The following is a 72089-nucleotide window of genomic DNA, read 5'->3' as shown; positions in this document are numbered from 1 at the left end:
CTGATAACGGTCAGATAAGTATGATTTAAACCATGCTAGTGCAATTCCACTAATGCCAACATAGTTTTCTAGTCTATTTAAAAGAATGTTGTGGTCAATGGTGTCAAATGCAGCACTAAGATCAAGTAACACTAATAGAGAGATACAACCACGATCGGATGATAAGAGCAAATAATTTGTGACTCTAACGAGAGCTGTCTCGGTACTATGGTACGGTCTAAATCCGGACTGAAAATCTTCGCAGATATCATTTCTTTCAAGAAAGGAACACAGTTGTGAGGATACTGCTTTTTCTTGTATCTTTGACAGAAAAGGTAGATTCGAGATTGGCCTGTAATTGACTATTTCTGTAGGATCAAGTTGCGGTTTTTTAACAAGCGGTTTAATCATAGCCAGCTTAAAGGTTTTTGGTACGTATCCTAGAGACAAAGATGAATTAATGATATTAAGAAGAGGATCTATGACCTCTGGGAGCATCTCTTTCAGTAGCTTAGTCGGAATAGGGTCTAACATACAGTACATGTTGTCGATTTAGATGATTTAACGAGTTTAGCGAATTCTTCCTCTTCTATCCACCTTATTCTGCTCAGTCTAAACAATGCGCGCTGCCATGACGACGACTCCGGTTGCCTACTTCCGGTTCGTAACGCTTGACCTGTACTAGCAGCGAGAGAATGAGTTCAAGCTCCTCATGTGCTGTTGTTTGTTTTAACAATTCAAAGAAGATTTCAAACTTTTTAGAAACTGAGTGTTTCGAGCATAAGATATGCTAGGATAAGATAAACTTTGTTTGCCTGCTGTAGCAAACCCCGTCCGAATGATGACCAAAATAACGTTATACTGATGAGTTAAGTGAAGTTTATTGTACATCACACAAAAGATGAGCGTTAGTTTTACTCCAGAGAATCACTGTAAGACCACATCCAACAACAGCACACCTCAATCGCATTAGGAGACATTCTTGTCTACAGCTGCTCCAGCTTCGAACAATGGCGGACTCTGTGTCCAGCTCACTCAGGGCGGGTCGAGGCTCAAACAGCAGTGTCAATCAAGGAGTCGTGGGAGGGGCTTGCGCAATTCTACCTCACATTGCACCGAATCTGAGAACAGCTCATTCTGAGACAGTGCTTATGATTTATTGAGATTGTAAAAAAACAACTGGGTGGATTTTTATCATTCTAGGGTGGTTTTGCTCACACACTGCCAACACACATTTATGTTCAAACACCATGTAAAAGTGAATTTTGCATAAAAGTTTCTGTTGCAATATCGAGTTCTACTAAGCTATCTGGGATGCTGAGATGATGAAACTGATCAGGAAGATTATTAATAAAGCAATCTTTAGTGGCAGAATTGGTGATAGGTCTAACATATTTATAACACGGAGTCGGCTTTGCAGCCTTGGCTAAATGTAATTTACATGAGACTAGATAATGATCTGAGATGTCATCGCTCTGCTGCAGAATTTCAACGGCATCAACATCTATTCCATGTGATCATTTTAGATCTAGAGTATGATTACGACAATGAGTAGGTCCTGACACGTGTTGTCTAACTCCAATTGAGTTTACAATGTATTTAAATGCCAATCCCAATGCATCTTTTTCATTATCTATGTGTATATTAAAATCACCAACAATTAGTACTTTATCTGCAGTCAATATTAATTCTGATAGAAAGTCCGCAAATTCTTTGATAAAATCTCTATGGTGCCCTGGTGGCCTGTATACAGTAGCCAGCACAAATCTCAAATGTGATTTATCGTTTACACTATATATTTTTACATTAAGCACCAACACTTCAAAAGAAGTATATTTAAAACTTGATTTCTTAGTGGTTTTGAAAATATTACAATAAATTACAGCAACACCTCCCCTTTTGCGTTTCAGACGAGGTTCATGTTTATTACAGTAATCTTGAGGGGTTGACTCATTTAAAGTAATGTAATCATTTGGTTTTAGCCAGGTTTCTGTCAAACACAGCACATCTAGGTTATTATCTGAAATCATATCATTAACAATGAGTGCTTTTGGAGTAAGCGATCGAATATTCAGCAACCCAAGCTTTAGCATTTGCTCAACTGTATTATAGCTGTTTTTTAATTAATTAAATTTGTACCCTTAGATGGGTTTGGACGTTTTTTGGATTTCCAAATTCGGGGAACAGACACAGTCTCTATATGATGATATCTAAGTGAAAGAGGCTCTATGTGATGGGATTTATCTGACCTTGGTGAGGCGAGGCCGCTAGCAGGCGGTCGGTTAAGCCAGTCTGTCTGCTTCCTGACCTGAGCCCCAGATTGTCATGTTTGAGCTCTAAGACTATGAGCCAAATTACTAGAGAGAAGAGCAGCACCATCCCAGGAGGGATGAATACCATCTCTTTTCAACAGGTCAGGTCTGCCCCAAAAACTTTTCCAATTGTCTATGAATTCTATATTATTTTGCGGACACCAACTCGACAACCAGCCATTGAGTGAACACAATCTACTACCTATCTCATCACTCCTGCGAACAGGAAGCGGGCCAGAGCAAATTACAGTGCCTGACATCATACTTGCGAGTTCACACACCTCTTTAATATTAATTTTGGTGATCTCCGACTGGCGGAGTCGAACATCATTAGTGCCAACGTGAATAATGATCTTAGAGAATTTACGATTAGCATTAGCCAGCACTTTTAAATTTGCTTTGATGTCAGGCGCTCTGGCTCCCGGCAAACATGTGACTATGGTGGCTGGTGTCTATTTTCACGTTCCGTGTGATCGAATCACCAATTACTAGGGCACAATCAACAGGATTCTCAGTGGGTGTTTTACTGAGCGGGGCAAATCGATTTGTTATAGTAATCGGAACGGAAGAGTGGTTTTTTTGATCCGCGACTAGAGCGATCCCTCACTGTCACCCATTTGCCTTGCTGCACAGGCACTAATTCCGCCGGAACCGAATCATGTAAAGAGTTCACTATGCTAGGCGCATCCAAAATAGTATCTAAAGCTCTAGCACTCTTAACGTTACTATCCTTAATTAAAGTTTGGATACGTGTCTCTAGTTCTGAAATCTTCTCCGTCAGCCTAACTGTCTCCTTGCATTTATCACATATAAATCCTATATTGCCGACAGAGAAGGCTATGCTAAACATGTGATATGAAGTGCAGGTGACAATAACAGGACAAGACATTACTCACCGTGTTTGTTGACTGATTCTTACTCACCTGGGCTTTATATGAACTCAAAGGAGCGGACGCGCGCGACAAAAATAAATAAAGAAATAACTGAGCGCACGGGTGGCGCGTTAACAGGCTAGCGAATTACTAGCGTGTTGTGCTAATAATAACGGAAGCTAGTGATGTCAGGTTAATCTGAGATGTTGGGTAAGCTGTATTTAGTAGTATAAACAACTATAAATGATAGTAAATGATGGTTCAAAACAGAAAGAAATACGAGGCTAAGACGGAGCTTACAGCACCGAAGCAAACAAACTCACAGCAGGCAGCGAGGCAACAATCGATCGTGCCAAAGGCGCTGGGGTCCTGTCCAGGAGCCCGCGGCAGCATGTCCATTGCACATGGCACCCCAGCCCATGGTGACAACAACATGCCTGGAAACTCGTTCTAAGGGCACTCCGGCCCGTAGACAGCTGAGGTTCGACCACGGGGTGAAGGTCTGACGGCAGGTCGGAGTAACTGTTACTCGGAGCGTGCCGTGTTGCCATGCCTACTTCGGGACTCGATCGCGAAGCCAGAGCTGAAGTGGTCTCATATGAAGCAGTCCGAGCGGCGTTACTGCGGCTGCAGATGCCATATGCTCCAGGAGCCTCTGAAATAACTTCAGTGGAACCGCACTCTTGCCCTTGAATTGTCTCAGGCAAGTCAGCAGTGACTGCGTGCTCGCTTGTAAGCTGCGCACACATGGCGACGAGTCGATTTCTATACCGGCAAAAGAGATCTTCTGCACGGGGCAAAGTTTGCTCTTCTCCCGGTTGACCCGAAGGCCCAGATGGGCTAGGTGCCGGAGCACTAGGTCCCTGTATTCGCAAACCTGGTCTCGAGAGTGAGCTAGGATCAGCCAGTTGTCAAGATAATTCAGGATGCGAACCCTGTGTTGCCGTAGCGGCACAAGGGCTGCCTCGACGACCTTCGTGAAGACACAAAGAGACAGGGCTAGACCGAATGGGAGAACCGCGTACTGATATGCTCGCCCCTCGAAAGCAAACCGTAGGAACGGTCTGTGTCGAGGAAGAATGGAGACATGAAAGTAAGCATCCTTCAGGTCAGTCGCTGCAAACCAATCCTGTGGGCGCACACATTTGAGAATGCGTTTGGCCGTGAGTATCTTGAACGGAAGCCTGTGAAGGGATCGGTTCAAGACGCGCAGGTCCAGGATTGGCCATAACCCACCGGTTTTCTTCGGTACAATGAAGTAGGGGCTGTAGAACCCGGACTTCATTTCAGCTGGAGGGACAATCTCGACCGCACCTTTCGCCAGTGAGGTAGCGACCTCCGTACGCATGGCAGGGGCATTGCCACCCACTCACCGCCCAGGGAGAAGCACACACACTGTCGGCAGATCACTGCACAGACCAGCAGCAGGCAATGTGATCTCGCTGGAACGCGCCGTTGCACCAACACACTGGAGAGCTGCTCGTCTCATAGAGTGAAGATAATTCAGAATGGCTTGTGGAGTGAAGAAAACTCTTGGCTCCGAAGCGAAAACATTACTGCATGTTGCCGGCGTACTTCCTTATATACCCACGAGTTGGGGCAGAGTTACGCTATGCAAATTCCGCAGCCCCAAGGCATTTCATTGCCATTGGCTCGTTTTCTAATTCTCGAAGGTGATAGGCTTTCTAAGCGAAACCCCATTCGTCGTCACGACGTAACTCGTAGTGACGACGAAAAGGAACAAGTTTTATTATGTATATAGCAAACAGGGGATATCTAGCTAGTGTTACAACTCATTTGTATTTATATTTGACATTGACTCACATAATCTCTGATTGTGAAGTACACACCCAGGTCGGTTTTATTTGTCGTATACAAATGTAGCTACCATGTATTAAAATTTGAGAGATCTAGCAGAAACAACCACTGAGTTACTGATGCTCATTTGTAGTATAGTTGCAAGTAAAGAGAAAACCCTAGATGCAAATTATTTTTGTACTCAAAGATCGCTTCTTTTAAAATTAAAGTACACTTATATATATATATTAGTGCTGTCAATCGATTAAAAACTTTAACTAGATTAATCACACATTTTTTCTGTGATTAATCGCAATTAATCGCAATAAAAAAAGAAATGTTTTTGTACGTTTTTAATATATTTTATAATGTAATAATTTCACAGTTAATCAAATTAATGTAGAAACAACATAAAGACAGTATATTTTAAATAATTTTTTAATGGCATCTTTTTATGAATGAAGGCCAGTATTACTGATATTAATACAGCTACTGATTTTTTTTTCTTTTTCACATTTATTAGGCTTCAAAAATATAACACTTTTTAATTTAAGTGAACTTTAAACAATGCTAACATAAACCCATAATAAATGTCATATTTATTCGTGCCCTTCCTGTCTTAACAGTTAGGAAATATACTGTAATAAAGTTACCAAAGTTATATGCAGTCTGCACTGCATAAACTATAAATTAAATAGTTAATCCTTATTAAAGCTACAAAAGTTATTTAGTCAACAGCAGTGAGTCATTTTCTCTGTTCCCTTTGTTCTTTAACTTTACTGACAGGAAGCTTTATTGGCTGCTGTCCCTTTAAGAGCAGACAGACACGCGGATCTCACCGTTATATACCGTACTGTCTATGGATCTCACACGCGCGCCTCATTCTCTCGCAACTCTTCGTTCATTTTAGACTTTATATAAATCATTTAAGACTGCTCTTATGAGGATAATCGACAAAACTGACATTTTGGGATTGTTATTGTTAGTTCAAGCGCGAAAGAGAACTGGATTCTGGCGCCCTGTCTATGCATTGTGTGTGTGTGTGTGTGTGTGTGTGTGTGTCACATAAAGACATTCACAGACAGCGCTTTCTCTTCTGTCTTGCCGCGCTTGAAATGTTTAAAAGCATTTAAATGAATAAGAGCGTGATCATATAATGTAAAGCTAGCCAACGGATGGCAGAAAAGACGGATGCTGCGTTAATTGCGTTAAATATTTTAACACGTTAAACCAGACAAAAATTAATCGCATGCGTTAACGCGTTAACGTTGACAGCACTAATATATATATATATATATATATATATATATATATATTATTGTTATTATTATTATTATTTTATAATTAAAAAGTGGGCCAATTTAGGCCCAAGAAGTATTAAAATAGTACACTTACAAGTATAGGGCCTACTACTATTATGATAGTATATTTCAAGTATATCTGAAAATACATTTAAACTGTACTAAATTTACTTAATACTTAATTTATTTACTGTATGCGACAATCTGGTAATTTTTTCTCCAAACAGTGCTGGCTTTCAACAGCTGCTAAATGCATGCTCTGATTATGGGCTTAAATATGATGTGCAATATAATGCAAAGAAGAGTGTTGCCATGATATGTAGAACAAAAGGGATTAAGGACCTTAATTTTCCTGATTTTTATTTGTCAGGGCAAATACTAAATGTATGCACTACAATGAAATATTTGGGACACATCATTAATGATGAAATGAATGATGATGACAATATGTATAGGCAGCGCTGAATGTTATATGCCCAAGCTAATATGTTGGTGAGAAAATTTTACATGTGTTCGGATCAGGTTAAGATAAATCTTTTTAGAGCATACTGTACTTCTTTTTATACTGCTCCTTTGTGGGTTAATTTAAAAAAAGTAAGCATATGTAATCTTAAGGTTGCCTACAATGATTGTATGAGGATTATATTAAAGAAACCGAGGTGGAGCAGTGCAAGTGATCTATTTTGTATGTCAAGAGTGAAAACCTTTATGGCTTTTGATGTATTTAGCATAAATTTGATGTATAAATTTAGTTGGTGGCTGGATAATTCTCAGAATGCTATTATTATGCTGTTGTCAAACCCTAAGCAAAGTGTGGTGCGATACCAGTCATCTATGAGAAAGTATTGGCATAATTGTCTATTTTAAATGTATTGTATGTAATTGTGTGTAGGTTGATGTTTTTTCTCTAATGGACCTTGAGTCTGGAAATAAAGTTGAATTAGAAAAAAATATTGGTAACACTTTACAATAATAGTACATGAATAATCATGTACTAATACCTGAATTAATAATTACTTTACTATGAACTAATGATGAGTTAAGACATGTACTAATGAGGAACTAACCTTAACTACAACATGAGTCATATGAATTCCTGCATGAATATACCATCTTAACTACACGTTAGTACATGCTTGTTAATTAATGTATTAATTAACATTTCAGGTTTAAACTAAATCAAACATGTTCCAGATCAGAAGAAAGATGTACTAAAAGGGCACAATGTAAAATTGTTCATAAATTTAACACCAGCAACTGTCACAAACATCAGTGAATGACTCTAGATGTCTTGCAATGTTTACATTTAACCTTACTCATTGAACACACAATGATGCATTCATCATTAAAAACTATTTAATCTCATTCTGTTTTAAGTGATTCCACTGCTGCCATCAAGAGTGAAATACCTACACTAACATATTCATTAAGCAGATGCCATTTTCAAAATTAAAATCAGTGTTAGCACAGATGATGGTTATTTATGTGGTAATTTTATGGATTGGTTTACTGTCTTTATATCATAATGCAGTCGGATGTTAGTCAGTTAGGTTTCTTGCTCTTCTTTTGGGACACAAAATGTGTCCATTTTCTAGAGCAAGTTTGATTTAGTTTACCCCGAAAGTTTAATTAATACATTAATTAACAAGCATGTACTAACGTGTAGTTAAGATGGTATATTCATGCAGGAATTCATATGACTCATGTCGTAGTTAAGGTTAGTTCCTCATTAGTACATGTCTTAACTCATCATTAGTTCATAGTAAAGTAATTATTAATTCAGGTATTAGTACATGATTATTCATGTACTATTATTGTAAAGTGTTACCAAAATATTTAATAAAATTATGAAATATACATATTTTTTAAGGCCAAGCATGCATGTACAAGGTTGTACATAGGCTCTGTGTGTAACAGTGACCACATTTCTACTTCTCTTTATTTACTTCTCTGAACTCTATCCCACTGATGACAAAGTGGTCAAAGGGTTGACCACAAACCCAGGTCAAAGGGAAGAGATGGTCACTGAGACATTTGTTCTCTGATGTTAACAGAAATATTAAAGTATTGTAGTACACAATCTACACATACTGAAACATATATAGGGCCCTATTTTAACGATCTGAAACGCAAGTGTCAAAGCGTAAAGCGCAAGTAACTTTGTGTCTTGGCGCTGTTGCTATTTTCCCGGCGGGATAAATGACTCTTGCGCCTGGCGCAAATCTAAAAGGGGTTGGTCTGAAGTAGCTTCATAGGTGTGGTTTGGGCGTAACGTGAAATAAACCAATCAGAGCGACATCTCACATTCCCTTTAAGAGCAGGTGTGCTTGTTCTAAAGCGGATTCCTATTATAACGGCGGATTTGCCAGGCACACGACAGGAGCGGTTCACAGCCGAGGAGACCGACGTTCTCGTCAGGGACGTTGGGGATGGAGAAACACACCCAAATTAACTTCGGTTAAACAGGCGTATGATAATTTGGTTAAATGTGTAAGCTAGATGTATGGTTTTATAATAAAATGTCTATCTATCTATCTATCTATCTATCTATCTATCTATCTATCTATCTATCTATCTATCTATCTATCTATCGTAATAATGTATGATTTGCAAAAATAACTGCTACGTCTGTGTGTAGATGAGAGAATCAAAGTGTATGCACGTTGTGCACACGCTACATTGATTAAGGCCAAGCATGCGCCCTTAAAATAGCATATGAATAACATGCGCAACGCGCCACTGACTTTAAACTGTTTTTTTTTTGGTCAGTGGCGCAATTGTTTTCTAAACCTGTAAAATAGCATGAGGGAACGTTTGCTCCGGAACACGCCTCCTCTTTGCGCTGAACCGCCCCGGGGAGGCAAGTGTATTTCTTAGTTAACCGACGTGCGTCTGTGGAGGGAAAAGTCCGCTTTGCGCGGGTGCAAAATAGGAATGATACATGCGTCGGTGTACAAAGTCAATTGCGCTGGGTGCAAGATAGGGCCCATATACTCAAGACTTCATGATTTTCTATTTTTTTTAAGGTGATCAAACCTTGAAACCTTTTCGATTGGCAGAAGGGTCAAATGCTGAATTCCTGAACTGCTAAAAGTTTTCCCTTCACAGGTTGAGGGTGGATTTGTTGTTGTAATAGATGTGTTACGTTCTCCTCCCAGTCTAGGGGTCAGGAGGGGAGGTAACAAAGGAAAAGAAAATATGACAAAAAAAAAAGTAACATAGAGATGTAAAAATACGTGGAGAACACACTTCAGCCTCAGTCTCAGAATGAAAACATAACACAGCTTTAAGGAAAAGTAAAAGTATTTATTTCCTTCATATATCAAAAAGGTTAATAAAAGATGGGAATAAATCTTCAGGAGAGAGTATGGCCTAAAATAATAAACAAAACACAAACTAACTAAGGTTTAAGGGAGCTACCTACCCTGCACAAAAACAAAGATGAAAATCAGCAACACAAACTTCCCTGAGCTTAATCTCTAACCAAAAACAGGAGAAAAAATATATATACAAAATAAAAAGGCACCCTCTCCCTACATTTCCCAGATAATCATAAACAAGTGAACAGAGCTAATAAGAAGTTATACCCTACCTGGTAATACTTTACTTGAAGGGGTGTGCATAAGACTGACATGACACCTTCATAATCATGACATGACACATGAGTTTTGACACATGAGGTTTATGCATGTTTATGACAACTGTCATTAAGTGTCATTCGCTCGATTATGACATTTTTTATATGACATTGTTTGAGATGTCTTTGTTATGACAACTTCACATAAACCAATACATCATAACCTGTCATAAATGTGAAATAAACATGACCTAGCAGATTCATTATCAAACTTAAGAAACTACTTAGCTTTATGGGTTAACATTACATTACACTGTCATGTGGTTGGTTTTGACATTGGCTGTCATGAGGCCATTATAACTGTGTCATGAATATATTTCTAACCCATAAAGCTAAGTAGTTTCTTAAGTTTGATGATTAATTTGCTATGTCATGTTTATGACATATTTATGACAGGTTATGTTGTCTAGGTAATGTCAAGTTGTCATGACAAAGACACTGACAGGTTATGATGTATTGGTTTATGTCAAGTTGTCATTACAAAGACATCTCAAACAATGTCATATTTGCATAAAAAATGTCATAATCGAGCAAATGACACTTAATGACTGTTGTCATAAACATGCATAAAACCTCCTTCATATTCATGACATGTGTCATGTCATGATAATGAAGGTGTCATGTCAGTCTTATGCACACCCCTTCAAGTAAAGTGTTACCCAATACCTTTTAAGTACCCACAGGTAAAAGGTCAACACTAGAATGTAAGCTACGTAACTGTTGTTAGCACACAACAAATGAGCATAGGTTCCACTCCAAACTCAAAGATAAGGACTCACGTGCATACACACACACACACACACCTTTGTGTAACCCTTGTTCCCTGAGAACAGAACGAGGCACTGCGTCACTTTGCTACACCTTCTGTTGTGTTCCGGCGGGACTTTGTACGTTTCCGTGTACACCATCACACGACGTAGCACCAATCAGGATTGGTCTAGTTTCACACATGCTTCAGACGCTATCATGCAGAGGCATTCCCCATAGTGTCGTCTTTGACGCAGCGTCTCGTTCCCTTCTCAGGGAACAAGGGTTACAGTCGTAACCCGAGATGTTATTCAGGCTCAAGAAGGTGGATTGTTTTTTAGCGGAGTTCATCGCAATGGTAACTTATGCTACACGACTAACACTATGCTATTCTGTGTTAGAGATCACAAACCTTTTGCTGCTAATTATTTATTATATTTATATTATTTGAGTTATAGGCTACTTATGTATAATTTGTATAATGTATACATATAATTATTATATGAATTGACAATTAATAATAATAATCTTTGCATTTAAATGAATATAAATATATACATATAAATACAAGCTTTAAAATAAAGCGTTTTAAATGACTAAGCTTATGTATTTTCTTTGGAGCTCCTTGTGAAATTCGGTTATAGCTATTCGGAAATAGATTCATGCAATAAGCCTCAGAACAGGAAGCAGAATGAAAATGAACCACAAAGAAAACTAACCAGACCAGAACATTATCCTGACATGTGTACTTTATTAGGATTTTTCTTTTTCTTTCTAGTGCTTCTATTGCAGTTCATCCACATATACTAATAAATAACTCAACTCAAATATTCGCTTATTAAGCCATTATGTTTGCAAAAAATGACGTATTTATTTAACAATTCTTTGGTCGTGTTAGACTGTGCTCTCCTGAATCTTAACAGGTTTTTGGATAATGTTAGCTAAGTTCTGTTTTATTATGCACATTGATAAACAAAATAACATGTTACTAAGTTAAACTATTAACTATTAACTGAGTTGACATGCTAACAAACAGATTAGTTTAACTAACGTACAGTCGTCCCAGATCAGTTTTGGCTAAATACATTTGTGTGAAACCGATTGGCTTGTAAGTAGGCGATATATTATTTTTCTCACAAAGAAATTGAGGACAGATGATTGGAAAATAGGTGTTAATGTTGTTAATTTTATCAAATAAGCAGAGCCGGACAGTAACGGAGTACATTTACTTGAGTACAGTACTTAAGTACAATTTTGAGGGATCTGTACTTTACTCGAGTATCATTTTTGGGGAGTACTCATGACTTTACTCAAGTACATTTGGGAGGCAAATATTGTACTCTTTACTCCGCTACATTTCTATCCATAACCGTGAGTACCCGTTACTTCTAAAAAAAAAAAAAAAAGGAAAAAAGAAAAATCTCGGAAACCCTCAATTTGTTGTTTCCCTCTCAAATGTGATTGGATTGTGCAGGCGCCACTGATTGGGACAGCCTATCAGCAATCACCTTCAACTTTCCGCCAATCTCATGGTCAGATTTAGATAAGAGACGAAACCACGGACGAAACAATGGATGAAGACGCAGCAGGTCCATCCCGGGAATGTGCCAACCCGTGGCCCCACCTCGCCAGACTATTTCAATTTTCTGAACAAGTTAATGATAGTTTTCGCTTCAAGTGTTTGCTGTGTTTACCAATGTAAGCACTGTGGCAGTAGTAATGCAATATTTAGAAAATGTACTCTTGATACTCAAGTACTTTTTAAAACAAGTACTTCAGTACTTTTACTTAAGTAGACATCTGACTGTAGTACTTTTACTTGTACTTGAGTAAAATTTAGCAAGGGGTATCTGTACTTTTACTCAAGTAATGAAGCTGTGTATTCTGTCCGCCTCTGCAAATAAGTGTTATTGGCTTATGGATATTTTTTATTGAACATTATATATTATATTATATATTGTTTCATCTTATGCTAAATTAATATATAAATTATTATTATTATTATAACCTTTATTTTACCAGGAAAGAAGCACATTGAGATTAAGAATCTCTTTTACAAGAGCGTCCTGGCCAAGACTGACAGACACAGCACGTTTGAGTTTAACAAACATCCAACAATACATACACATATACACACACAAGCAAATCCAATCAAATTTCAATATCACTACATAGCTAGCTAAAACATCTACAGCCCGATGTTTCCTTCTCCAAATCATTTAAAAATACTTTAAAAGTGTCCAACGAAACCAGTTTCTTCAGTTTCAATGTACTTTGTAAACAATTCCAGGCAGAGGGAGCAGCAAATTTAAATGCCTTTTTCCCAAACTCTGTACGTGCCACTGGAACAGACAGTAAAAATAATTCCTGTGACCGGAGGCTATAGCTATAAGCATACTTTTTACAAATGTATGTACAAAGATATGAAGGAAGTAAACCGAGAATAGATTTATAAATAAGAACATGCCAGTGTTTTTGTCTTCGGATGGACAACGCAGACCAGCCAACCCGAGTATACAACACACAATGATGAGTGAGGGTTTTAAGATTTGTTATGAACCTCAGTGCACCATGATAAACAGTGTCTAAAGCATGTAAACACTGTGAAGATGCATGCATATATATAACATCACCATAGTCCAGTACAGACAGAAAAGTCGCTGCAACAAGCCTCTTTTTTGCCTCAAAGGAAAGACAGGATTTGATTCTAAAGTAAAAACCCAATTTTACTTTCAATCTTTTCACCAATTGCTGGACATGAGGGCCAAAGGAGAGAGCGTCATCAATTAAAATACCCATATACCTATACTGAGACACAAACTCAATTTCTGAACCTTGGGACGTAGTAATAGAAATAGTAAACTGTATGATGTTAAATTCACTAAAAACAGACACTATTGACACTAAAACACTTACAAAAATCTTAAAATTCAATACACTTCTAAGAGTATACTTCAACTAAGAAGTTGACTGAAAAATGAGCAAACTAACAGTATAGATTTATTTGTAGTAGGCTATAGTTGCAATATAAAGAAAAACTGTGTAAACTAGTTGTGTGTATTCAAAGTTTACTGCTGTTACACTAAAGTACACTTAAAAGTCTACTTAACTAAAAAGCCAATTTAGTTTCAAAAAGTATTGAAATAGTACGCGTACAGTACAAGTACAAGGAAAATACACTTGTAAGGGCAAGCAAGTAAATATGTGTGTGTTTGAGTGTGTAGTTCATGTATTCCCTGCATTGTAGGGACAAAGTAACAATTAGAAATTAGAAAAGTAGCTTAAAAGAAAAGTAGAAAAGTAGCTTAAAAATCATAATAATTATGTTTTTTGAAAATGTATGTTTCACCATACAACATGTAAATCCTTTATGTGTGTGTGCGTGTGTGTGTGTGCTTGTGTGTGTGTGTGTGTGTGTGTGTGTGTGTGTGTGTGTGTGTGTGTGTGTGTGTGTGTGTGTGTGTGTGTGTGTGTGTGTGTGTGTGTGCGTGTCTGTGACAAACATTTTTACTTCTTTCTTTACTTCTCTAAACTCCACACCACCAAAGACAAAACCACAAACCCAGATCTATGGAAAGAGATTGGCCAATAGTTTTCCCAGAGGTAGAGTGGTTTTGTTGCAATTGACCTTTTTCACATTTCAGGGTTTCACAGAAGCGGAAGTCGTCACAGTTGGGTAAGCTTCTCTAGCTGTGAATAAGAGACTACATTAAATATATATTTATGATTTGCTCAAATAGCAAAAGAAGCTCCACAATAGTGTTTTCACAACTTTCAAAAAGAGTAAAAAAATAGTGAGGGATTGATAACAGCAGTCAGAAGAGAGAAAGATGTCAACTTTACCATCACTCCCACAGCCGCTGTATTAGAAACGCACATCCTCACAACAGGGTTAACTAGTTTTCTGTAATTTGATGCAAAGGTAATATACTACAAGTATAGTGTTATAAATGTACATACATTTAAAAAAAAAAATATTAAAAAAAATATATATATAAAAGGATTTATTATGATGCTGATGACCATTAAAACACGTCATCACAGTCTGTGAAAGGAGTCCATGAATGCATAAACTGGATCCACACAGACGCTTTCAGTCACAAGATTGTGACTTACTAAAATTGTAGCTTTAAGGTGTACTTAATTCTGTAAGAATTATGTTTTTTTCTAGAGCTTTTAATACAATTCAAGCACATCTTTTAGCTTATACATTACTATAGGATTGTCAAAAGAAAGTCAGTCCTTAATTTTTTTTTAACTTAATGGTACCAGTCTACTTTTCTTTTATTAAGGGTCCCTTTTATTATCATCATTAATTTAGATTAAGGGTCATCACAACAGATAACAGAATTTACCAGTCAGCCTGATAACACATCGGTCAGAAACACCGTCTGGCACAAAGGCTTTGGTCTGGGGCAAGATTGGAAGGTAATACATGTCGCTTGTGTTTCATTATGTCTGTTTATCTGATAAACAAAATCCACGCCACATGCATGCGAAACAGAGGAGGCTGCATTTTGAATATTGATTAGTCCTTTTGGGAAATAGACTGTGATAATAAGTTAGGAACCTTCTGATTTTTCAGGTTTTGTCAAAAACAGACCTCAGCTGTCAACAAACATCTCATTATAGCTTTGGACATCTGGTGACTGAATAGTGTGTTTATGGAGGTGTAAATGCAAAATAAAGGAAAAGTTGGTATTTGTCTGTGAAGAAATTTTCTGGTTTGTTGCTAAGGTGTTTTCAGTGGTGGTTAGCATGTTTCTAGATCATTTTTAGCGTGTTACTCAGTGGTTGCCAAGGTGATCTGAGTGGTTGTTACCATGTTGGTAACAAGGTGGTTGCCAAGGTGTTATGATTGGATGTCAGTGTACTGCTAGTTTATCATTTGCAAGTGTTTTGTCTGGCCAGTTTACACATTTAAACAATTTCAAACCATTCAAGCGCAAGAAGATACAAACAACAAAAGCTTGAACAAAGATTCATCTATATTTAATTTATACAGTGAACATTATAGTGTTATTTTACATTTATTACATTTCTGTACTAGAAGATCTTTGTTTATTTGTTGTATTGTATTTATCTATGCTTGTAATTAGTGTATTTGTTCTTATTTTATTACTGACTCTTTATTTGTCTTTAATAATGTTTGAACTTTATTAGTTAAGCTAGTAGTTTTTGCTGTGGTATCAAAGTACTTAAAGTGTGTTTTAAGTAATAAATGGAAAGCAAAGTTACACTTGCTGATCCGAAAAATGATCCGATCCGTGACTGAAAAACGTAATATGATCCGAAGTTCTGAACCGTGAGTTTTGTGATCTGTTGCACCACTAATTATTTTCGGTAACACTTTATTTTGATGGTCCCTTTTGAACATTCAGTTGACTATAAGTAACGTTGCACCTACATCTCTACTAACTCTAAGTGTTAGTACAGTATTAGTAGACTGGTAGGGTTAGGGTTAGAATAATTTGACTTGTAGTTTTATTTATTTATTTATTTGTTTATTTGAGCAGTAACCATTCTGCTCAAAAGGAGTGGGCCGAAGCAAAAGAGCTTATAAGCGCGACCACCCCCAAAATTAATACAATAAAAATTCTCATTTCACAATAGTACAAAGGAACATAGTGCAAAAGCAACAAAACAACAACAACAAGGAAACAACAGAAAGAAAAAAAAGGATTATATACACTTGCAGTATCTGATCATGGTAGAAATACCCCTAGTGGCAAATCATTTCTTCTTCTCTATATTTTTCAAAAATCTTTTGTTTGTATTTATATTTGAACAGGTTGATTTTTGGACATTGTTTCATCTCCATCTCCAAGTTATTCCACAATTGTACCCCATTAACTGTAGGGCTGAAACTTTTCAAAGTTGTACTATGTTTCTGCGTCCTAAAGTTTAATTCATCACGAATTCATAACAACCAGTACGTTCTTGGAACCTTCTTTGTATTTGGCTTGGTAACAATTTGTGCCTTGCTTTGTATAGCATCTGTACTGATTGGAACTCAACAATGTCATAAAACTTCATGATCTTTGATTTTAAAAATAATGAGTTTGTGTGGTCCAAAAATCCAACTTTATGAATTAATCGGATAACTCTTTTTTGCAGCATTACTATTGGTTTTAATGTGCTTAGTAGTACCCCATACTACAGAACAATAATGTAAATAGGGCAAGATCAGAGACCAGTATAAAGTATGCAGAGATTTGATGTTTAAAATATGCTTTACTTTTGCAATTACTGAAATGCTTCTTGATATTTTAGTAATTATATATTTAATATGAGAGTTCCAAGTAATTCTATCATCTATAATAACTCCAAGGAATTTGATTTCATGCACCCGCTCTATAACAACACCCTCCATCTGAATTGCTTCCTGAGCATTGGAATTACCATTGCCAAATATCATCATTTTGCTTTTACTCAGATTTAGTGATCATTTATTTTGTTTGAACCACTTATTAACACGTTTGAGTTCCAAGGTAACAATTTGACACAGTTGTTGTAAATCGTCTCCAGATGCGAAAATATTTGTATAGTCTGCAAACAAGATAAATCTAAGTATTCAAGTATAAATCTAAGTATTCAAGTATAAATCTAAGTATTCAAGTATAAATCTAAGATGTTTTACAAATATCGTTTATATACATGTTAAACAATTTTGGGCCCAGAATGGAACCTTGAGGTAAGCCACACACAATTTCTTGACAACTCGACTGATAATCTCCTATTATCACACATTGTTTTCTATTTTTTAAATCACTGGTAACCCACTTTAGTGCTACCCCTCTAATACCATACTGTTCTAGCTTATCAATTAATATATCATAATTTATTGTGTCAAATGCTTTACTTAGGTCAATAAATAACCCTATTGCATATTTCTTGTTGTCTACAGCATTAGTTATTTCATCAATTATATCAAAGAGTGCATGCGAAGTTGAACGATTATTCCTAAAACCAAACTGATTATCTGAGAGTAATTTCTTTCTTTCAATAAAGCTATCAAGTCTAGAATTGCAAACCTTTTCTAAGATTTTTGAGAATTGCGGTAAAAGGGAAACAGGCCTACAGGCCTAACTATAAATATATAGTTGCAAAGTTACTTACAGTCAACAGAATGTTCAAAAGGGACCATCAAAATAAAGTGTTGTTTTTGCATCTGTAAGTATTGTAGCCAATCACAGACATGTTGAGAATGTGAATGCAACGGCCAATCTCTTATTTATAACAAACAGAGTATAATGATGAAGTAAATAAGAGGTTTATTGTTTGCTTTCTGTATAACCCATTCATAATTTGAGTAAAGTTTTATTTTTCATGCTGCCAAGTACACACTTCAAAATTTCGGGAGTCACAACTGTATTAAAATAAGAGACTGAATCTCAAAAGTGCGATGTTTACCAACGGACAAGACGAAAAAATGATGTCAAAACAGATTGTTATTTTGTGTGATGTTGAGTCAGGCCATCAGTATGTGCTATTAATTAGAGAATTTGTCTTTTATTGAACAGTTAAGAAAACAATAAACATACTGTACATAATAAAAAATATTCACAATCTTAAGTGTGTGTCACTCAAAAAGTAAAACAGCATTTTGGTCATCTGTTTTTATATAAGCTTCATACTGTCATAAGTCAACGCTTCCTTCCAACACATTTATTGGAAAACTGTACATGAAAATAACTGTTGTCTCACATGCTCATTTTTACTTGTGACTCCTTTGTTGTGATCTTATTGGCTGGTATAGATTCTGTAGGGGTGTTCAAAAGATTGCTTAAAAACATGAATGCTAATCTTGAACTTTGCAGAAGTGCTCTAAAGCTGTGAGCAGTCCTTCTCTCCTTTACTGCAATGAAGCTTGTTGTGTTCACTTTGCTGGTTGTGGCTGTGGGTATGTAGATCTCTCTTATTAGTAATTATTCATGACAATTGTTTGTTTATGCCTACACCGATATGTATTATAGATAGTCTTTAGCATTAATATTATTAAAGAACAATTCATTTTTCAATAAAGTTTACAGCACAGGTGATAAAATCATTGGAGGTTATGAATGTCGGCCCCACTCCCAGCCCTGGCAAGTGTACCTTACGGATGGGCATTACATTTGTGGAGGATCTCTGATTAATAAAAGATGGATTGTGTCTGCAGCTCACTGCAGTTTCATGTGAGTATATAACTTCCCTTTTTAACCTGTTTTTTTTTTTAAAAACATGTTAAAGCTACTTTACCATCAAACTACCTTTTCCCTAAAGAGTACCCTTTTAAGGAATCGATTAGCAAAAGGTTGTTATTGTTTACCATTTCTGAATGTGTATTAAAAAAATCATAATTTCTAAAGAAAAAGAAAGGCTGTCAAAAAAAGTTACATATTATGTACTATAATTAAGATGAGAGTACGTTAGTCTACCAACCATTGGCATCCAGCTCTAATTTTGAATATTTTAGTTTTGAAACAAATTTACATTTGTGTACAGTATTTAAATATGCCTCTTTTCTGGCTTCAATAAATAATCAATTTTTTTTTTATTATTTATTATTATTCAGCATACTAATGCAGGATTTCTATTGTCTATTGTCTATATGTCTCTTAGACTAGGTAAAACCTATTTAAGACTATATAAAGACCTGATATGTATATTCTGATAAACATTATATTAAGGCTGAGTAAAATATGAGTTTCTTTTTAAAATAGACGCAAACTCGTCATCCACCTGGGAAAGCACGACGTGTCTGTTAATGAAGGCACAGAGCAGCAGATCGATGCAGAGAAGGAGATTCGCCATCCAAACTTTAATGGTCAGACTCTTAACAATGATATCATGCTGATTAAGCTGAGAAAGCCTGCCATCCTCAACAAGTATGTGAAGCCGATCCGTCTGGCAACCAGCTGCTCTTCTGCAGGGGAGCAGTGCTTGGTTTCTGGATGGGGCAGCACTGGAGGTGAGATGGCTGAGTAATGAAAATCTTCTTATACTTACATATGGTCAGATATTAAACGTGCATTCAGTCATTATACAAGTATTAGCACTGTTCATATTCTTTTTCCAGTTCAGACTGCTTCTGTCCTGCAGTGTTTGAATTTGCCTGTACTCTCAAGTAGGCAGTGTAGGGGAGCATACGGCACAAAAATAACTAAAAACATGTTCTGCGCTGGATTCATGGAGGGAGGCAAAGACTCGTGTCAGGTATGTTATTGACTCAGTCTTCCTCTTTATATGCGTTTTAAATTTTTATACAAACCACAATTTTGTCCTTTTCATTTTCCAATTTTCTTCTCAGGGGGATTCTGGTGGCCCTGTGGTGTGCAAGAGGAAACTGAAAGGTGTTGTTTCCTGGGGTGATGGCTGTGCTGAACCAGGCTTTCCTGGGGTTTATGCTGAGGTGTGTCGATACACTGACTGGATCAAATCCATCATAGCTAATAACTAGCTCTTTGTTCAGCCTGGTCGGCTAATTTTCTGTCATTAAATTCAGTTTGAAACGTGTATGTGTTTCTATCTTTTATTTCTATATGGGCATTGTTTTTAATCATTTTTTAATCAGTTGCTCCCCACCCCTTACACTGTGCTGCTACAGCAGCATGGCAAAATTAAGTACCCCCATCATATGGATCTGCAATGTAAAATGGAAAACATTCGAAGCCTCAGCGTATTGACAACAAGGCCATCAGAAGATGTAATTTCTTACATACAGTAGCTAGTCGACCTGAATTCCTATTACAGTGTTAGAATGTTATGTCTAAAGGCTTAGCAGACAGTCAATCACATCTGTTTCCTCATATGCACGTGCTTTGTATAGTCACAGAAACACTGTGTTGACAGTATAGACTATGTTTCAGCGAGGGGAAAAATGTCAAATAGTGACTAAAAACACGACAATTGTAGAAGTGACCATTTCATTCTTACTTTTATAGTCTGAAAAGTCTGTTCAGTACAAACTTGACAACAGTCGGCAATAATTATGAACAATGTGAAACATAAAGCAAGTTTACCCGTGGTTTAGAACGACTGAGGGATAACTATTGTGTGAAAGCACTTTGTAGTATTGGAAATTTACTGATTATTTTAGTATTTATATTTTTCTATGTCTAAGGTAGCTTTTACAATAGCCATATGAAATTAGGTCTCAGTGAACAATAAAATCTTTGTCAATGTCTGGGACAAGACAAAACAACAGTGTCATTCACAGTCTCAGTTGCTCTACTCTTTATAAATCAGCACTTTCTAAATTCTAAATATACAAACTGATTTTTGGACTGAAATTTGTTTAGCTGACAGCTGAGCAATTCGGTTTAGGGCCACTTTCATGGTTCTTTGGGTCAGAAAGTCACACCCTGCATCCCAATGTGCATACTATGCATCCTAAATAATATGTGAGCTTATAAGTGTGTCCCAAAGCATAATATAGTATGCCAAAAGTCCCCGAATGATCTACTATTTCTGTTAGATTATCGAAGTGTGGATCTGTGCACACTCTAATGGCTAATATTGCCCACAACCCATTGCGCTTTAGAGGAGGTTTCGGTTCAGAACAAAAAACATGGCAGATGTGCGCGATTAATGGTTAAGTAGAGAGGTTTAGATAAAGGGGTTTGAATGATCAACATTTAACCTTATAAAAATATTTATTTAATGTTATCTCTGTTATATCGTCTGCAACAATAATGTGCACTTTTATAAAGATCTGTTTGGCTCTTAACTTAAATGCATCATTATGCAAAAATATTAGAATAGTTCTCCGCATGAAAGACCTATGACTGGTAGATCAACGTGCTACTTCTTTTCTCTCCAATACGGTAGGAAATTAAATTAAATGAAATGTGGAGGATTTTAACTGTGACAAGATGATTGACAGGCCAGTTTATTGCGACAGGATGAAAGGTAAAAGTTGGACGAGTATTGGGCCATTAAGTGAAATCAACGAGGAGGAGGTGGATCCTGAAGAGGATGTTTGATTGTGTTGAACTAGATATCACCCTCATTGAGGAGACCTAAAAGTTATCTAGGGAAGATCTTTCCCCATCACCTCCACCGCCAGCATTTATCGCTCTCTGCAGCACCTGCGTGCACTGGAAGGCCTCTTAGGAACCCTGCTGCCCTCAAAGACATGCTACTATCTATGACTACTATCATATGCAAGCAGTCAGAGACACTACCCAATCAACATTTGTACAGAATAAGTTGCTGAGATATGCAAATATTAAAAAAATGAGTATAGAATGTTCTCTTAGAATTAATCTTCAAACAGATGGAACGGTACTGGAAACGAACAGATGATGTTATAAATATCAGTGCTTTGTTTAGTTGAAATATAAAAGGGCAGAATGACATAGCATTATTTTCTCCTGACAAAAGGTCCATCTAATTCTACATAAGCCTTAAAGGGTTAGTTCACCCAAAATTGAAAATTCATGTGTAAGTTTGCTTTACAACTGCATATTTCCTCAACTGAAATGGTATACAAAACATATATATACTGTATATTTTGTCATGAGACACACAAATGGAGACAGTGGATGGAGGCGGTGATCGTGTTTGGGTCTGTTCTGATTTTCTACACAAATCAATCGGAACACTTGAAATATTTGTGTTTTTGAATAAATTTTGACTGTAGTCATATAGGCCTGTTATATAACATGACATACAAATTGGTAGATTTAGGGCTAGGGTTGCGTGTTCAAACATGTTTAAATGTTATAAATATTTTTTTTGTAATAAATGTAAATAAAATTATGCTGGCTGATTAAATTGAAAATTACACGTCACAATAGCAAAACTATACCCAAATAAATCTAATTTCAAAATCCTCATGCCCATCGCATCTCTGTATAGCGTCAACGTTTTCTCATTGTGAGTACCCTGCACATCGAAAAATTAAAGTTTCCAAAAACTTGGATGCAATGGTGTCTTGTGGTAACATTGTAAATGAGTGCAAGCATTTTCAAACTTGCTGGACCTCCAGGTCAGAAACTTTGCCAATAGCTGTACTGGCAATATGCAGATGCATTGCGCACAACAGCCCTGGAAAGGCAGTCAGCTACTACACGATACATACTGGATGTCAGTGATGAACTTTCAGTGGTGGTGATCAATGGCTTTGAGATTTTGGACAGCATAAACTAGTGGCTTGCAGTTGACATGCAAATAACATACAGCCTTCAAGCAGGGTATGGAAAGGTCAAATAGTGACGATTGCGTAACTAGTGTATATGTTACGTTATCTGTACGTATTATGTTATCTGTTTCTGTGTTTTCCTGTATTCTGGGAGTTGTGTGTATGTATATTATCCAGGAAGAAGACCAGATTGGTTGCACGCCCTGCTTGGTCAGCTGACTCCTTGTCGTTTATAAAAGCCTCCATAGTCACTGTTTTAATCCTCACTCGCTGTGCTTTCCTTGCCTGAATTTGCTAGTTCTCCCGAAAAGCTGCTCCCTCTACCTCTCGGTTGCCCGTCTCAGGGCCGCTTGCTCTTGTGCTTACACGCTGTGGCCTGGGTGGAGGCTGCTGTTGAGGCGAGTAGACGGGGGAGCTGCAGCCGGCGAATGGATGGAAGCAGCAGCTGGCTGCCAGGGCAGGATGTGCTTGATTGCTTCCGTCTGCTTCCGTGCAGCCGAGAACTGCTGGGTAAAGTTCTCGACCGTGTCACAGAAAAGGCCGACCTTGCAGATAGGGGCATTGAGGAACTGGACCTTGTCGGGCTCACGTATATCCTCCAGGTTCAGCCAGAGATGGTGTTCCTGGACCCCTAAGGTGGACATCACCCGACCCAGGGAGTGCGCAGTGACTTTCGTCGCTCTTAAGGTGAGGTTCGTCGCTGTGCGCAGTTCAGGGTTTCTGCATAACCCCTTTAGCACTTTGCCCTGGTAGACCTGCAGGAGCACCATTCTCCACAGGTTCTGTAAGACTTGCCCGCCAGATGGGACGAGAACTTACAGGTCCGGGAGGGGAGACACGGATTACCCCTCAAAGAGGTAGCAGTCTTTGGACATAACAGCATCGCAACCAACCGCCCCACCATCGAGGGTAGTGAGGGTGGAGGAGGTACTACACTGGTTTCGGTCAGAAAAAGAAGCCGTCCATGATCTATTGACCTCGTCATGCACTTCCGGAAAGAAAGGCACCAGGACAGGCCGCATCCGTATTTATACCCGCGCTGTGTCAGATGCAAATCTCGCATTTAGTTACATTAAACATTACTGATAATGTCAATACATTTCACATTAATTTTCATATTTTAAGTTTAGGATATTGTAATATTTCATAGTTAATAAAGAAAAATCAACTCCATATCATTCATCAAGGACTCCAATTAATTAATCAGTGGAACTTTCATAACTTTCATAAGAAGCATCTACATTCCCAAGTAGTCCCAAGAAGTGATTGATGCACTCATGGAAGTGGACAGAGACATGGATTTCCATGCATTTTTTCAATTGTGAAAAGATCACTTCATCATGTTTTTATACAACACATTTCACAATAAATCTTTGCTCATCTGCACGCTCCCTTTCTGTCATTAAAGTTTGTAATTGATTAAAGTTTGTATTTTGAGCATTTTCTTTCTCTTTGATCATCTGTCTTTTATTCTGACTGCTAATATACTCTGTTTTAAGTCAAGTCTTGCTGACATGAAATTGCATTCTGTGCTACTGTATGTGCTCATGATAGAGCAATTTTGGACTGAGAGGGAACATCATAGACATTCATTTGAAATAATACAGCATATTCCACAAAAAGTGTTTAAGAACAATCATCTTTCAATTTCAAAACGAATAGTAATAATATATATATTTTTCATATTAATATGATTACTCTTAGTGTATTACAGTAGTTATCTAAACAAAAGTCCAAAACACTTGTGAAAAGTGTATTAAAAAAATAAAAGCTGATGATCATTGTGCTTTATGAAACAAGAACAACAAATCTCTAAATTGTCAATAGTTTATGTTAGAATTATAACAATTATTTCAAACCTAAATTATTATATTATTATTATTATTATTGCTACATGACCCACCCTTAAATAGACAAAGCACAACTCAGGTTCATTAAATACAAAAATAACCAAGATTTATTTTTGGCTTACACAAGGTATATCATCACACACACACAAGGATGCTTTCATCACAAACTACCTGAACGGAAGGAGCCTTTACACCACAAAGCAAAAAGAAATCAAAGAAATCAAACAGTCAAAATAAACCCATAAGTTAAATTAAACAAAACCTTGTGAATCACTCAAGTTAATCCGAAGTAAATTACATGCAAAAAAATAGCTCCTCTGTTCAAACACTAGGCCAGTAGCATCCTCGTGCTGCAGTAATACATAGTGGGGGAACAAACAATATACAAACAAACAAACAAAAAAGGAAAAGAAAACTAGTCCAAATACAACAAGAGCAACAAATGTCCTCGTAGAGCTGAAAATAAAAGCATTTAAACACCTTTATTATTCATATTAAAACAATCACCCCATATTAAAACAGTTTAATACTTAAAATCAACTCATACTAGTGATGTTACGTATGACACTGAAGCTTCGATGCACGTATCACACAAGCGACACAATTTCTAGTGAAGCCCCGTATCGGGGCGTGTGTTCGGTTTACTAGAGTCACGTGACCGATGACAAACGAAGCCTCACTTTCTGTCAAATCACGTGCGCGTTTCGCTTTGGGTGTCAGAAGGCTCGAACTCCAGATCTTATTTAACGAGTCATTGTTGGCTCAGTCTGGTTGATGTGCTTGTTAGGAGAGTGCTGTACTTTGAAAGTTAATCAATATATTACATTTAAATAACCAACATTTATTTTTCACTACTTAGGCTATTATTTTTTGTTGTTTTTGTGTCTTTTTGTTTTTGTAAAATCTTTGCACTTTTTGGTGATTTTAGGTAATTTGGTGTTGGTATTTGGGTTTAGGGTAGGATTAGGGGGGGAAGGGATAGGTTGTTGGTGTTTGGTGAAGGGTTTATATTTAGAACAATGGCAACAGCCAAAAATAATAAATATAATTAAAAACTGTATCACCTTTCTGTCATTCCTACAGTTAAGCACTATCAGTAACAAATGTCATAAGCACATTTAATAACAGATGATCTTATTAGACAATGTCCTTATTCATTTTGTGTGTGTGTGGAGAGAGAGAGAGAGAGAGAGAGAGAGAGAGAGAGAAAGAGAGTAGGCCTACATTAAATCTTGTTGAATCATATAAGCTTATATTATATTTTATTGTCACACTTTAATGGGAAAATGAATTTATTTAATGAACAAATCAAACACAAACATGTAAGTACACATAACATTGAAACTATGGAGTGTGTTGTAGTTGCTTCATCTGCCAGAGCTTAGCCCCTTTCACACAGAGATTCCGGAAAATACACGGATAAAGTGACCCGGGATTTGACCCGGGTTCATTTGATTTTGGTTCATTCACACTGCCAGTGATTTTCCGGAATCAGAGAGCGCGTTCACACACAACCCGTGTATGTCCCGGAAAGACACGTGACATCGATGTGACTTGTAATGTCTCAGCAGCGTCTTCAGTTTGCTTATGAGCTGCGAAACCACGCTTGTGCATTTATTTCTCTGATTCGATCATAAAATTGCGCATTTCGTACCGTTTCACAGCTGGCGAACGACCCCGGCTTCAGCATCATCACTACGACACGGCATTATTACGGCTTTTGTTCACACAGCGCGCGTTCCGGGACTGAACACGGCAATGTTACTAGGTCCCCAACCCGGCATCGATCCCGGCATTAAACCCGGGTCATGTTTGCGTTCACACAGAAGGCGTTCCGGCAATTTCCCGGGTTCAATGCGCTGTGTGAAAGGGGCTCTTCTAAAACAGGCTTCTGGCTGCTTTATTTTAAATAAGCTCCAGATGGCGCTGTTCTCGACCAGTTCTCGAAACTCTCGAAGCTTTGAATCTTTTCCCGGAACAGACAGGGAAAGCCTCAGTGATTCATGAGGCTTCATTTCCCCATCCCTAACTCATACCTGTCTCAAAGATCCAAACAAATCCACATGCGAACCTCTCACATCCAAACACCACGAGTGTTGAGCTATTTCCGCCGGCCAGAAACAAATGCACCTACTATTTTCGTTCCTACCCCTGATATTTATACTTGGCTAACCACACCCCCTTGATTCACAACTTTACTGCCTTGATATCACCCTCTACAATTATTATTATTATTATTATGTAAACACACAAACCTGCACATAAACAAAAACTCATATTTTTACCCTATAACCACCAAGTTTGAAATATATTGTGACATTACACTATTATTGGTTTTCAACTGTCTGTGTTTCCTTAAGACTTTTATTTTTAAGTATGTTTCCCTGTTGTTTCCAAGTTCACATTTCCTTTGTTCATTTCCTGTTTCTCTTGTTTTCCTTTCTTCTTGGTTATCTTCACCTGTGTCTAGTATAGTTCTCATTACCTTGTGTATTTATAGCCTTCTCTTTCTCTTTTTTGTTTTTCTTATCTTGTCTTGACTAAGGGATTTTAAGCTGTTTTGTGTTTCTTTGTATAGTGTTTTCACACACGATTATGGATATCTTCACCATCTTATTTGAATAAAAGATGCAAATAGATCCATGCCTCTCCTACTCTCCTTCCAGCACACATTACAGTTATATTTTTGAGAACATAACCTAAACCCTACTTATAAACCTAAACACTTATAAACAATATAAAACAAGTAGATAAAAAAAACTCAATATTTCATAAAAAAATGTGAAAAAATTCTGATCATCGCCCCAGCTGTCATAACGCTAAAATCTGCCATTCATTCAAAAACTGTCACCTGAATTTTTAAACAGCTCTGTTGTGAAATGCCATTGGCTTTGGCTAGAATTCTGATTCATATGTTGAAAGAGATGTGACTGTTCAGAGAGGAGCAGGGTAGTTTTAGGTCAACTAACATACCAACAATATTATACAAACAATGTTATTTCCTACTTCTCCAGATACAGGTGAAATAAATTCATAGAGTTAAATGTTTAATAAATAAACAACACATCTTTCTTTTGAAGTGAACAGTATGGCAGAAAAAATATTAAGATATTTTGAATAACTAGTATTATGGTCCCACTTTAATATACTTTATATATTATATAAACTACTGATAAACTACTTTGTACTAACATTTAAATTAATCATCAGATACAATGCAATTATTGTGTACAATACATGTTTTTACATTGCTTCCCTTGCACCATAAACCTAACCATACCATGAAACCTGTTCCTAACCTTACCATTACAATAAGTACATTGTACCTTTTTTTTTTTCTTTTTTTTTATGCAAGTACCTAAAGAAACCTACTATAATGTATGACATAAATCACTTTTGGTGTCTGTATAGTGACAAATGTATCTTGGACAAATGCCACTATTGGACATCTTGAGAGAACAGGTTGACACTGTTACTGTATGGCAGGACTACTGATACAATGTCTCTGTATTCTATAATGTTAAATCACAGAGTTTTACCGTTGATCCATTGTACAGCCTAAACCCAGCATAGAGAGGATGAGTGAATGTGGCCTGAACTCTACAGATAAGGGTCATTGTGTCAGAGACGCCATAGAAGGACAGAGTTCCTGCACTGTGATCCACATACACTCCTATTCTAGAGCAGATGGAGGCTGCAGGGATGTCAGTCTCCAAATCATTGTGCCTGAATGAGTATCTGGAGGGAGAGCAGAACAAACTCCAGGAATGATCATTATATCCAAATAAACACTTAGTATTCGTTCCCTTCCGACTGATGTGCTTATATGATACTGATATACCCACATCACCATTCCACTCCAGCTCCCAGTAACAACGTTCACACATTCTCTCTCCACACATCACCTGATAATAAACATCAAATTTGTATGGATGATCAGGATACCGCTGGACTGTGTCAGTGTAAGTAGCCACTCTGTTCCTCTCCGCCAGACGAATGTGTTTATTCGCTGTGTTTGGATCAAGTGTGAATGGATGAGCATCTGATGAAGATAAAATGTATCAGTGATCGGTCAACATGTAAATATTAAAGTTTTTAAAAAAATATTATCTTTTGAATTGAACTGAAATGTTTATAATATAATGAACATTACTATTACAGAAATTCCAACTATCATAGAATATACCGGCCCACATGATCATGATTAGGGGCCAAGCACTGAAGGTGTGTAGGTTCTTATTATTATTAGTCCTTCTTCTTCCACTTTTGGAAGCCCATAGAACCACATGTGGGAAATTTGTCATACAGATAGAAGACAGTCTGAACATTACCTGCAGCTATTTTGGAGTCTCTAACTCAATCCCTTCTAGCGCCACCAACTGTCCAAAGTTGCACTCATGTTTATGCTAATTACTTTTGAATCACAAGGCCTAGAAACCATTTTTTTTTCCCCTCTGATTTGGCTTTGGCAAAAAAATTATTAAACTGCCCCATATGATGTCATTTTTGTCATGAAAATCCTTCAGCCACTTAGAATTTTCAGAAAAAAAAAACTTTTTCAAACCCATCCTAGATAGTTCATCCTATTTTTACCAAAATTGGCTCAGATCATCTTCAGATTGTACAGGCAAAAAGTAATTTAAAGCTTTTTGATACACCCATCCTTTCCCGTTTAACGCATTTAAAGAATTTGACAGAGTACGCCAAAATGGACGTGAGGCTGTATCTCTGCAACAATTTTTGCATATTAAGACGAAACTTAGTACCTGTCATCTCAAGCCTAACTTGAGGGTACATGCACAGTTTCTGCACAGTGCCACCTAGTGTTCAGGAGATATGAAAAATAACTTTTTTTGATTATATATTCTGAATGGTCTGCCCAAAAATCCTACAACTGGTCTCTTGTGATTCAGTGCAGCATACTGAATGGGTATCAAATAATATCCAATGTTCCTATACCGGCCATTTTGGGCATCGGCCATTTTGTAATAAAAGGCTTTTCACTCTGTGAATTTCTCTGTGAGATTCTCGCCTTTGAGTGCTTACTACCACAATCAGATGTGACAGAACACCAAAACAAGACAGTGATTTTTGAGGCATTTTTTCCCACCACCCTGTCACCATGGACCTTCCTGCAATTCTTTTGTTATGCCTAGACCAGAGGGGCAGCTCTCACACCAGGGATTTTTTGGAGTTGCTGTGCCAAACAGACTGTTCAGACCGCTCGCTCCAGGGCACACCTCCAAGAGAGTGGTTCTCCTAACAATTTTGCCGCTTTCATCGAGTGGGTGCTGCTGGTGAACAAAAATCTGGCATTCACCATCCGCACGGCGGAGGACTACACCAGCCCCACTCCAGACCCAGAGTCCAGCAATTCACTGCCCGTAAACTGCACGGAGGACTCGTTAGAGCCCGCCGCAAACCGTGGAATTCAGCCTGTCGCGATGTACAAGCCTGAGCTTGTGTATTACATAAGCACATAAACTCCTCCTGTACTGGAAAGCTGGGGCACGTTCAAGTTCAAAACGGTGCGCAACGTTTTGCTACGGTTTCTGGGTTGAACGTCATGTTTCCTGGAAACGGCGTGCACCGGTGTGCAACGGGGTTTGAGATACGTTTTCTCTTGTTTGGTGGGTGTGTCAGAACTGCCTTCCAATCAGCAGCAACATGTATATAAAGCACTCGCATTAAAGTGAACTCGCACAATGGGTTCAAGGAAAGTAATTACAAATGTGTTCGATACAGCTCGGTATACGCAACAACTGAGGATATTAGAAGACATGTTTATCGTAAGTTTTATTGTAAAAATATAGGATATCAACATAATGATGTAGTTGTTTATATTTTTAGCTTCATTGCAAGTGTATGACATTTTGGTAGGCTATAGAAATAAACAATGGTAATTAAGTGCTTTTCCTAAAAATGAGAAAGAAAATACAGGGTATTAAAACAGTATGACCTACAAATAAAGTCAGTATGTGAGGCTAAATAGATGTGTTTTAGTCTGAATTAGGTAAGATGTGTGCTTCCATTTCAGTTTCAGCAATCCCTTCACTCGACTGGGATGTTTTCTTTTGTTCTGGGCGGCAAGTGCAGTAACTGTAACATCGGGCATATTTTGTAGTGTATTAAACACATATTTATACCGACTTCATCAGGCTCTGAAAATTCTTCACAAAGAACACAAAGAACGGCCTTCTCAGCTGCCATAGTTGCAACTCTTGCGTCATCAGAACAGTGTGTTCAACGCATCACCGTTTCTGTTTAAAAAACGTTGTGCAATGTTTTGTCGGGGGTGAACGCAGCCCTGCTATATAATGTTCAATTCTGACCATGCCACCATGAGGATGGACCTTATGTAGAATAAAACAGCATTTTTATGTTGTTGTTTCTGAATAAACAACAACTTCATTGTGTGTTGGGAAGAAATCTCTGATTATGAATAATGTAAAGACACATTTTTTATGATTATGCAAATTAAGTATACATGCATGCTCAGTGTATATATTTTACTTGTTTTCTTTGCAACTTACATTGTAGGAAGTCCTTTCTGGTCCTCAGAACAATGTTGATGTGTTTAACTATGAAAATCAACATAAACAGGCAATTCTTAAGGAAAGAGGAAATTATCTACTGTACAGTATCCAATGTGTGTAGATGTATTCTAAGATTTTCAAATGATACTAGATTGTGTAATTGAATGTGCTTTACCTACCAGAAATCTTTTGGATCTCCTCTTTACAGAAATTCTCAATTTTCTCTCTCAGCTGACAGATAGATTGTCTCATATCATTAGTAGAGAGAGGTGAAGTGACAGTAATTCTCTCTATAGGTTCAAGAGGTGCAGATAGATACTGAAACCCCTACAAAAAAGACAGGAAAAAATCGTTATAACCTGCCTCCCACAAATCTCTACTACAGTCAAATACAAATTTGCTGACTTATCTTCAGTGACTTGCATTTAGCAAACTAATCTAACACTTTGAATGAAATTTTATTTCACTTTAATTGCCTAGAGAGCCAGTGATGATGTAAAATCACAACACTGATATGAATTATTTTCTACATTTTTTATTACCTGAAGGAATTGAATGTGATCGTCTGTGTGTGAAAGCTGCTCTAACTCAGCATGTCTCCTCCTCATATCAGCAATCTCCTGCTCCATTTGCTGCAAGAGTCCTTCAGCTTGACTAACTGTAGCCTTTTCCTGATCTCTGATCAGCCTTGTCAACTCAGTGCGGTTTTTCTTAATAGAGCGGATTATCTCAGTAAAGATCCTCTCGATGTCCTTCACTGCTGCCTGTGCAGAGCGCTGTTAGGACACATATTACACTCATCATGTTATCCACAGTGGACTTCAGTGGGACTGCAATGTCTTCAGATCTTAAGGAGAGTCTAAACAGTATGTCTTTTAATCCAGCAGTACTGTTTGTCTCCTCTTGATACTCACCTTATGACACTCAACAGCCTCTCTCAGCTCCTGAATGTCTTTTTCTCGCTCCTGGATTCTCTGCTGGTATTTTATCTGTGTTTTTTTCAAGTTTCTCTATTGAACACAGAAGTAAGAAATAAACATGAAAATATTTCATAAAAATAAATACAAAATCATCATGTAAAATGTTGTATGAATATTATATTTGGTGTTTTTGCCAGAGGCACGAGACATGAGCACAACTGTCAAATACCATGTGGATATTGCAAAAGTCAATTGCAATTCTTGTGTGTGCAGTGTGCAAAAAGGTGTCTGTAAGCAGTGACTGACATGTTATTTAATGCTTCGTAGTTACCACTGAACAAATATGCCTTGAATAACTGATAAAATAATTTTTTTTTTATTATGATTATAACATTTCTTTAACCTTTTGAGTGGTATGTCCCATATTTGGGATTTTTTTATTTCTGTGCCCCTGAGAGTACGGTTCCACATATGGATTTAGAATGTTCAGTGATGTGACTTAACTGCCAGATTCAAACTGTGCTTTCGCACGTTGGCTGGTGCTGAGCCAGAGTCGGACGCGCTCAGCAGCACTTGACATAGGCTATATCACAACTATTCCGTTTTTTCAACCACATAATGTTTATTTTAGGTTTCAGACATTTAAATACACATAAGCACTAGTAAAAAAAATTAATTTGTAGTTTGTAAAATACACACTGATGTTTATGGAAGCAGCAATAACAATCTATTCAAATATAATTTCCCGACCTGTTTTATTCACATCAGACACACATAGTGGAAGTAACTAAAAAGTTTACTCTTTTCTTCTCCCAGTTCACCGGCCACTTATTTGCATGTATTTCGGGAGAAACTGCTGAATTCACGTGCTGTAAATCTGACTCACCCCCAATTTCCACCAGATGCGTAACGGCTGCGGAACGGCTCCGCTGCGTGACAGCTCCGTGTTCCGTCGTCCGTCAATACCCACCAGGTCCGTATTTGTTGCGGAACGGCTGCGTCCATGACTGACAGCTGAAGTCACGAGGACCCACGAGATCTCGCTAATTCACGTATGATCGCGCGATATATAGTTTCTATAAACAGAACGTTATGAGGAATGGCATATTATGACGTTTTCAAGGTGTAGTGTAGGGAAATATGATCCGCCATGATCACAGTGTATTTTATTTAGAAAATTAACCGGATCTTTTATTTTGTTTTGGTTTGTTCTGTTTTTTTGCTCGACTTCCTGTCCTGCGCATTCTGCCCTGTAGTGCTGCGTAGCTCTCCGGCATCCGGCAAAAATAGAAGCTCTGCGTATCTGCTCCGGAGGGCTGCGGATCGCCGGAGTCGGAACGCAGCTGTACCGCATTCAGTGGAAATACACTCATTGACTTTAATGGAAACCTATTGACTCCGCTGCCGTGCCGGAGCCGTAACGCAGCCGTAACGCAGCCGGTGGAAATTGGGGGTGACAGGACTCTCTGAACTGCGGCCTTACGTTATAGATCAAGGGATCTAATTAATCATACATAAAGGTTTTTAAACCACAAAACACACTTACTTACACATATTTGAGAATCAGAATATAAGCAAGTTTGTGAATATTTTGAATAAAAAAGGAAAGACTAAATAAATCTGTCATACAGTGTTATTGTGGCTGCTGTCTGTCACGTGACAAATATGACGGGTCGCCATGGAAACAACAAGGGGAAACGTTAACGGTAACGATAACAATAATGGTCGCCTTAAAAAAACTCACTCTAGAGGGTCAGTTAGAATATTTTAAACTTATCAGGGAATGGAGGTTACACTAGTAACAAGGACCATTTTGCTACTGCAGCACCGATCTGCTTTATTTCTCTTTTATTTTTTTATGGTATCTGCAAACAATGATTTATAATAAATTTGTTTTAACTCTAAGCAATGATTTTGATCATTTTGATTATTTATGATTTAGTTTTCGCTAGTAGAAGTTCTGAAAGGCCGTATCTTTTGTTACCACAGCCACATTGGTGGTGGGTAAAAAAGTTTATTTTAAACGCTGCATGTAACCGCTGATTTTGCTGTGTACACAACAGAAATGGCTGTGCATAATCAAAAAGAGTAAACCAACTCTTTGGTGGCACCACTGCGACATCTAACAGAAGTTATGCCGCCCAAACACTACACGATTAGAGCCCTCAATTTTATGCATTCACTGTTGAAAAATGTGATTTGAGATAAGGACTGATGCATCGCTGTACTTTGATGAAACAACAAGTTTCAGTATCTCTGTACTAAAGAACTGAAATGGTTTTCCTGGTTATTTTGCATGTGTGGTGTGCAAAAAGGTGTAAGGTGTCTGTAAGCTGTGACTTTATTTAAAGGGGTGGTTGATTATGATTTCACTTTTCTAACTTTAGTTAGTGTGGAATGTTGCTGTTTGAGCATAACCAACATCTGCAAAGTTACAACGTTCAAAGTTCATTTGCATTTAAAGGGACACCTCAAAAAGGGACAACTTTAACATGCTGAACAAAATTATCTGTGGGGTATTTTGAGCTAAAACTTAACATACACACTCTGGGGACAACAGAGACTTATTTTGCATATTGTAAAAAGGGGGGAATATACCACCCCTTTAATGCACATTCACAGATTTAGTGTCCTCACACAACATTACCAGTATACCATTGTAAAAATATTTACTTAATGCATATTTATTTGCATTAGTGTTATTTTTGTATCATTGATATACATTTATAGTGTTTCTTAATAATTTGAAAAAAAAATTATATTTTGTTTTCATTTTAATATTAGTCCAAGTGTTAATGATTTTTTTATTTTTTGTGAATTGTGAGAACTGTATATTAAACGCATCATAAGAAGTCATATTTAGCTTAATGATAAGCAGACAAGAATGTGTGATGTAGGTGAGAAATATTTAGAGTTGCATAATAATGAAAGAAAGTAGCAGAAAGTATATTCACATGTGAAATATAGAGATAACAAATGCATCCAGTGAATGTTTTCTTATGAAAATTTGTCATGAAAAAATTGGTTTCTGTTATGTAGGCTACTTGTCTCTTTAGCTCCACCTGCACATGCTTTAGTTTTTACTTAACTTCAAGTTACACCGCCCAAACACTACACGATTAGAACCCTGGATTTTCCACATTCACTATGTTTGAATGATCAAAAACGTGATTTGAGGGAAGCACAGATGCATCGCTGTACTCCGAGAGATATTTAGTATGTTAAACATCTAGAGTGATCTGTGAATCCAAGTCCTGTAGTGTGAAAAGAGTTTAAACTGGATGAAAAAAAAAAAAAAAAAAAAAGAAGTCATGTATGAAAAGCAGCAAGGTTATAATAGTTTTGCTTTTTAAAATTAGTTTTTATTTTAATATCGGTTTCAATTTTGCTTTAAATTTCAGTTTAGTTTTAGTTAGTTTCAATAATGGTTTTGTTAGTTTTAGTTTAGTTTTTATTTTGCAAACACATTTCTATTTAGTTTTTATTTTATTTAGTTTCAGTTTTAGTAATTATAGTTTAGCAGAGCAAAACAGAACACTTCCAGTGTAGACCAAATTTGAGACGTTTAATTTCAGCAAAGTTTAATGTTTGCACAGATTACAGTTAGCCTAACTCAGTAAACAGTTAACAGTGCAGACATCTTAATAATAAAAAATAAAATAGTGGTTTGAGATTGAACAAAGCACCAAATAAATGGAACTTAAAGTATACAAGAAAAAACTGAAAAATTCAGATAAACTAATTTATATTAAAAATTAAATCTTGTTAAACATGCCTAGTTTACTTTTTTTCAGCTGTACAATGTAGCAGAGTGACCACTGGTAAATTACAGTTTACAGTATAAAAACCATTATGTCTATGGAGAGTGAGTCCCCACAAAGATAGTGGGTGTGTGTTACCAGACACACACCCTGTCTGTCTGTCTGTCTGTCTGTGTGTGTATCGGCGGCTTGTGTGTTTTCGTGTCCTGGTACATTGTGGGGAAATGTCTCCACATGGACAATAATATTATTAGCAGTAAATGTTTTGTAAAAACAAAGATAATAACAGCACCTTTCAGCCTGTCAACCTACATGAAAACATGACATCTCAAACATACAGTAGGCCTAGTAGTAGCCTACATTAAAGTGTTTTTTGTGCGTGACGGACTTGTTTTGCTGTTGAACCCACCTCTCGCAGACTCGCACATGAAACGGCATTCAAAAAATGCTGCGCTCAAGTTTAAACAAGTTCAACTTGCGTCTCATTATTACCTTGTGTTATTTCCCATTCCACTGCCACTGCCACCACAGACGCATCCTATGAACAGCCGTTTAGGGCAATTCCCTAAACAGCCACAGGTCAGATTTTCCGCCAAAGAAAAGAGCTTACTAATTACGAAAATGATTATTTGTTTTTGCTAATTATTCTTTTATTTCAGTTAGTTTTTCATTAACTGTTAGTTTTGTTTAGTTTTACATTTATTATGAATTTTTAATTTTATTTCCGTTTACGAAAATGTTTTTTGACCAATAGTTTAACTGCACGAGTTCACACGTACATGAAATCTAATTGTATTATGCGTAGGCTATTTGGCTTGCTGTACAGGGGAGGGCTCCGAGCTCGGAATTTTGCCCGAACCCAGAGTAGCCTACTCCCCCTATACTGGGGTAGACCCAGCCAAGTGTGAGGTAATGGGGTGGTGGAGGGATGCTGAGAAACTTGTCGTGAGACAGAAGGTGAGGAAAAGCTTTATTTATACTGGCTTCCTCTTGAGTTGATTGGTTGATTACCTGAACGTGCTCCTCCCGAACTTTGTTACATAAAACTTCATTTCACGAGTTCACACGTACATGAAATCTAATAGTATTATGCGTATTTGGCTTGCTGTCCAGGGGAGGGCTCCGAGCTCGGAATTTTGCCTGAACCCAGAGTACTCCCCCAAAAAAGCCAGGTAAGCGCGGGACAGCGAGCGTAGAATTAATCCCCCCAAAAAAGTGAAGGACACGAGAAGGTATTTGTAAAACGAGTTTGACCGTTCGACCGGGAAGGCTCTCGCAACGTCCGACGGGAACTTGGATGCTCACATTATCGGACGGATAAGCCCCGCCAGCAGTTGAACTGACAGCTCGATGACGCCAGATTTGTACGAGCATGATTTGGGAACGAAGCCGTTCAACCAGGAGGGCTCTCGCGGCATCCGACGGGAACTTGGATGCTCGCGGCATCGGACGGGTAAGCCCCGCCAGCAGTCGAACGGGACTTGACGGCCCGTTTTAGTTTACGAAAATAACCTTGGGCAGCAGCAGGACAAAAGGTCACAAAACATGACCTCTTCAAAGCCCGCCTAAGAGTTAAACAAAAGAGAGGTAGACCGAAAAACAGACAGATCATCCTAATTATTATCAGTAGTATGTCATGGAGATGCAAACAATGCTTTTTCCCATTAATGCACCAATTTCTGTTCTTACCTCTTTCTCTGTTCTCTCTGCTGCTATTGGTACAGTGTCATGATTTTTATGACTATCCATCGTACACAATGTACAAATACAGTGCTGGTCAGTGCGACAGAAAGCCTCAAGCAGTCTGCCATGTTGAAAGCAGATCATCTCCTGGAGTTGTCCAGTGGCATCCATCAAATAATGTCTCTTACCTATGAAAAAAATATCATGCTGTTCAAGGTGGATTTGACAGTAAGAGTTCAGACACACCAGACAGGACTTGACGGCTTTGTGTTTTCTTCCAGTACAGACGTCACACTTCACATCTCCAGGTCCAGTGTCAACAGAAACTGCAGATTGTAGATTAGTCTTCTTCAGTTTCTCCACCACTTCAGCCAGCATGGTGTTTTTATTTAAAGCAGGTCTTGGAGTGAAGGTCTGTCTGCACTGTGGGCAGACGTGCACTCTCTTCTGATCCTGATGATTCCAGCAGTCCGCAATACATGATTTACAGTAATTGTGTCCACAGGGAATGGTCACTGGATCCTTCAGGAGATCCAGACACACTGGACAGATGAACTGTTCCTGAGTCCATAAAACACTGGCTTCTGCCATATTACAGAATGTGAACAGAAACAGAAGCACACACAACAGCTCAACAACTTCTTTTGATAAGTTTCGGTTTCACTGAAATGGTTTTCCTGGTTATTTGCGTGCGGTGTGCAAAAAGGTGTGTCTGTAAGCTGTGACTCACCTGTTATGTAATGCATATTCGCATATGTATTGTCCTCACACAGAAAACATTAGTATACCATTGTAATAATATTTACGGAATGCATATTTATTTGCAGGACTGTTATTTTAGTATAATTGAAATACCTTACTTTACTTTTAGCCCAAGTTTTAATATTTTTATATGTGAATTGGGAAAACTGTGAATTAAACACATCAAAATAAGTCATGTTTAGCTTAATGATTAGCAGCAGACAAGAATGTGTGATGTAGGTGAGAAATATTTAGAGTTGCATAATAATGAAAAAAAGTAGCAGAAAGTATATTATCATGTGAAATGCTGTCATGCTTATAGAGATAACAAATACATCCAGTGAATGCTTTCATCTTCCTGTTTTTGGTTCGTTTACATGCATTTGGTCAGTGTTGCGTTCATATATTATTCGAACCGTACCAGAGTTCATTTGGATATGGGCCGAGACCCATCTTTAAAGCAGTCTCGGCCCGTTTAATTGGTGCACATCAGGGTTTGGATGGCAGCGTTCACACATGTTCAAATGAACCAGAGCAATCACACCAGGGTACGTTTTAGTCGAACCAAACATGAAAAGTGTGAAATTAAAACCTGAGAAACCACACACCCTGAGAAATTAAAGTTTGGAGAGACTGAATTACAGTGTAATCTCTGAAGCTGTAGGGGGAGACCGGGGAGGATTGTAACACTTTTTGCTTCAGCGCCTATAACTCGCTGAAGTTTTTAGCTTGAGTTCTCAAACTTTTATACAAAGTACCCATATTTGTTTACTACAAATGGAACCAATTCAACCCTCTCCAAGAATATCACAGACCTCGTGAGTTGATGTCAAATACATGGTGTTCTTTTGTTACAACCTACCCCACTACCGGGGTAGGCATACCTGTCAACACTCCCGTTTTCCCCGGGAGTCTCCCGTATTTCACACCGATCTCCCGCCCCCCTCCCGTTTTGTTATTTCTCCCGTGAAACTCCCGTTATTTGTATGGCCCAAATGTCGTTATATGAATAATCACATCAATATATTATTCCAAGGTTGTCCAGTTGCCAGATCTTGTATGAAACCCATCTTACTCGCACAATCAACACATCATACACATTTCAAGCCATTTGTGAGCTCAACCTGGCAACCTACAACCCAGTTGTGCCGTCGATATCTGCGCAGGTAGTAGACACGGGAAGTTGAATAAGCGTTACTGGTAGAAATGGGAAAAGACTCAGTGGTAAGAAAATATTTAACGCAATTAACCCAGCATCCGTTTTTTTCTGTCATCCTTTGGCTGCATGGAGTTACATTATATGATGCGCTTTTATTCTTGCTAATGCTTTTAAACCATTCAAGCCATATCTTAGGCTACTTATTTTATAAAACTTTAAAAGCGGAAAGCGCATCACTCATTCCTGGGAATACATTTGACATCGCAGCCTGACCTTGATACCTGTCAACATTTGGGTACCAAAATACGGGAGGCCTGGGGGGGGTTTCAGTTCAACCACATGCGGTTTCATGTCATGTATACATTACACACCCCATCGCCAAATCATAGAAAAAAGTCTTAAAGTTTCCTTCAGCTCAGATACTTTAAAGACGAGGATCAGAAATGCTCTGTATTACAGAAGTTTCTTTTTTTCAAACTTCAGAAATTCCGTTTTTGGAGTACAGCTGTGGTTCCAACTTAGATTCTTTTTGTGATCCTTAATTCATTTGCAGCCATCATCATTTTGCAAAATTATTTCATAATTTCTGAATACACCTACTCAAACCACAGCAAAATGTCTGGATCCGTTAAAGTAAAACATCTGATCTGAAGTCAGTGCTTTAGTGTGCATGATAGTGTTCACACTTGTTTGTTTGGTTGGATTAAAACAAACCTTGCTCTGTTAGAGCGGTTCATGTGAAGAAGTGTGAACACTGATCTGAACCGAACAAGCGGACCGAGGCCCAGATTGTGAACATATTCTTATGGCTTTAGGTTCGGTGTTAAAATGCCTGTGTGAACGCTAAGTGGACCAGGACTAAATGTTGTTTTGTGGGTCTGGACCAAACAAATCAGTCCAACTGAACTACAAGTGTGTGAACACACCCTTAACCCGTCCTTGACGGAAATAAATATCCTACGCCAAAAGTAGGCTACCAGAGAAAAAGTCTCAGCTGTGCTCAGATTTGTAAACTGTACAGTTGCTTTGGTTTTTCAATCCACACCCGTTTCGCCCCGTGGCTCAAAAGGGACACAACAAAAATAGGGACATACGAGAAAGCCAAAATAGAATGCAAAATTTATTAACAAAATAGAACTATAGCCTACATAAAAAAAGAAAAGAAAAAAAAAAACCTATGTGCAATGGTAACAGTGAACAAATTCATAATCCGTGCATGCTTTCGCAATTGTTGTTTTGTAAATCGTTCTTTCGCAATAGTTGTTTGTAATATTCAGTTCCTGTGAAAAATTGTGAAATACTGTTCCAATAGGTGAAGTTACACAACAATATGCTGATTGATTACATAATATTTGGATGTAATATTCAGTTCCAGTGAAAATCTGTTCCAGTTAATGGGAGTATACACAGGTGATGTGTAATATTCAGTACCAGTAAACTCCACCCGCTGGAACAGTTTCTTACAGTAACTGAATAACTTTAGCCTACTCACAGATTTGTGGCCTATACCTTATTTTAGAAATCTGTTTTTCTGTATATTGATTTGTTGTGTATTGTTAAGATGAATACAACTGTCTTAACTGAATTTTTCTATGATTTGGCGATGGGGTGTGTAATGTATAAATGACATGAAACCGCATGAGGTTGAACTGAAACCCCAGGCCTCCCGTATTTTGGTACCCAAATGTTGACAGGTATGGGTAGGTAACACATGCTGGGGTAAGTTGTAACAATTAGACAAAAGAAGTCAAAATTGATGCCATACCATATGATATTGTTCAAAAACAGATTTATTGAAATAAACAACAATGTCCCTCTCTCTCTCTCTCTCTCTCTAACAGACTATGTCTGTTTGACTCGTGTGTGTGTGTGTCTGTACATTTGTCTGCTAGAACAAACTTAGCAGTACACTTAATAATAACACTAGGCTACTACAATGTACCTAATTAAAGAACATCTTTGTACATCTTTATGTAAAAACAAAACAAAAAACATGTCTGTGTGTGTAAATTAATCTACTTGACAAACATACTTAACAGTATACTGGCAAGTAGCACAATTCAATTTTCTTTGCATAAGTCGAAAGCTTTAACAGATATATGAGAACAGTGATATATGAGAACAGTGATGAGAACGCTGACCGTTGTGTGTTTTGCAAAGTGATTAAGGAATAACAGGAAGTCTTCCTCTTGCATCCATCCTGAAGCATTACTGCTTCCGGCACTCTTTGTTGGCCCACTCTGAACAAAGTATTCCTTGTAACATTTACGAGGGAATACAAAGAAGGGGGGGATTTCCCAGCGCTTGCACAAGGCATGCTACTGACATGAGCACACCTCTCTCACCCAATGTCATCGTACTCACTTGCTTGACTCCGCGACGTGCAACAACACGGTCTGGTGACTGGACTGTTGTTAAACCAGTTTTGTCTACGTTTCATATGTACGGCGAAAAATCAATTACAAAATTAACAGAGCGCACAACTGATGCTGGCGCGCGCAGTAAATGACATTCGCGAGAGGATAACAGATCTACACGCGAGGAAAGGGGAACTCGCGAGCTCATTCAAACCCTGCGCAATAAGCCCTCGCGCGCTTGATCTCCTCTAGCCTTCTGCTTTTGCTCGCTCGAACACTAGGCTTGCTTGAGATGCGCCTTGCCTCGCCTGAAATGTATGCGAGAGTAGGCGGCTGCAGTGAGGTGAGGAGTGAAAAAGCGCAGGCAAGACGGACAGTTCTCTCCTCTCGCAGTGGATCTGATGGGCAGTTTTCATTTTTGAGAAACAGTGACCTTGTTTGTGAAATAGTAGGCTACTCCCGTTCTGATTCTCCCCTCGACCTCAGTCTGTTCGGCATCTTGTCTATCAGCTTCCAAAGTTTGTAACTCCTCGTCTGTGTATTCTGGCTCAAAATGATATGGTTCTGGATCTTGGTTTGATACCAAATAAAAATCCTCTGACAATTCCTCAAAGTCAGCCATGATCATGAATCACGTTCGCTACTAGCTAGTTAGTCACGTTGGTTTTGTTGACGGAACGGCGCTTCTCGGGTGCTGCGCTAATCACCCCGCCCAAGTAGCAGTGCTTCGCCTTCTGAGAAAATAGTTCCCAGTATTTAAACGTTTAAAAAATGGCTGTGTCTCATATGACCTTGTTATTTGTACACACTGTGACTATACAAATCACAACATGTAAATAGGAAAATGTTGGCGTTATTTTGTCACTTATAGGGATTAGTATGCTAGCTGTAGCCATTTACATCCAGTCTTTGTGCTAAGCTAGGCTAGCGGTGGGTGCGTCAAACAGACTTACAGTACGCACGGAGATGAAAAAGGTATGTATGGACTTATCTAACTCTGGGGGATACGGTGAATGTTCCTTTAAAATCAAACAGTTTAAAAGAGAACAATACATCACGGTTGTTTAAACCAATGAGCATTAAGCTGTGTCGTCAGCAAGTCGTTTCCCATCATGCTTTTGATCAGCGCAGTTGGTGGAGAGCAACTGCGCTCGACTGCAGAATTCGACACGTCTACCTTGCGCTCGCGAGAATTGTTTGACATACGCCAGCATGACATCAGAGCAAGGCGGACCGCACTAGGACACACTTCTAACCGGCATGCATCTTGCGGTGATCACCGGTGATCGGTTCTGTACAGATTTTGCCAGGGGGGGTAATCCAGCATCCAGAAAGCGTACCGCCATTGGCTAACAAGCCATCACCTGCTGTTAGCATTCCATTGGCTCCCATTCATTTTGGCATCACTTTGACAGCGAATAACTTTACATCTGAGGCGTTTAAATACTCAATTTGTCCATTGTTTATTTCTAAAGAAACATGACAATGTATAAAAGGATACATTACCTTGTATCTCACGTTATGGCCCCGTAGAAGCAGTTTAAAAAAAAAAAAAAAATAGGCTAACGATTGCGTCATAACCACGCGACTCTCTGGAAATTACCGCAGAGACAGGAGGAGAAGCTTGCAGTCAATCTGGGGGACGTGGAGGCATAAAGTCCAATAAAGTCAAGGGAGAAGCCCATAGAGAGTCATAAAGTTGCTCCTAGCTCATGGACAGCTCCTACTCATGCTCTCCGTCTCTGCAAGATTCGGAAGGGAATGACTCAGATTTCTCTTGGCACAGCTACTAGAAGACTTACAACTGTCAGACAGGCTGCTCACGTCACATCTACGTCGTCAAGCTCAGTTTGAGTCTGCGCAGTACGCTCAGCCATCAGGAAGTGAGTGCTTCTAATTTGCTTCACTTTTCTCCGTTGAAATCTATGGGGTCGCTGTGTCCATTTCTTTTACTGTCTATGGATTTTGCTCATCTCAAACAAGCCTACTTTTATTTTTGGCAGTCGAGGAGCGGGACTTATTGTTTTAATAACCTCAAATGTCATTGGACGCCTGTCCTTGACTTCAGATATGAGACATCACTGTGGCTCAACACTTAATTATTTATATTAATGTATAATTTGATTTAATGCATTGTTAATACAGAATAGATTCTTACCAGATACTTTATTAACAGGAAGTCTTACTAGTGATAGCATTGTGTTGTTAAGAGATATTTACAGACTGTAATGACGCATTTCCATGGTTATTAGCATTGTAAATCTACCAAAATTCGTATACATTTTTAATTTTACGTAATATAAATGGTTCATTATATTTTCAATTAAATGTAAAAGGGGTTCTGGCTTCTCAAGTTAAGATACAGTACACACCATTAATTATAGCTTACAAATGCCTTTTCAGAATTTGCTACAGAATACAGAGGTTAACAAAATTAAACCCAACAAATTATTAAACCCATGCAGCTTAATCCCAGCAAAGTAGATATTACAACATTATATAGTGATCTTAATCATCTAACTTTTTGTAAGCAAATAACCTAATCAGAGAAAGTATGAGGCAAGTACAGTACACAGCATGAATGATTACACCCCATCTGAACATAAAAAAATAAAAAAATAAAAAGATTCAAAATGCATTCATGCTGCCAGAACCCCTTTTTACATTTAATAGAAAATATAATGAACCACTCAAAATTGACATAATAGTAATACACAGGATGATAACAAAAAGCTTACACAAAAACTCTTGCTTATTGATATAAACAAGTAATTTATCTTTCATCCAAAGCCCTTGTTATATTTACAACTATTTAATGGACACTTTACATTTCTGAGGTTCTCAGATCCAGTATAATTTTGGTTGGGTAAACGTAAATAGTGGTGAATGGGAGAAGTGGTGAACTACAGCAAATATGACTTTTTTGATTTTTCTCCAATTTCTTTTTGATATTTTAATGCCAATAACACAAATAATAGTGTTATAAATATAACATGTAAAAATGTATACGAATTTTGGTAGATTTACAATGCTAATAACCATGGAAATGCGTCATTACAGTCAGTAAATATCTCTAAACAACACAATGCAATCACTAGTACGACTTTCTGTTAATAAAGTATATAGTAAGAATCTATTCTATATTACCAACGCATTAAATCACATTACACATTAATATAAATAAATAAAACAAATATCATGTCTGAAGTCAAGTGAATTACGCCTACGGGTCATTGGACAGGCATCCAATCACAACTGACTTCCGGAAAAGGGGAAGTAACCAATGACACTTAAAACAGTAAGTCCCGCCCCTCGACTGCCAAAAATAAAAGTGTTCGAGCGAGCAAAAGCAGCAGGCGAGAGGAGATCAAGCGCAAGAGCGTGGGGAATGATAATGTGCACGAGGGCTTGTATTATGTGCAGAGGAGATGTCATGCGCGCGCGCAGGGTTTGAAGATAACTGGACCCCTGGTTTCTCAGCTTCTGCAGTGATTTGCAGAATCTCCTCAGCGTCACATGGCAGATCCCATGTGTCTTGGCAACTGATCTGAGTGACTTTCCCTTCTTTGTGACCTCATCAGATGCTTTAATTAAAACACTGGCAGAGACACCTCTGTCAGTCTTTCTTTTCCATGTCATTCCCTAGTCATTCTGTAAAAAAACATTAAAATCAAGAAAATTCTTAGTTGCATGTAAGGGGATGATTGTAACACTTTTTAAAGTTACAACCCACCCCACCCCTGTCAGTCATTTTTTAGCTTGCTATATTAGCATAGTGCTTTGAAATTAGCAGGGGGAAAATGCATGACATATTGCCTAAGAAACGACTTTTTGATCTAATATAAGCCATACAATTTTAACTGCCATAGTACAGACACTAAACAAAATATAGTCTTGGTCAAAATTTTTACTTTTACTTAACGCCTTTATGTCTGATGCCTTTTTGTCTGCTTCCGTTACGTCCGATGCCTTTTTGTCTGATGCCTTTTAGCCTGAGGCTATTTGGTCTGATGCCTAATTGTACGAGACCTGACACCTGACATTGTTTTTCCTGAGACCCGAAGCCTTGAGGCGCGATGCCGTTTTGTCCAATGACTGAAGCCTTTTAGTTTGAGGCATGACGCCTTTTCGTCATATGAGTGAGGTTTGAGGATGTCCTAAAATGTACACCGTACTATGGGGAGGTGTTCATTTTATGAACTGAACCGGTATCTAATGTTTTTACCTGATCTCATGTCAGTTTTATATTTTAGTGTTACGGCTCAGTTTTGTTTTGGGTTTGTTCTGTTGCTTTCCTCTTTTTCTTTTAATAGGTTGCCAGATAAGGATCCACACCTGTGTTGAATTTGGAAAGCAGTATTTAAGATGGCTGTCCTTTGTGGGAGGGAGTCCTGACCCCTATCCTGCAGTTGCGCTTAGGAGCTGGACCTTCATATTGTTTTTCCCTTTATTGTTTACTTATTTTAACACCTGTGTTGAATTCAAAAAAAAAAAGTAAACAATAAAGGGAAAAACAATATGAAGGTCCAGCTCCTAAGCGCAACTGCAGGATAGGGGTCAGGACTCCCTCCCACAAAGGACAGCCATCTTAAATACTGCTTTCCAAATTCAACACAGGTGTGGATCCTTATCTGGCAACCTATTAAAAGAAAAAGAGGAAAGCAACAGAACAAACCCAAAACAAAACTGAGCCGTAACATTAGTTTTAGTTTTAATGACAAACAAATGCATATAATGACCTGATTAGTGGAGCTCTCTAAAAAACACATACATAGCTACATTTTATATGTAATTGTAAAATGCTGAAGAGTTGCTGTATGTATTTTCCTGAGGTTTAATTCATGGGGCCATTTCATACAATGAGTAATCAGTACCCTCCTATTACCTTTGTGGTCAGTTTGACCCCATTCAGTGTTTAAAGTCTCTAAATAAATAATTAACAAATAAAAATTTGCTTCATATTTAAAGACTTTTCCTAATTTAATGGGGACAACTGGGTAAACATAAAATTAACATGATGATATGTTTTCAATGTTCTGTACACATTTTGTAGCATCTGTGCTCTTTGGGGTCAATTTGACCCCAGGCTCATTTTGCTGTATAAAACATAAGAAATATCAAAATTATTGATGTTCACACATTGGTGATTTGACACAAATCATACATTTGTTTTGGATGATATTGAGGTCATTATAACTTGAGATTTTATGATCTTCAAAAAACGTCCCTCTGCTTCAGGGCCCAAACCTAACATTACCATAGGCCTACCTGAAGTATTGCGAGAACCACGATATAGTGGAGGGGGGAATCATAATTCTCACAAGAAATTATTATTTTGTGCCGTGGGGGAGGGGAAAACATAATATAGGGGAGGAGCAAATATATGAAAGCTTCCACAGAAGCCTTATAAAACATTTCTCTTTGTGCTCTGTGAACTCTCTCTTTATGCTCTTTCTCAATTGAAAATTACTTCTAAGCAAAGGTTCTCTGTCAATTAGATTTTGTCATAGTTCTTTGAAAGTGACAGTGACAGAGGAGAATGTGTCTGAGATAGACGATAATGTCGAGGAGGACCCTGATTATTAGGCATCCTCCTCAGATGAGCATAGTGTTGACCCTCATGTTGTCTAGCTGATAAATTACCTTCCAAAACTGGAACGTTATTATGGTCCCACTTCCCACTTGAATGACAGGGTACAGCTGTGGCCAAATTTGAATATTTTGCTGCATCAGTTGGTATGAAGTTGATTCACATTTTTCTAGATTAGTGTGCAGAGTGATCAGAGGCATTTTACATATTTGCAAAAAGCTTTATCACAAAACCCCAAATTTCACTGTTTTTGTCCTTGGCACCAAATGACCAGCTAACAACATTTTACTAATCATATCATCAACACATGATTGCTATAAAAGGAAGGAAGAAGTGCTTCCAATCATTGTGTTCTTCTGTTAGCAATGGTTTCCTCCAAAGAAAAAATGTGCAGCCAATCATCTTTGCATCAAAATGGCCTCACATGTAAGGAAATAGCTGCAAAGAAGTTTGCACCTGAAAGAACCATTTACCAGATCATCAAGAGCTTCAAGAATAGAGGTTCGGCTGCAGTGAAGAAGGCTTTAGGACGTCCCAGAGTGCCCATCAAGTGCCAGGACCTTCTCTTCCTGAGGAATCAGCTAGGGAATCGTGTCACCACCAGTGCAGAACTGCTCAATATTAGCAGCAGGAGGGTGTAAGTGCATCTGCACACACTGCGAGACCAAGACTTTTGGACAAAGAACTGGTGTCAAGAAGGGCAGCAAAGAAGCACTTCTCTCCAATAAAAACATCAAAGATTGACTGAAATTCTGCAGGAAGTACAAGAATTGGACCGTAGAAGATTGGTGCAAAGTTATTGTATCTGATGAAGCATCCTTCTGACTGTTTGGAACATCTGAAAAATCGATTGTCCAGAGAATAAAAGATGAACGCTACAAAGTGTGTGAACGCTGTGTCGTGCCAACAGTGAGGCATCCTGAGACTATCAATGGGAGTCTCAAATTGACACCAAGCCTATCCTTCAGAAAACAAATTGTATAATATAATAATATAAAGCTATGAAAATGGCAAAAATATGTATAATTTTTGAATTGTATGTCAATAGTAACACATTTTATAGTGATTTGTTAATTTGTCCATAGTCGTGCAATAGGTATTCTGGATGTATAAGGGGCGGCGGTGGGGTTTGGGGGCATGGTGGTGTTTTATTTAAAGGGCTATTGAAGTAGTCAACAAAGAAACATAAAGTACCTGACTAAAGGCCCTTTCACACCGAACGCGTAACGAAAAAGCGATACGAAAAAACGAATAGTTCGCGTGCGAATAGTTCGCGTCAAAACCATTCACATCATACGCGATGCGAATTTGCGAAGTTCGGAGCTTCAACATTCCAAAACATTCGCGCCAACAGTTGAGAAAGATGGACACATCATCATCATCCAGTGAAGACGAGCTTTTAATTTCATTTCACTTGAAAAGACAGAAAAGACGGTTTTGGGTGCACCCAATCTTGAGGAATAGAGAGTCTGAAGGGGAGTATACTAATCTCGTACAGGAGCTAAAACTGTATCATGACCGGTTCCACACTTATTTTCGGATGTCCGTGGGACAATTTGAGGAGCTCCTTCAGACAGTGGCACCGCATCTGACTAGACAAAATACTAACTTCAGAGAACCAATCGATCCGGAGCAGCGTCTGGCAGTCTGCTTAAGGTGATTTGTCCTCCTAAAATCATCAGGGGCTGCGTTTACATGCAATCAAATAAACAATCATTACTTATCGGACTCATTTGGTCTAAAAAGCCTTCATGTAAACACTCGGTTGGACTCGATACGAAAGAAATGGATTGAATGGGGTGGGTTTATTCCCCGATTGAGAGAACATGTAAACACTTGAACCGATTGAAAACCTAAACATAAAGGACTGCGCATGTGCAATGACGTTGAAATAGCGTAATGACGTACCTATGCCACGCTGAACAGTTGTCATGTATATTAGTGACATAGCCCATCAACACACACATCAACCCGATCACATGTTTAGCATTCATGTAAACACTACGTTCAGATTCGTTGAAACAAAAGTTGTGCATGTAAACGTGGCCTGATTGTCATGTTCAATATTACAATGCTTTCAGTTGATTCACAATGAAACACATTTAGCTACCAGTCCTACAGTTTTAATAAACATTAAAATGTACATTAGTATTCAATTGTTTAAGTAGAGCTAAACAAGGTAACACATGTAATATAAGAATGCCAGGATATATCTGAATAAAAGCATCACAGAAAACCCAGGAACAGTTTTACCTTTTATTGTTAATAATAACATGTCTGAACAACAATATTTTTACTATTGATAAGATATGGTTTATTTATACTCACAAATCTACATTATTCAAATAATTAAATATTCCTCAGATTCCTTAGCACTGGGGATTCTTTCACCACCATAGCCGCTAGTTTCCGCCTTGGAATTTCCACTGTGTCCAACATCGTTAGGCAAACATGTGATATCCTCTGGGAGACCTTAAAAGACACCTACATGCCAGTCCCCAATGAGGAACTCTGGAAGACAACTGCCCTGAAATTCTCTGAAAAATGGAACTTCCCCAATTGTATCGGTGCTTTGGATGGGAAGCACATTGTGATTCAGGCACCAGCTAATTCTGGCTCCCAATTTTTTAACTATAAGGGCACCTTTTCTGTAGTTTTGCTTGCCTTGGTTGATGCCGACTACCGCTTCCTAGTGGTGGATGTAGGGGCATCAGGCAGCAACAGCGATGGTGGAATATTTTCCAATTCTTTATTGGGACAGGCCCTAAATACTGGAAATTTAAACATTCCAGAGCCTTCTCCTCTGCCATCTGCACCAGAGCTGGGGGCGTTACCATATGTAATTGTTGCAGATGAGGCATTTCCTTTAAAAACGTTCCTTCTCCGTCCCTACCCTGGAAGACGCCTGCCAGATGACCAGCGCGTGTTTAACTACCGGCTCTCCAGGGCTCGACGTATAGTCGAGAATGCTTTTGGCATTCTCAGCCAGTGCTGGAGAGTCTACCAGCGCCGTCTGCAAGTGGCTCCAGAGACAGCCGACAGCATTGTAAAGGCAACTTGCATCTTACACAACTTCCTCCGAAGGGCCAATGGGAATCACGGTGCAGAGCCTGACAGTTCTGATGGTGCAGAGGGCAGTGAGCTGGGTGACATTAGAGGCCTTCGAGGGAACAGGGCATCAGCTGAGGCTCTGAGGGTGCGGGACACATTCAGACATTATTTTAGCTCACCTGCAGGCCAAGTTCCATGGCAGGTTGCTTATGTGAACCGAGGTCAACCTCAATAATATTATTGACTTGATTGATTTCTGAAAATTGTTACATTAAATTAATTCATAATGATAAGCACAATGTAGCATGCTTTGTTAAATGCAGATTAAAGGCCCTTTTGCCTCCAAAACTGCATTAAACAAAGCATGCTACAGTGTGCTCATCATTATGAATCCATTTAATGCAACAGTTTTAATGCAACATAAAAAAGTATATGATATCATTTAAAGGTTATTATTATTAATTAGTCCAATTTACGTTCCAAAATCCCTTGATTTTAATTTCTTCCCGGTTGTGCAGGTGGCCCTGAAAAAGCGAACGCAACATGGTTAATTTGTATATTGTTCAAAAAGTAAATCATTTGAGTTTGCCTGTTAAATCTAAATGTATTTCATGAAAGTAATAATCTTGTATTTGTATATATTTTTTATAGGCTAGTTTGTAGTTGTACTTTAATAATTTAAGACCTTTAAAGCCAGTGAAAAAACACCAATGTCTTGATTATTATTTATTTAAGATGTATACAGACAGAATTTAAAGGACAGAAAATAATAACTGATAACACAATATTAAAAAATAAACTCATAGAACGGTGTATGCTGATGTAGATGGAAGGCTAAACTCCACCCCATAAATCATCTCCTGCATTTTCATTTTTAGCCAGGACTGCCTTTCTGAAGGCATCCTTCTCATGGCCGGGGCCAGGCTCATTAAAAAATGATAAATATCATCTTTCTCTTCTTGCTGCCTAACTTTCTGGTCATCCCTGGCCTCTTTCCTTGACAGATAATTCTCAAAGAAGTCCTTAGACTTCCTTTTCTGAGGAGGTGGACAGAAAGGCTCTCCCTCACTCTCAGATGTGCCCTGACCTGCATCATCTATCACCTGCTGCTCCTCCTCAAGATTGCTGCAGACACTGTTCAAAAGCATTCTGTAAACTTTCCTGTGCGACCTTATTATTCAAACACTGCATTATTTTTCAACTTCATAGATGTATTTTAGAGAATTAAAAAAAAAAAAAAAAACTTATAAATCTGAATAACTGAACTAGCTACAGCTACCTTCTGAAAGAAGTAGAAGCCTCAAGAAAGCTCATGCACTCCATATACTTCCACCTCTTCCTAGATTTTCCAGCCTGTCCACTTTTGGTTGACTTTTCCTCTCTCCTTTTCCTAACGTAAGTGTCCCTGAGGTTTTTCCAAAGTTTTTTTGCGTCTTCAACTAAACACAAAGCGTTTTGTAATGTCCATATACATTACATGTAACTCACGAAGTAACCAGCTAAAAACAATCGACAAAACACTGTAAATATCACACAATAATATGTATAGCATACTAAAAACAGCCCTAAATAGTCTCACTACATTTAGTTAAATTTTCAAAGTAAACACGGTATCTATCTTTGACATTATAGCTGCTAAGTATTATCTTCTATCCAAATGTAGCTTAGCCTGCTAGCTTACACAGCAGAGTTCTATACAGCGGCTTTTACACTATCGCACAACATACTCACAGTCGTGATAACCGAGTTGGTTGGCAATGCCACTCCACACGTTGTCTTTTAAGTCATTGTCCTTGTAGCTTTTGTGACTTTTATCAAACAAAACAGGGTTTGTTGACACACAAGCGATCAGCAAATCCGCCATTGTTGTTGTGACGTTGCCTTTGTTTCCTTGAATGTGATTGGCTGAAGTATTTTCCGTCGCCGCAAAGGTAAAAAAAATCGACATCGAAGCGAATAAAATAAATGTCGTTTTTTCGCCGCAGCAGATTCGCGTTCGGTGTGCAAGCACTCATTACACAAACAGCTGATCAAAAAATAAAACCATCGCGCGAATTATTCGTGCGTCAAAATCGCGTCTGGTGTGAAAGGGCCTTTAAACCTTTGTGGGAAAAAAAAATCACATTCTGGGAGTTTAAATTGCTGGGGTCAAATTGACCCCCTGTGGGTAAAAAAATTTTTGGTAGATTTATGGGGAACAGGAGGGTTAAATAATTATTAAATATTCATATGTTGTTAAATACTTTAAAATTTAAATACTTTATAAATGTTTTGCATTAATTCATATGTTAAGTAAATTCATGTGATGTTAAAAATCTAAATGTTAATGCTGTTAAAATGGGTGCATCTGAGTGTATGTGTGCGTCTTCTCATTATCAGTGAGTTCTCACTGTTTGCTTAATTCTCAGTAAAGCTATGATTGTGAAGCATCGCATTTTGAGTGTTTACAGATAAACATGGTCCCTTACAGGTATATACAATGCACATTTACACACAAGTGTATAATATGCTTTCTAAATACATTCAGCTAAATATTGTGTGTTTTATTAACGTATAAATTGCAATATGGATTGAATACAGCATGAAGCTAAAAAGCTATCGGCTAAAAAGAAAGTGGTTGGCGTGCAAACCATACAGTAAATGACTATATAAGATGATTAAATGTAAATGTTAATCTGTTATTTTGTGAGTTATTCTGTTTGAATAAAAGGTAAATGTGTGATTATATCATTATGTGTGTTTGAAATGAGATGCAAACTTGTGAATACAGGGATCCAGTAATGTTTTTAATGTAGGATATAGGCCTACAATACCTCAAGTACATAAGTTACTCAGGGTTATTCACTCCGTGAAGCTTGAAGTGCATTCATTTGAGAAAATGTATTTAAATAAGAGATCTGATGCATTTTTGTGTGTAATAATTGTTGATTTTTCTAGTATTTAAATGATAAACATAATCTTACAGCAGGGGAACTATGATGGTATTTCATATTTTTTAGGTTATATTTAAAAGATTACAGTTTCACGAAAATTTTTCATTTAGCTTGTAAAAAGTGTCATTACTCGTGTTAAGGATGTGTTTTCATTGCATTTACACAGTTTTGACCAACAGGTGCCGCCAGCACTCTGTGTTTTGAGCTCTTGTTTTGCATTTGGTTCAACTGATTCTGTGGCCTGTTGCACAAAGCTGGTTTCAGTTGCTATATTGTCCCAAACATCTTGCGGCAAGGATTTACCTAATAAAAATAAATAAAACATATCCAGTTAACCAGCGGAGAATAAATTTCATTCGTTTGTTGAATAAGAGCTGAACTAACGCTGAAATGTGTTGGTTTAGAAATCAAGCTGAGTGCTCGTTGCCGCTGCTATCAGTGGCGCGGATACAGTGTTCTTAAGCCTGTTTTATGCTTCTGCGTCGAACTGCCGCCGTAGCTACGTCGTAGGCTGTGTGTAGCGCGCGTACCCTACGTCGTACCCTGACGTGCACCTCTCCAAAAATGTAACAACGCGTCAATTCTACGCGGACACAAGCGCTGTGATTGGTCTGCCAGAACCCCTCCCTCGGGGTTTCACACACTCCCTAGGTGTACGCGTCAACGCGGACAACGACACAGAAGTATAAATTAAAACCAACACGTTGCCTACGGCGTATAGGCTCCGGCGTAGGTCCGACGCAGAAGTATAATGAGGCCTTTAGTTGTGACTCGCGCACAGTCTTCACACGGACACGCGCTTTAACAGCGCTGCGGAGTCTCTCTATTTGTTCTGCTGAAATCACAAAACACGTCACACAAATGTGTCCCTGCTTGACATACAACCACTGATGAACATATTCGGTTTTGATGAGAGAAAAAAACTATACGGATTAGAACCCAGAATTTCTGACTCGCTTGGCAAAAATTCTTCTCAGCCCATGAAAGCACACAAACTACTTTTACACAAGCTGAACATGTGGTGAAGCAATGCATTTATTAACGTGAAAATGCTCAACACTAACAATGCTAATTAGTAGCAACAAATTAAACCCAATGTATTTATTGGCATAATGCAGCATACCTGTAACATGAAACTTAAGGACTGTTACCAGGTTTGATAAATATATATTTTTTCACTTCTTTGTTTTATTAGATTTTGGATTGTCTTCCTCTGCCTCATCAGTTTTAATTTCAAGGTAAGAACTATTACTTAGCTGCTCCTAAATGTGTTGTCAGTAATATATGTTGTATATTTTATTTTTAAACGTGATGGGAATTTTTTGTGATCGGACAACTATCCATACATAGGCTATTCATGTAGATTCAGAAATTAAGAGAACACTGCAAAAGTTATCAGTTTCTCTGGTTTTACTATTTATAGGTATGCTTTTGAGTAAAAAATTATATTTTTATTTTATTCTAAGCTACTGAAAACATTTCTCCCAAATTCCGAATAATCAAACTATCATTTAGAGAATTAAACAAATATGCAGTGTTTTCAGACCTAAAATAATGCAAACAAAACAACTTCAACCCTAATCCTAACCCTTTTTTAAACTAGACAATACTAATGTTTTAACTTAGGAAGAGTTCAGAAATCCCGTGAGTCCGCTCCTGCCCATGAAGTCGCTCCAGCCAGTGAGCTCGCTTCAGAGTCCGCTCCTGCCCATGAGTCTGCTCCAGCCTGTGAGCTCACTCCAGAGTCCGCTCCTGCCCATGAAGTCGCTCCAGCCCGTGAGCTCGCTCCAGAGTCCGCTCCTGCCCATGAGTCTGCTCCAGCCTGTGAGCTCACTCCAGAGTCCGCTCCTGCCCATGAAGTCGCTCCAGCCTGTGAGCTCGCTCCAGCCCGTGAACCCGCTCCAGCCCGTTAGCTCGCTCCAGAGTCTGCTCCTGCCCATGACATGAGCACATAGTTCCACCACTCTATGTTATATTTTCATGGTTACAATGACTTATTAGTAGTTAAGTTTTATTTCTGTCAAATAAGGGATATATAGTTTTTAATATCTGTGTTGTTGTCTTATAAATAATGCTTATTGTAAGTGATAATACTAACATATATAAATGCATCATTGTTGGCTTTAAATAAAGCGAAAACTTAGGATGCAATTAAAAAAAATTTGTTAAGAAATCATGAAAATGTGTTCATTATGCATTTTAAATTATTTATTTGTAGATGTAACTAAGGAACAGTAATTCAAAATAAATGGGAACCATCCCCCCTCCATCCCACACAGAAATCATACTGTTACAAATATTTAGTTCTTAGTTTCATTTTCATGGACTTTTAGTTGTATTCATGAGTTTCATATAGGGGAGTGCGATATCACGATTTTTGATTGCCGACAATTAAAATGTCTCTGGCAATTCCATGCAAATGTCATCCATGCCATGAAAGAATTAAGTTTTTACCTAAAGATCAAAACAATTCTGGCCCATGCTGGCAAAGGTTGAGGGATTTGAGCCTTTTATCATCTGCCTGTTTAGTGGTATGACAAAACCTGAACCATTGGAAGACTATGTCCAAGACCTGGTAGAAGAAATTAAAGGTGAACTAAGTAACTTTTTTTACCTTAACTGAACAGCTTCGGAGTCATTGGAATGGTTATATTACTTATTTCGGGTTGAATGGTGGTCGTTTCGCACCCCCCTGGTGCCCCTGAGCGGAAAATGCGCACTTGCAACTTTGAGCCGGCGGGCCACCGGCCGCCGCGTCAGGAAGTCTCGCGTGATATCAGGTCTCGCGATGTAAACAATTGCTTTACGGCCAAAAGAAATCTGCTAAAATGCTGTCATTATTGTGCTCCCTCACGCTGTTCGAACCCGAATGAAGAAGACGTTTTAAAGAATGTCCCATCTGCTTTGATGTCGTTGATCTACTAGCCAACAGTGTTGTCAAATATCTATTCCGAAGCTGTGGGGGGAGCTCTAGAGAGAAACCTGCGAGCAAAAAGCGAGAATACAGCGAAGAAATCCCGAAGTTACTGAATGCAGCTTTAAGAGGCTCAGGGAAAATGGAATCCAACAGAATGGAAATGTCATACAGGATCACATAAATGCCTTTATCTGTGATGCTCCAGCAAGAGCTTTCTTGAAAAACATAATCTACCACATTGGATACCACAGCTGTGAGAGGTGTGAAGAGGAGGGTGAATGGTTGGGCAAAATAGTGTTCAACAGCAAGGATACATCCCCTAGCAGGACAGATGAAAAGTTCAGCCAGATGGCCTACAAAGCAAAACATCAGAATGGGGAGACACCACTGATCAGAGCAGGCATTCCACTTTTGTCCACTTTTGTTCTTGATTACATGCACCTTGTTTGCCTTGGGGTTGTGAGGCGCATCCTGTACTACCTGTGCAGGATCCCCAATCCTCATAGACTCTCTCCGAGACAGAGAGCTGAACTCTCCAGTGAACTCATTAAACTGAGGAACTCAATGCCCAGTGAGATGACAAGGAAACCCTGATCCCTTCAGGAGTTGGCTAGATGGAAAGCCACCGAGTTCCGGCAGTTCCTGCTGTACACTGGACCAGTGACACTCCATTGAATTGTGGACCCGGATTTATACCACCACTTCCTTTGCCTGACGATTGGAATGTCGATCCTTCTTTCTGCAGATCGCGAGCGGAGAAACCACTTTCTACCATATGCAGCAGACCTCCTTAATCACTTTGTAATCAATAGCACTGAGGTCTATGGAAATAAATTCACTGTCTACAATGTGCAGAACATAAAACACCTCCATGAAGATATTGCACATTTTGATTGTTCGTTAAATAAAATATCTGCTTTCCCTTTTGAGAACCATCTGAAAACCATCAAGAAGCTTGTCAAGACCAGCCATAACCCTTTGGTGCAAGTGGCAAAGCGTATGGCAGAGAAGGAGCATGCAAAAAAAACAAAAAAAAAAAACAAACAGAAGCAAACTCGCATAAAGCCAGTGTCAGCAAGGCAGAGGGACAGCTGCAAGCTCCAAGATGGCAGTGTAGCTTTTGTAACAAAAAAAAAAAAAAAAAACAGATGGCAAATTAGTTTGCCGTGTCATCCCAGATCACCTGACCTCCAACCTATTTGAAAAGCCTTGCCAGTTTAAACTCCTAGACATTGCTTTTGTTGCCAGTACCTGCAGCACAGCTAAAACACAGCTACTACAAAGCCAGGACTTGAAAACAAAAGCTGTATGTCTACCACATTGTGGAGGATATGCCATATTCCCTTTGTTGCATGATATAGAATGAAAAATGAAGCTTTTTCTTCATTTCTTTCTTTCTTTCTTTTTTTTTTTTTTTTTTTTAGTTGCCCTTTTGTAGTTTCAGACATATTTTTTGCAAGGGCTGTTTGGATTGAGGGTGAAAAACATTTTGAGGGTGTCATCCCAAAAAACTGGATCCTTGAAGATGAAAAGGTTGTGAGATGGCCAAAGACCCAGGTGCAGTCAGCACATAAAAAAAAGTTAAATCCCATGGAGGACTGGCTCACTTTCCTGCTGGTGAAAATAAAAACGACATCAGGTACAAATACACATAATGACCTACTGAATTTGGTGGTGTTATTTCCATGCGTTATTTACATACAGGTTACTTTACATTTCTATTTAACTTGGTGATTTATTTTGTAGAAAACGAGAAAGACTGTGAGCTTTATGACTACACGTCATCAGCCCAAACTGACCACGAAAATACCACCACTATGCCATATAAAAAGAGAGTTGTAAAAAAGAGGAAACATGACTACAATTATTTAGTGTAAGTGGCGATAATTGATCGTGAATGTAGGCTACTGACTGTAACAATGTTGCGCTGTTGAGGCTCGCGCAGCAAACGAGCACTGCAAGCACAGAAACAATGTTGTGTTCGCGTCATTTTGACCCAGAGTAGATTTTCCTGTAACCGAAAATGCTAATGTTATTGCATTGGATTGGATTGGATTGCATATTTACTAACTTTGCTCACCTAGAGTCTTACAACTTCTCAAAAAATTGAGAATTAGGCTATGTTTTTTTGTTTTTGTTTTTTTACATTGTAACACTTTTGATGTTCCTGGTAAAAATAACCAGGCTAAAAAAAATAGCTTATAAATCCCTTATTATGCTACATCCTCACAAAATATTGAATGCAATCTTTTTGTCAACTTGTTTTCGTTCAATTAGGACAGTTTTTGTATTTATTTTTGAAACCTCATTGATCTTATGAATATTGGTCCAAATATTAGCGCCCATTTAAAATTAATGGGGGAGTCGAAAATCAGAGAAACAATTAATGTTCAGGAGCATATTCATGTTCACATATGTAGCCTACATGTTGGCTTGCAAAAAATAAAGGCCTTGACCTGGCCTACTCATGCATCCGTGCGCAAACAAACAAACACACACACTGTGACACACACACACACGTTCATGTACACGAACAAACTATTTTGAATATTACAGGCTTTCATTTTCACAGAGAACAGTGATCGAGGCTCAGATCAATGAGGCCTATATGATCAATCATTTTCAAAAATAAATACAAAACCTGTCCTAATTTAACCCTTTCACACGTAAATTCTGGCTGACCCCCCAGCGTGAGTTTTTCAAGGCGACCGTTATTTAGAATGTGTCACTTTATGGTTTCCATGGTGACGCGTCATTGCTTGTCACGTGACACACCGCAGCAACAACAGAGCTGAATGAATGATGATCTGCTTTTATGTAATTTTTCCTTTTTTATTCAAAATATTCACAAATTTGTTAGATATGGCAAGAAATATCTGATATTCCGATTGTCAAATATATGCAAGTGGAAGTGTTTTGTTGTTTAAACACCTTTATAACGATCGCGTTAGTTGAGCTGTATGCGTGATGGGCGCCGCCATCTTAGTTTGTGCCGCAGACGCAGTTCAGAGAACGGATCTGTTGGATTTACAACACGTGAATTCATCCACTTCTCCCGAAATACATAAAAGTAAGTGGCAGGTGAACTGGGAGAAGAATAGAGTAAACTTTAAAGTTACTTACACAATGTGTATCTGATATGAATAAAACTAATTATAATGGAAAGGATTATTATTGCCTCTTCCTTTGACATCAGTGTGTTTTACAAACTCTAAATGTATTGTTTTTTTAGTACTTATATGTCTGAAACCTAATATAAACATTATGTGGTTGAAAACACTGAAAAGTTGTGATATATGACAGCTCTGAGCGCGCCTGTCTCTGGCTCAGCACCAGCCAACGCTCGAAAGCACATTTGAATTTAGCAGTTGATCACGTCATGCACTGACCGTTCTAATCACACCGGTGTGATCGTACGCTCCAGGGACCAGCCTAGACTGATCACACCGGTGTGATCGTACGTGCGAAAGGGTTAAAGAAAAAAGCTGACAAAAAGATTGAATCCGATATTTGGTCATAATAGCATAACGAGAGATTTATAAGCATCTTTTTGCAGGTGGAATGTGTAAGGTTTTTCCTGGCCTACTCTGTCAGGACGCGGCTTATGACCGTTCACCCACACCGGGCAATACGCCTCCCTTGTCCGGGCTGGTCATTCCGCTTCGCTGCCCCACCGAGGGTACGTACGTCTGTGGTTCACATGACCCTGCTGGTTCAGTTCTTGGGAGCCTGGCTAGAGCTTCCCAACCTGTCCTGCTGGGTCGCGAGAATGGCAAAGACTAAACTAAATTAGTGTGTAATTCTCACAATTGTGATATATCAAGTCAGATTTGTGACTTTTTTTCTCACAATTGCGAGATATGAAGTCAGAATTGTGAGAAATAAAGTCGCAATTCTGAGAAATAAAGTCGCAATTGCGAGATATAAAGTCAGAATTGCGTGTTATAAAGTCGCAATTCTGGGAAATAAAGTCGCAATTGCGAGATATAAAGTCGCAATTCTGAGAAATAAAGTCGCAATTGGGAGATATAAAGTCAGAATTGCGTGTTATAAAGTCGCAATTCTGGGAAATAAAGTCGCAATTGCGAGATATAAAGTCGCAATTCTGAGAAATAAAGTCGCAATTGGGAGATATAAAGTCAGAATTGCACGATATAAAGTCGCAATTGCGTGTTATAAAGTCAGAAATGTGAGATATAAACTATTCTGAGGTAAAAAAAAAAAAAAAATCAGTCTTTTTATATCTCACAATTCTGAGAAAAGATGTCAGAATTGCGAGATATAAACTTGCAATTGCGTGTTATAAAGTCAGAATTGCGTGATATAAAGTCGCAATTGCGAGAAAAAAAGTCAGAATTCTGACTTTATAACACGCAATTCAGACTTTATATCTCGCAATTCTGACTTTATAACACGCAATTCTGACTTTATAACACGCAATTCTGACTTTATTTCATGCAATTCTGACTTTATATCTCTCAATTCTGACTTTATAACACGCAATTGCGACTTTATTTCACGCAATTCTGACTTTATATCTTGCAATTCTGAGAATTAAAGTCAGAATTATCTTTTAAAATGTTTTATTTTGTGGCGGAAACAAGCTTCCATAAAAAACAGTAATGTTGTCAAATAACTGTTTCCTGTTTGAATATATCTAAGCAGCACAGCTGTTTTTCCAACATTGATAATAAGAAGAAATGTTTCTAGAGAATGATTTTTGAAGGATCAGCTTCAGAATAGTTTTTTTAGTTTAGTCTTTGCCATCACACTAATCCCTGAGAATTGCTATGCGATTCAGTTCGCACGATCTCCTCCCAGCTTCTGGGGGGTCCGTTACACTATGGTCGGTGGCAATGCCCCTGTAATGCGTGCAGAGGTCGCTACCTTACTGGCAAAAGGTGAGATCGAGATTGTCCCTCCAGCCGAAATTAAGTCCGGGTTATACAGCCCCTACTTCATTGTACCGAAGAAAACTGGTGGGTCACGGCCAATCCTGGACCTGCGCGTCTTGAACCGATCCCTTCACAGGCTTTCGTTCAAGATGCTCACGGCCAAACGCATTTTCGATTGTGTGCGGCCGCAGGATTGGTTTGCAGCGATCGACCTGAAGGACGCCTACTTTCATGTCTCTATTCTTCCTCGACACAGACTGTTCCTACGGTTTTCTTTTGAGGGGCAGGCATTTCAGTATGCGGTTCTCCCATTCGGGCTAGCCCTGTCTCCTCGCGAAATTTGTCGAGGCAGCCCTTGTGCCACTACGGCAACACAGGGTTCGTATTCTGAACTACTGTATCTCAATGACTGCCTGTTCCTAGCTCACTCTCGAGACCAGATTTGCGAACACAGGGACCTTGTTCTCCAGCACCTAGCCCGTCTAGGCCTTCGGGTCAACTGGGAGAAGAGCAAACTTTGCCCCGTGCAGAGGATCTCTTTTCTCGTCATGGAAATCGACTCGGTCGCATGTGCGCGCGCTAGACCGAGACCTGCCGTCAGACCTTCACCCCGTGGACGAACCTCAGCTTTCTACGGGCCGGAGTGCCCTTAGAACGAGTTTCCAGGCACGTTGTTGTCTCGACAGATGCCTCCACCACGGGCTGGGGCGCCATGTGCAATGGACATGCTGCCGCGGGCTCCTGGACAGGACCCCAGCGCCTTTGGCATGTCAATTGCCTCGAGTTGCTGGCGGTACGTCTGGCTCTGCACCGCTTCCGTGCGTTGCTCAAGAACCAGCACGTACTAGTCCGATCAGACAATACCGCGACAGTAGTGTATATCAACCGACAAGGTGGTCTATGCTTCCCGCCGTATGTCGCAACTCGCCCGCCACCTCCTCCTATGGAGTCAGAAGCATCTGAGGTCGCTTCAAGCCATTTATATCCCCAGAGACCTGAACTGTGCAGCCGACGAGCTCTCACGGCTTCAGCCTCTTCCTGGAGAATGGAGACTCCATCCCCAGTCGGTTCATCTGATTTGGGAACAGGTAGATCTGTTTGCCTCCCACGACTCTTTCCATTGCAGCCTGTTTTACTTCCTGACCGAGGGCACGCTCGGCACGGACGCACTGGCGCACACCCTCGTCCCGATCTTTGGAACCTCCAAGTGTGGCTCCTGGACGAGACGAGGCAGGTTTGAGTACCCTACCACCAGCGGTGGTGGCTACCATCATTTCCGCTAGAGCATCGTCCGCTAAAACATCGTCCACAAGACATGCCTACGCGTTGAAGTAGAACCTCTTCGTCACCTGGTGCTCTTCTCGTTGAGAAGACCCCAGAAAATGCCCGATCAGTGTCGTGCTTTCCTTCCTCCAAGAAGGGTTGGTGCGAAGGCTGTCTCCCTCCACCCTGAAAGTGTATGTTGCCGCTATCGCCGCACATCACTTCCCAGTCGAAGGTAAGTCCGTGGGAAAGCACAACCTGGTCATCAGGTTCCTAAGAGGAGCGAGGAGACTGAATCCTTCTCGCCCTCCTCTCGTTCCCTATTTGGACCTCTTAGTGGTTTTAACTGCCCTGCAGAGTGCTCCCTTCGAGCCTCTGCAATCAGTGGAGCTTAAGTTCCTGTCAATGAAGACAGCGCTCCTGGTTGCTGTAACGACTGAGACAAGTCAGACACAAGTATTTGTTATAGTTTAACAAATGATATTAAGAACTCACTCTGGGATCTGTGGCCCCATCCCCCCCAAACAGGGCAAGAAGGTCTTAGTTACCATGACCACGATCAGATAAGTTGGTTTTATGACTCTTAGCAATGTGAACAGGGCCTCTGCCACAAGACCTACAGATATTAGAACAGACTCTCCTGCATTAATTTATCAATGAACTGATTAACATGAAATCAACATGCATCCCAGAACATTTTGTGAATGATTTACTGTCTTGTGTTGTGTCTTTTAATACTATTAAGCAATGCGAACCTCCAAACTTTTCCGTTTGTCCGATGCCTTTATGTCTGATGCCTTTTAGTCTGAGTCCGTTTCGTCGGATGCCTTTTAGTCTGAGTCCGTTTCGTCTGATGCCTTTTAATCTGAGTCCGTTTCGTCTGATGCCTTTTTGTCTGATGCCTTTTTGTCTGAGTCCGTTTCGTCCGATGCCTTTATGTCTGATGCCTTTTTGTCTGAGGCTGTTTCCTCTGATGCCTAATTGTACGAGATCTGACACCTGACATTGTTTTTCCTGAGACCTGAAGCTTTTCAGTCTGAGGCGCGATGCCGTTTTGTCCAATGACTGAAGCCTTTTAGTCTGAGGCATGATGCCTTGTCTTCATATGTCTGAGGTCTGAGGATGTCCTAAAATGTACACCGTACTACGGGCAATTACAAATCGTAGGAAGGCTAGACTCGAGAGTCCTTCAAAGGCTGGGTAGGCTGGGTCCTTCGAAGGACGCAGCCTTCACATTGGGACACAGCTCCTGTGCCCCCTCACGATTCTCACGATTACAAAGAGCCCAAACAACATAATCCATTGCTTTGATCACGAGATATTCCTCACGAAGTGATGCATACTTGGCTAAAAAACAAGTCTCTCATCCTTCCAGTGTGAAAATGGCACTTCATTTTTTACAGCATATTAATACAATTAAAATGAGCCCAAAATTAACTTTATCTATTGCTTTTATGACAAGATATTCTTCATGGTGAAACAATTTTTAAAATGCCCATGAGGGGGCATCAAGGACTGTTGATTTGGTTTTATGCAATCACCACAAAGATGCAGCTTACATGCAGAGGGACTTCACCAAAAAAAGACTGTACACCTGTACACACCATACCTGTACACCTACCATATTTCCTTCCAGAGTTATTGCATTTCAAATAAGAAAGATATGCAAATTCATATACATATATATATATATATATATATTGTGCTTTATCTGCAGTTTCTCAGCAAGAAAATGTCCAAATGTAATGTAATTGAAAAGTTTTCTATCAAACGATACCTACCTTTTGACTATCCTTTCTATAGTTTTGGAGTTATGAGTCTTATCTCTAAAAATGCTCTCTGTTGCAGTCACACACATGTGTGTGTTTGTGTGGGTGTGGATGTGGATGTGTGTGTGTTTGAGAGAGAAAGTTTGTTCCACTTTGTGTTAATACTCTAGGACCAGACCTTGGTTTATATGTAGAATTTTTCAGATTTATAATGGATTTATTATAAATTTTTTGACAAACAAAATGAAAAAAGTAATTTTCCCATTCATTTTCAATGTGGGGTTCGTTCGTACCCCAACACCTTAAACAGTAAAAAAAAAAATGTACACACCTTTAGAACAACCAAATCAAGCCCAGTTTGTTTTGTTTTGTTTTTATGTTTAGATAGATTATTTTGTAAAAGTTACAGAGTTTCATGCCCCTGAGATAAAGGTAACACTTTTAAGAAAATGAAGGAAAAGTCCAGTGGGGTCAGTTTGTACCCCAAACACAGATTAAGGGTTAAACTGCCATTATTCAGCATGCTAGCATAGAAACTGTTAACATGCAAGCAAGGAATTTCAGTAACCTTTTTAGACATGTTTTGGATTTAAAACATTTTCATTATTGTCTGGGATGCTTTACCGTGACGGGGCCTGACCCTTTAGCTTGTCTTCCTAAAGAAAAAACATACAAAAACAAGCTTAAAATCATTCAATTCAATAACAGAATTCAGCCTTGATCAATGTCAGCACATGTATTTCACACATTTTATGTAGAGTTTTATGTAAACGTGACAGGACTGACTGAAAACATGGGGACAGTTGTAAAATAGTATTTATTTGTAGAATTGTTATATAATTTGTATATACAGTGAGGAAAATAAGTATTTGAACACCCTGCTATTTTGCAAGTTCTCCCACTTAGAAATCATGGAGGGGTCTGAAATTGTCATCGTAGGTGCATGTCCACTGTGAGAGACATAATCTAAAAAAAAAAATCCAGAAATCACAATGTATGATTCTTTAACTATTTATTTGTATGATACAGCTGCAAATAAGTAATTGAACACCTGAGAAAATCAATGTTATTATTTGGTACAGTAGCCTTTGTTTGCAATTACAGAGGTCAAACGTTTCCTGTAGTTTTTCACCAGGTTTGCACACACTGCAGGAGGGATTTTGGCCCACTCCTCCACACAGATCTTCTCTAGATCAGTCAGGTTTCTGGGCTGTCGCTGAGAAACACGGAGTTTGAGCTCCCTCCAAAGATTCTCTATTGGGTTTAGGTCTGGAGACTGGCTAGGCCACGCCAGAACCTTGATATGCTTCTTACAGAGCCACTCCTTGGTTATCCTGGCTGTGTGCTTCGGGTCATTGTCATGTTGGAAGACCCAGCCTCGACCCATCTTCAATGCTCTAACTGAGGGAAGGAGGTTGTTCCCCAAAATCTCGCAATACATGTCCCCGGTCATCCTCTCCTTAATACAGTGCAGTCGCCCTGTCCCATGTGCAGAAAAACACCCCCAAAGCATGATGCTACCACCCCCATGCTTCACAGTAGGGATGGTGTTCTTGGGATGGTACTCATCATTCTTCTTCCTCCAAACACGTTTAGTGGAATTATGACCAAAAAGTTCTATTTTGGTCTCATCTGACCACATGACTTTCTCCCATGACTCCTCTGGATCATCCAAATGGTCATTGGCAAACTTAAGACGGGCCTTGACATGTGCTGGTTTAAGCAGGGGAACCTTCCGTGCCATGCATGATTTCAAACCATGACGTCTTAGTGTATTACCAACAGTAACCTCGGAAACGGTGGTCCCAGCTCTTTTCAGGTAATTGACCAGCTCCTCCCGTGTAGTTCTGGGCTGATTTCTCACCTTTCTTAGGATCATTGAGACCCCACGAGGTGAGATCTTGCATGGAGCCCCAGTCCGAGGGAGATTGACAGTCATGTTTAGCTTCTTCCATTTTCTAATGATTGCTCCAACAGTGGACCTTTTTTCACCAAGCTGCTTGGCAATTTCCCCGTAGCCCTTTCCAGCCTTGTGGAGGTGTACAATTTTGTCTCTAGTGTCTTTGGACAGCTCTTTGGTCTTGGCCATGTTAGTAGTTGGATTCTTACTGATTGTGTGGGGTGGACAGGTGTCTTTATGCAGCTAACGACCTCAAACAGGTGCATCTAATTTAGGATAATAAATGGAGTGGAGGTGGACATTTTAAAGGCAGACTAACAGGTCTTTGAGGGTCAGAATTCTAGCTGATAGACAGGTGTTCAAATACTTATTTGCAGCTGTATCATACAAATAAATAGTTAAAAAATCATATATTGTGATTTCTGGATTTTTTTTTGGGATTATGTCTCTCACAGTGGACATGCACCTACGATGACAATTTCAGACCCCTCCATGATTTCTAAGTGGGAGAACTTGCAAAATAGCAGGGTGTTCAAATAATTATTTTCTATATTAATATAGATAACTATATATATACTATATATATAATAACTATAATAATTTTTATTTTCCTCACTGTATGTATATATAGTTTCATGTTTTTGATCAATTGATGTGAACGATAACAGCTCAAACTTATGTTTTTTTTTTTTTTAAATAACACTTTTAGCATAACAAAACTATGAAAGCTGTAGCTCCAATTTGGCTAAGGACATGGACAGGATTTGTATTGTTTTTTATTGTTTTTAATAAAGAAAAAAATCTGAGAATGACATATTCCTTTATTGAACAACTCACAGAAATCAACCATGAGTCCAGAGTTTTAGAAATTTTTGGATGAAATAATTCAAGGACAGATAATGCATGTTTCTGGTAGAATGTCCCCTATTATCAATTGCTGTATACATCACATCTATTGTTATTATATTATACAAATCTTTATATCTTATGTAATGTTAGTCTGATTCACTAATGTAATGTCATAATGCAGATAATGCATGTTTCTGGTAGAATGTCCCCTATTATCAATTGCTGTATACATCACATCTATTGTTATTATATTATACAAATCTTTATATCTTATGTAATGTTAGTCTGATTCACTAATGTAATGTCATGTCATTTTTTTCTCTAGCACAAATCTGCAAGCTGCCCGGCTTATTCAGGAGGCTGTTCAGCTGTTACTCAGTGAACAAACACCCAGACACCAAAGCTCTGCTGCTGATGCTCAAGTTCACCCAGATGCAAACACTGTGCTGCAAACACCCAGATGCTCAAGTTCTGCTGCTGAACAAATACCCAGAAACTCAAGCTCTGCTGCACCCGCTGAGCATCATTCAAGTGAGGGACACACAGGCCAAATAAGGTCTATTTCCTCTCCTCTGCCTATGAGAATGATTGAGTCTCATCAATTGGGAAATTCCCTCAATTTCCCTCAGCCATCAACCTCCAGAGCTGATTTTGTGCAGACTAATCTTTCAAGACTCTTTCAGCCTTATCGACAGCCAGCAGCAAGGCGGCCCACTCAGACCCGCAGATCATACGAAACCCCATGGTCCCATTTTTTTTTTTGTCTTGCTGACCCCAAGACTGAAATGGCACCTTCAACAGAAGAGCGCAGTTTTTTGCAACATGTTGGTCTGGGAAAACAAAAAGTCACTTTCCCTAATAACAACAGTTCATCATACACTGAACTTTGTCAACAACTGTTCAGTCGTTATCCTTTGCTTAGACAGGCAGGAGGTTTTAAAATAATGAGATGTGGAAGGAGCCGGGCATTGACACAAATACCAGTGTCAAATTCTGGCTACAGTGTGAAGTACCTTAGAACTGAAAGTAGCCTCAACAAGGCTTTGGCATATATTGTGCCACTGCAGCAAGCTCTTATAGATCCAGAAGAGCCAGAAGTAAAGGTAGGCTGTGTTACACCATTTCTTGTGAAATTGCACTTTATGCTATAAAATGTGAAAACAAAGCAAACATGATTTGTCTTTTGAAGGAGGAGGAAGCTGCTGAGATGTGCAGGTTGTGTCACGAACTTGTTGCTGTTCACAAACTCAAAGAACATGTCAACAGTTGTTCAGGGTATGTTTTAGCAAAGTTGAGAAACAAGTCTCTCTTTGACTTTGTCAAGTTTCTGAGTTATTTGCCATAGCAACAAGTTTAATTATTGATTTAGGACTTGCGGCACTGTAGTTGACCTCACTGAAGATCAAGATGCCAAAGACTCTTCAGTTTCTGACACTGCAGATGTGTAAGTAGTCAATAGCAATATTTCAAATAAATGCATTCTTGCGGTTCCTTTTTTGTTAGACATCTGGGGTCTCATTTATAAAACTGTGCATCCTTACTAAAAGTGTACGTGCGCCCGAAAGCCAAAAATGGCGTGCGCCAAGGCCTGATCTTCCTGATGTTGTGCAGTGCAAACCTGCATGATCGAGCTGTCTTTGAAATGTGATCTGTGAAGGTCAGCTGGTCATCCAATATCACTCCAAGATTTCTGACCGACCTTGATGGGGTGATTGATGATGAATCTAGCTGGATAGTGAAGTCGTGTTGTAGAGATGGATTGGCAGGGAGGACTAGAAGCTCAGTCTTTGCCAGGTTGAGCTGCAGTTGATGTTCCTTCATCCATGTCGAGATGTCCGCCAGACAGATCCAGGAGAATGAGAACTGAGGACTTGGAGGCAGCTTTTGCGATCCGTAGGGCTTCTGTGACCGACAGTAGTGCAGTCTCAGTTGAGTGTCCTTTCTTGAAGCCAGATTGGTTGACATCCAGCTGGTTGTTCAGAGACAAGAAGGATGTTACTTGGTTGAAAACAGCTCTTTCAAGTGTTTTCGCAATGAATGGTAGGAGAGAGATAGGTCTGTAATTCTCTACAAATGATGTGTTTAGTGTTGGTTTTCTTTAAGCAGTGGAGTTACCCGAGCCTGCTTGAATGCTGAAAGTGCCAGTATGGAGGGATGAGTTGATGATGTGTGTGAGTGCTGGTAGAAGTGTGGGAGAGATGGCTTGTAGAAGGTGTGAGGGGATGGGGTCTAGAGGGCAGGTGGTAGGATGACTGGAGAGGAGGAGTCTGTGATGCAGTTGCGTGTGTAAACCAGATCCAGTTGGTTGCCTGATTTGTGAGTACCTGTAGTGATGAGTCGTTTGAGATCGAAGGAGGCTAGGAGAGAGATGAAGTCTGCTGCATACGGCTTTTTGAGATGAATGTTGAAGTCACCAAAGACTACAAGTGGGGTGCCTCAGGCAAGGAGGACAGCAGCACATCCAGCTCGTCTACAAAGCTTCCCAGCTGACCTGGGGGGCGATAAATGACTACAGTATGGATCTTATTGGGAGTTGTAAGTGTAATAGCATGATATTCAAACGAGTTGTTGTTGCATAGAGAAGAGAGTGCTGAGTATTTCTAATTGTTATAAATGAGAAGCCCTGTGCCCCCACCCCTTCCAGACTGGCGAGGGGAGTGAGAGAAGGAGGAATTGCTAGAGAGAGCAGCGGGGGTTGCTGAGTCTTCTGGACGAATCCAGGTCTCAGTCAAGCCCAAGATACTAAGAGTAGAATGAGATGCAAAGGCTGGAATAAAGTCAGCTTTATTGACTGCTGACTGACAATTCCATAGACCCACAGAAAGAGAGAGACGTGTGTTTGAGGATGAGAGAATGGGACGCAGATTAGCAGTATGGCGCTGCCTTTTGCGCGTGATGAAAGGGCGTTGCAGAGAGATAACAGGAATGTATTGAAAGCACATGTTGAGTAAGGGGAAAATAAGATAAAAGTGGGAAAGGAAAGGGAGAAGGAGATACTTAAGTGCCTTCCTGGTGTCCTTGCTCGGTGGAGTCGCGCAGGTAGAGTTGATGGTCTTTACCCGAGTCGGTCTGAACACGAGGAGGCTGAACACGAGAGCTGAACGCTTCCGCGACAGCGCGCACACTACAGAGATATAGTGCTTTCACCACTTGAGTGAGGACAGCTACAGCTACTTGAGTTACGGCCCAGTAATTAAGTAACATAACGCGAGAATGGGCCAAATCGAAACTAGCTGCTGGTAGGCATAAATAAAACTAGAAAGGTAAAAATGAAAAGTAAGCAGAGATTCTAAGATAGGCTTACCTCGAGTCAAATAGAACACTGAGTAACGGCAGAACGGGGTATTTCAGAAGAAACTATACTAGCGCGCTCTTGCCGTCTCCACCAACTGAGGATAGGCTTACCTCGAGTCAAATAATTTTGTTTTTATAAATCACAACTTATGCGTCGGAAGTGGCGTACGCCTCTTTCAGGGCCTGTTTTGTGCATATGCAACGGTTATAAATGAGGCCCCTGGGCTCACAAACCTAAGTCACACATTTAAAGGAACTTTTCCCTCTGAAATAAATGATTCAACATGTTTACACAGACATGACCTGGAGTTTGCAGAAGATTGTGACGCATGTCCTCAGGCAACATCACTACAAGCTGTGAGTGTAAATTAAAATGCATTATGGTGGCATTATTCTAGAGTTTAAAGAAACAGTGTGAATTGTGAAATATTTATTTAAGTAAATGTTTAATTTGAACAAATAATAATTAATATTGGCTTTGTAGTTATGTGGTGATGATGGTAACTGTTTATTTATAGGTACAAGTTCAGACAGTACATGAGGCTGGACCAAATACAGGGTGTTCGTATACACCACTGGGGTTTGTTGTTTCTGCTGTTTAAACTAAAAACGAATTAACAACTTATTTCCTTCTTTCCTAGTGTGATTACCTTTGCATGCAAGAGATAAATATATACTCAACCTAATGAACCCTTTCTTAAAATAAAATAAAATAAAACATATATATATACCTGAATATACGTGTATATATATTGTATTTGTAGTAGTATTGCAATATGCTTTTATGTATTTGTTTTCACTTCTTTCTTATAGTGACATATTGCTGGATAGCGATTCAGAGGAAGATTTAGAGATGCTATCATCTCCTACCCAACCTTATTTTTAACGGAAATACGGACGCAGCCAGTTGACGGTATTTTGTGCGAGACTTCCGGTAAGGCACTTCCGGTCACTGGCGAGCGTTGTTCGTAACAACAAACTCATCGTTATGGCTTCGAGGAAGACCGGGATTGTTTGTGCAGTTAGAGGTTGTCATAATAACTGGCACAAAAGAAAGATTTACTTGGAGCAGGAGTGTTTTAATCATCGAATTATTGACATTTTAATAATCAGGCGCCCTATACGACCGGCGACACACTGGCTGCGTGGCGTTTCTGTTGCGTGGTGTTTTCTATGTCTTTGCACACCAGAAACGTCTCTGACGAGGCGTTGCTGCTGCTAGGTGACATGATAAGCCTCATTGGTGATATATTCGACTTATGGGGAGAGAGTTGTGGAAGGCACTTAATGTTAAACATAAATATATAGCAGCAAAGACAACGTCGGCAGTATTGACGGCAAAATAGGCTACAGAATATTTCGTTCTGTATTGACAGGTGCAATATTTGAAAATCGATAATATATATATATATATTTTTTTTTACATTTAGGCTATATCTGCATTTATGTCAAAACCTAAATTCAAACATCAAAATGGCATTAATATGTATTCATATCAAAATGACATACAAACATATTTTCCTATTCTATTTTGCCTGGAAACGCTTCCGAAACGCTTGCGTGTCGCGTGAAAAATAGGCATCGATTCTATTTCTAGCATGCACGCATTTTCCCTGAGACGCGCGTGTCACGCAGGCAGTGTGCAAGCTCTAAAACCGGTTAACATGGGAGCCGAAATAACGGACACGCAACGCAGCCCATTTGAAGAAACGACCGTATGTTTGTTCTTTTCATTTCGTGAACACAAGACCTACAGAAGACCACCCGATACCAGAAAAGTGTCTGGGCTACGAAGTCTGAATAAAAACTCCAAGGAGAAACAAAATCATTATAGTAACCCCTGTATAAA

General features: G+C 38.9%; 3 protein-coding genes across 4 annotated transcripts; 2 read left to right on the top strand and 1 right to left on the bottom strand.

Moving 5' to 3' along the window:
• Positions 1 to 14699: 14699 nt before the first annotated feature.
• LOC311290290 (trypsin-2-like) lies at positions 14700 to 20143 on the top strand. 2 transcript variants are annotated; one of them, XM_084408695.1, is made up of 7 exons: positions 14725 to 15073; positions 15231 to 15339; positions 18466 to 18548; positions 18672 to 18822; positions 19351 to 19598; positions 19707 to 19843; positions 19938 to 20143. In XM_084408695.1, exons 3-7 carry the CDS (start codon positions 18509 to 18511, stop codon positions 20085 to 20087), a joined length of 726 nt encoding a protein of 241 aa, XP_084264821.1. In that variant the 5' UTR covers positions 14725 to 15073; positions 15231 to 15339; positions 18466 to 18508; the 3' UTR covers positions 20088 to 20143. The 2 variants fall into 2 exon arrangements, with proteins under 2 accessions (XP_084264820.1, XP_084264821.1); XM_084408694.1 differs by lacking the exon at positions 15231 to 15339 and having other exon boundaries at positions 14700 to 15073.
• Positions 20144 to 27970: 7827 nt separating this feature from the next.
• On the bottom strand, positions 27971 to 38181 carry LOC311290205 (tripartite motif-containing protein 16-like). The gene is made up of 6 exons (XM_084408555.1): positions 37529 to 38181; positions 32073 to 32168; positions 31701 to 31934; positions 31338 to 31485; positions 31156 to 31203; positions 27971 to 28664 (listed from the first exon to the last, which is right to left on the bottom strand). Exons 1-6 carry the CDS (start codon positions 38111 to 38113, stop codon positions 28135 to 28137), a joined length of 1641 nt encoding a protein of 546 aa, XP_084264681.1. The 5' UTR covers positions 38114 to 38181; the 3' UTR covers positions 27971 to 28134.
• Positions 38182 to 68117: 29936 nt separating this feature from the next.
• LOC311291091 (uncharacterized protein) lies at positions 68118 to 71126 on the top strand (the record flags this gene model as incomplete). The annotated part of the gene is made up of 5 exons (XM_084409963.1): positions 68118 to 68221; positions 68316 to 68390; positions 70537 to 70597; positions 70759 to 70820; positions 71054 to 71126. 5 exons carry the CDS (start codon positions 68118 to 68120, stop codon positions 71124 to 71126), a joined length of 375 nt encoding a protein of 124 aa, XP_084266089.1.
• Between the last annotated feature and the right edge of the window lie 963 nt (positions 71127 to 72089).

Source organism: Rutilus rutilus (genome assembly GCF_951802725.1).
Source record: "Rutilus rutilus genome assembly, chromosome: 5".
NCBI lineage: Eukaryota > Metazoa > Chordata > Actinopteri > Cypriniformes > Leuciscidae > Rutilus > Rutilus rutilus.
The sequence above is the reverse complement of the archived record's forward strand: the minus strand, read 5'-3'. Positions and strand labels throughout refer to the sequence as shown.

Excerpts from the sequence above, each read along its gene's own strand:
- LOC311290290 (XM_084408694.1), top strand. The coding sequence starts at position 18,509 with ATGAAGCTTGTTGTGTTCACTTTGCTGGTTGTGGCTGTGG. Across the intron at positions 18,549-18,671 it reads TTTGCTGGTTGTGGCTGTGG|TTTACAGCACAGGTGATAAA; the intron begins GTATGTAGATCT and ends TTTTCAATAAAG. Across the intron at positions 19,844-19,937 it reads GAGGCAAAGACTCGTGTCAG|GGGGATTCTGGTGGCCCTGT; the intron begins GTATGTTATTGA and ends TTTTCTTCTCAG.
- LOC311290205 (XM_084408555.1), bottom strand. The coding sequence starts at position 38,113 with ATGGCAGAAGCCAGTGTTTTATGGACTCAGGAACAGTTCATCTGTCCA. Across the intron at positions 31,204-31,337 it reads GGAGATCCAAAAGATTTCTG|TTAAACACATCAACATTGTT; the intron begins GTAGGTAAAGCA and ends TGATTTTCATAG. Across the intron at positions 28,665-31,155 it reads CAGAAAGGACTTCCTACAAT|ATGCTCATCCATTCACACTT; the intron begins GTAAGTTGCAAA and ends TATCTTCATCAG.